Source organism: Oryza sativa, chromosome 3 (assembly GCF_034140825.1).
Source record: "Oryza sativa Japonica Group chromosome 3, ASM3414082v1".
Classification (NCBI taxonomy): Eukaryota; Viridiplantae; Streptophyta; class Magnoliopsida; order Poales; family Poaceae; genus Oryza; species Oryza sativa.
Genome location: NC_089037.1, coordinates 14086572 through 14158660, shown reverse-complemented (window position 1 = coordinate 14158660; position 72089 = coordinate 14086572). Strand labels below are relative to the sequence as shown.

Genomic DNA, 72089 nt, shown 5'->3' with positions numbered 1-72089 from the left:
TGTTGCACCGGGGAGAGCGAAAAAAACCATCACCGTGCCTATGGTGGTTGTGCCTAGCAGAGGCGTCCGGCCGCCACTCACCAACCAAGCTCGGGTGGGGAGACGAGAGAGAGGGAGCAAGGACAAAATGATGAGAGCGAACGAGAGAGAAGAATTGGATATTGATGACGATAGCGTTGGGAGGATAGGGATGAGACTTAAAAAGATGTTTTTTTTTCTCTTCTCCCATGCTCACGCTCAGCTCGGCTTGGCTCCAATGAAGCGTTAGTTTTTTTCTTTTTACTAAACCAACACTTTTATTCCACATATAAGTGTTAAACTTTGCACTAGGATCACCTAGGTTAGATCTAGTCGGGTGGTTCTATTTGGGTTTGATGAACGACATTGTAGATGAAAGGGAGAGGGTTTAGATACCGACCGGTTGAGGAGATCGTGGAGGAAGAGGCGCCGGACATCGTCGTTGTCGTCGCGGCTTGACGTGGATGCGGCGGTGGCGTTTCCCGTCACTGGCTGCGCCCCCTCTCGATCGGATTAGGGTTTTGTGGGGTGGAGTTGGCGGCGGCGGTGAATCTCGTACCATGTGCCGTGCCGGCCTCCACCCCTCTTTTATATGGCGCAGTGTGACGGGGGCCCACCAGCCATTGGGCTGGGCGCCCCCGATCAGGGCGCGGTCAAGGCCCCCTTGAGCCGTTGGGCTCAAGGGGAGAGAGATCTATCTAACATTCTCCCCCTTGATCTCACTTTTTCTTTTAGCTTTTTCTATTCCATCACAGATTTGTAAATAGAGCATGTTTCATCGTCACGGTCAATCGCCGATGGATTCGACAGCCACTATACACATCTCTATTCAGAAACAGATACTTTACTTTTGGGCCCTGTAGTCCAGGATTCATAAGGCTTCCCTTAAACCCATGCCGGCTACATGTTCCTTGAACACGTTGGGTGGTAGGCCTTTCGTGAGCGGATCCGCGAGCATCCTTTCTGTTTTAATGTGCTCGAGACTGATTGTTTGATCCCGGACTTTGTCCTTCACAACATAGTACTTTATGTCAATGTGTTTGGCAGCACCACTTGACTGATTGTTGTGAGTGTACATTACTGCGGGTTCGTTGTCGCAGTATAACTTTAGTGGTTTCTCAATACTGTCAACCACCTTTAAACCGGGTATGAACTTCTTTAGCCAGTTCACCTGCCCCGTTGCCTCATAGCATGCTATAAACTCGGCATACATAGTAGACCCTGCAGTGATAGTCTGTTTTGAGCTTTTCCATGAAATAGCTCCTCCTGCCAGGGTAAACACGTATCCCGATGTTGACTTTGTATTATCTTTTGCAAAGTCAGAATCTGAGTACCCCACTATCTGGAGTGATTCTGATCTTCTGTAAGACAGCATGAGGCCTTTTGTTCCTTGCAAATAACGCAAGACTTTCTTTACCAATTTCCAGTGCTCTAGGCCTGGATTACTCTGAAATCTGCCAAGTAACCCGGTAACAAATGCCAAGTCAGGTCGTGTGCACACTTGCGCGTACTGTAGGCTTCCTACAGCTGACGCATATGGCTTTGTTTTCATTTCATTGAGCTCATACTGATTTCTGGGACATTGCGATGCCCCATACTTTTCGCCTTTCATTATAGGAGCAGGTGTAGCACTGCATCTGTACATGTTGAATTTCTTCAACACCTTTTCTATATATGTCTTTTGAGAAAGTCCCAATGCATACTTTGTTCTATCTCGGTGAATCTCTATGCCCAAAACATATGAAGCCTCACCGAGGTCTTTCATGTCAAAGTTTGAGGACAAGAATTTCTTTGTTTCCTGCAGTAGACTGACATCACTACTAGCCAGTAGAATGTCATCCACATACAGAATTAGGAAAATAAATCTCCCATTCTTAAACTTTGAATAAATACAGTTGTCCTCGACATTCTCTTGAAACCCAAATTTCTTTATTGTCCCATCAAACTTCAAGTACCACTGTCTCGAAGCTTGCTTTAATCCATAAATGGATCTCTTTAGACGACATCCCATATTTTCGTTTCCTTTCATGACAAAACCTTTCGGTTGCGCCATGTATACTTTTTCCTCCAAATCTCCATTTAGAAATGCCGTTTTTACATCCATCTGATGTAATTCCAAATCATAATGTGCCACTAGTGCCATTATAATCCTGAAGGAATCTTTACAAGAGACTGGAGAAAATGTCTCATTGTAATCAATCCCTTCTCGTTGCGTGAAGCCTTTTGCCACAAGTCGCGCTTTAAACTTTTCTATATTCCCTCTGGAGTCATATTTGGTTTTGTAGACCCATTTACAGCCTACTGTTTTGGCTCCTTTAGGAATTTCTTCTAAATCCCAAACATCGTTTAGTTTCATTGATTTCATTTCATCTTTCATGGCTTCCAACCATTCAGATGAGCGAGCGCTTCTCATGGCCTCTTCATATGAGGTGGGATCATCCTCCATATGCGACTCTTCTATATTATAAACTTTATAGTCATCACGGATAGCCGATCTTCTGACTCTTTCAGACCTTCTAGGGGCCTGCACATTTGGCACATCCTGTACCTGAGGCTCTTGATGAGTCTCCTGTACTGGCACATTATCTATTTGAGGCTGTTGTAGCTCCTCCTCTGGCGTGGCAACCATTTCTGTTGAATCCTGTATAACAGGTTCCTCACTCTCATTCATTGTTGCCACAGGAGGGGTAACAACAGGTGCTGGTACCTCAATGACAGGCATTGCAGGCACAACATCAGCAGGTAGAGAGAAGAAAGGTTCCTGAGTCGACGGAGCGGGTACAGACACCCGCCTCTCCTCAAGATCAATTTCTCGAACTACCGAGCTCCCCCTAATCATTTCGTCTTCCAAGAAGACGTCGTGTCTCGTTTCTACAAACTTTGTATAACTGTTTGGACAGTAGAAACGATAGCCTTTTGATCTTTCAGGATAGCCAATAAAATGGCAACTGACTGTTTTGGGGTCCAACTTCCCAATATTTGGGTTAAATACTTTGGCCTCTGCAGGACTCCCCCACACACGGAGGTGAGTTAGCGAGGGTACTCTCCCTGTCCATAGCTCATACGGTGTTTTGGGCACCGATTTGCTTGGAACTCTGTTGAGAATATGAATGGCGGTTTTTAACGCCTCCATCCATAAACCGAGTGGTAGTGTGGAGTAGCTCATCATGCTGCGCACCATATCCATAAGCGTACGGTTGCGCCTTTCAGCTACCCCATTCTGTTGAGGTTCGCCCGGTGTTGAATACTGGGCTACTATTCCATTCTCTAGCAAGAACCTTGCAAAAGGTCCAGGGACTTGCCCATAAGGCGTATGTCGACCATAGTACTCCCCCCCACGGTCAGATCTTACTACTTTAATCTTTATATCATGCTGATTTTCAACTTCAGCTTTGAATATCTTAAATTTATCCAGTGCTTCTGATCGCTCTTTAATTGGATAAATATAACCATAGCGGGAGTAATCATCTGTGAATGTTATGAACGAGTCATAGCCATCCACACTTTTCACAGGAAATGGACCACAAATATCTGTATGAATGATCTCTAAAATTCCTGCGCTTCGTTTTGCACCCTTTTTGATGCTCTTTACAAATTTTCCTTTAATGCATTCTATGCATTCCAATGGAGGAAGAATTTCATTCTTAACTAGTCTCTCAATTCTCCCCCTCGAAATATGGCCCAAACGACAGTGCCATAATTTCGATGAGACATCGGGAGTTCGCTTTCTTTTCTTGTTTTCTTTTGTCAACGAGGACACAACATTCACATTCTCAGAAAGAGATAACAAATAAAGCTCGTCTCGCAACACAGCAAGACCAATACATGCATTATTATGCCATAGTTCACATTTGCCACTTCCAAAGCGGCAATCATATCCATCAAAATCCAACTTTGATACACTTATTAAGTTCCTTTGCAAAGAAGGAACATAAAAGACATCTCGAAGTAAAAGTATGAAGCCATTCGCGAGCTCTAGAGGAAGATCTCCAACAGCTTCAACTTTTTCTTCAACTCCATTGGCAACTCTAATGGTGCTTTCTCTTCTTTGCGTAGTCCTCGTCGAACGGAATGCCTTTAAACAATTACAAGCATGAATAGTTGCTCCAGAATCAATCCACCATGTGGATCTAGAGTAACCAACATAATGAGATTCATTTACAAATGTAATAATGTTCTCACCTTTCTTTGCCATGATCATTTTCAAAAAGTCAGGACAATCTTTCTTGTAGTGTCCTGTCTTCTTGCAGTGGAGACATTGATCTTTCTCAACAGCGAACTGTTGTTGCTGAGGCAGATGCTGAGACTGTTTACCTTTTGAGGTGGGAGACTTGTGGTTCTTTTTCTTATCTTTAACATAGTTTATTGAACCACCATTTGATTCTTTGATTCTCTCCTCCTCTTGCACACAATTAGCAATGAGCTTCTCAAAGTTCCATTTCTCTGGACTTATGTTGTAGTTGACAATAAAATTGTCAAACTGCTTTGGCAATGAGGCCATAACCAGATGGACCAGAAAGTCATCTGTTATGCCCAAATCCATTGGCTTCAACTTGGAAGCCATGTTGCTCATTCTAAGTATGTGGTCTCTAACACCACCTCCATTGTACCTTTCTGTCACAAGCTGCTTGATCAGCTGTGTAGCATAAGTCTTTGAAGAGCCAGTAAACTGACTCTTTATTCTTTCAAGGTACTCTGAGACAGCGTCACACTCTGGGATCGAGCCCAATATGGTAGGCTCAATCGTATTCTTTACCACAGCCAAACATTTCTTGTTGGCTAAGGACCATTTCTTTTGTTCAATGTCATACGACATGACGAGAGGAGCATTGTCCCTCTGTCTCTTTTGCCAGTCAGCATCTGACTCATTTTCACCTCTGACAAGGTCAGCAGGTTCTATAGGACATGGGGTAGTCAATACCCAGTCCACCTCTCCCAAGATAAAAGCAAGGTCGAGTTTTCTTTTCCATTCTGCGTAGTTATCTCCTTTTAGGGTCGGAATATCTTTAATGCAACCCATCAAGGAGTAGCCACCTGAAATAATCATGTGCGGTGAGAACAAAATTAACATTAAAATATTATGCATTAAGCCTACATCACCGTTGGGCAGAATTAGACATAACACATATAACCATAACTATAATATTGCAATTAACAACGTTGGTCAGAAAATTACAACATCATAGCACATAATTAATGTTCCTAAAATTAAATTCTCCCGTTGGTTCGAAATTTAATTTTAGAAACACTAATTTTCATCAATTTCATCTATTTGCAGCGGAAGACTATATAAAATCATATGAACAGTAGCAAAATCTCTGTAATTCTCTCTCTGTGAAAATTCTCCCGTTGGTTCAAATTTAAACAGAGGTAAAACATGCAAAAATCTATTCAAAATTCTATTGAAATTTGCATGAAAAATCGACAAAATAAAATGGAAAAATTGCTACTGTTCTCTTTTATTCATTTTCGGCCCCGAGGGACCTAAATTGAACTTTTCCGGCCTTTGCCGGTCGGCCTATGGCCACTTTGCGCGCGGGCGAGCGCCCCCTCCCCTCCCCCAGGCCGCAACCTGGGCCTGGGCCGGGAAAGCCGCCGCCGCGCGCTCCCCACTTGGGCCGATTTCGGTCCGGCCGCCGCCGGCCGTCCGATCAGCTAGGGTTTCGATCGGACGGCCGGGCGCCGAGATCGGAGGATCAAAAACCCCCCTCTCCCGGCCGGCCGCCGAAAACCCTAGCTTCTCTTCTCTTCTCTCTCTCACGCGACCGCGTGGACGGCGTCGCCATCGCCGGCGACCTTCGCGCCGCCGCGCCATGGCCGGCGCTCCTTTCTTTTCTCTTCTCCGCTCCCCCCACCGTCTCTAACCCCCACCGTGTGAGAGAGAGATGGCGACGACGGAGATGGCGGCGCCGCCGCGGGCCCCCTCGCCGGCACGCGCGTGCAGGTGCGCGCGCGGCCGTCGAGTGGCTCCTAGGCGGCGCCTCTTTGCCCCTCCCCCCCTCCGTTGCCGGCGTCAACGACGGCCGGCGACGAGGTAAGAATTAGGGTTAGGGTTTTTGGTTCTTTTGATCCGTGCGGATCTTGTGCTTTTCTTTCTTTGGATTTCTTTCCCCGAAACGATCTAAACACTAGGGTTGCTCTGATACCATTGTTAAACTTTGCACTAGGATCACCTAGGTTAGATCTAGTCGGGTGGTTCTATTTGGGTTTGATGAACGACATTGTAGATGAAAGGGAGAGGGTTTAGATACCGACCGGTTGAGGAGATCGTGGAGGAAGAGGCGCCGGACATCGTCGTTGTCGTCGCGGCTTGACGTGGATGCGGCGGTGGCGTTTCCCGTCACTGGCTGCGCCCCCTCTCGATCGGATTAGGGTTTTGTGGGGTGGAGTTGGCGGCGGCGGTGAATCTCGTACCATGTGCCGTGCCGGCCTCCACCCCTCTTTTATATGGCGCAGTGTGACGGGGGCCCACCAGCCATTGGGCTGGGCGCCCCCGATCAGGGCGCGGTCAAGGCCCCCTTGAGCCGTTGGGCTCAAGGGGAGAGAGATCTATCTAACAATAAGTGCAGGTATATTAAAACCTGACACTTTTGTTATTATTGCCGAATTTTTAATAAATCAGCACATATAAAGTGTTATAGGTGCCCTTTTTAATTTCAATCCCGCTTAAGGTGTCAGTAGGATGTAAAAAGCCTCACATATATATGTGTGTGTGTGTGTGTGGATTTTAAATTAACTTGGCACGTATAAGGGGCATGCCTGATTCAGCTATCGATTGGATGCATGCATCACTAGAACACCTGGCATATTCATTTATTTCGTCACCGCCGCTTGCATTCTTCTATTTCTGCAGCTTAATTAATTATGCATTACGGCACACAACAATCACACACACACAGAGGTTAGCTACATATGGATTCTATAGATCGATTATTGCCCTTTTCTTGCGCTGATGCTGGAAAATTAAGAGACAAATAATTCTACTAGCTACGTACGTAGAAATCTGCGGCGACGAGTGACCACCTAATTATCGAGCCATCACCCTGGCGGCGGCGACACCAGCAAAGTAAACGGAGCAACCTCTCCAAAAGGAAGCCTCGTAGAGTAGCCAACGAAGCCTCCTCGCCGCGTCCTCCTGCGACGTCGACGATGGCCGCGGCCCTGCACCTGCTGCTTCCTCTATCGTCACTACCACGTCCGGATGTCGCCGCGCCGCCGCCGCCGCCGGCGTCACGTTCTTACCACCAGCTGCAGCGACGCCGGCGTGGTGGTAACCGCGAGCCGTAGCCGCCGTCTGATTCCTGGCACGCTGGGTGACCGCGTGTGCCGCTTGACGCGCCAACCGCTGCATCATCATCACGGATCCACTCATCTCTCGACCGATCAATCTCTCTCGCTCGCTGTATTGTAGTGCCGATCGATCAATCGATTCTATGTGTACGGGATAAACTAACCCAAAATATATATACAGGCGATCGATCGATTAAACTACTGGTTGTCCAATCCGAATCAGATTCTGAGACCGTCTCGATGATCTCGGTTGCTTAGCTGCTGCCCAGCAGCCCAGCTTGTCGCAGCGAATCAGACGGCGGCGCCGGCGGTTAGTTGCACGGTTGCAGTCGGCATTGGATCTCGCCACTCGCCATCGATCAACCCTGCCGTCCGCTACCTTTGCTTCCTCTCTTGGAACTAAAGATCATCGAGTTCCAGACACGAGATTCCACGTGCAACAACGAACTACAATACCTTAATTATATACTTCCTTTGTTTTATATTATACAATGTTTGAATTTTTTTTCAATCAAATTGTTTTAAATTCAAACAAATTTATAAAAATAAAGGCATGTAGTAACATTTCTATAGATGTCGGATTTAGTAAAATTAATTTGGCGTTATATTAGATGTTGCTACGCTTTCCTATAAAATCAATTAAATTTTAAAAGTTTAAAAAAATCAAAACATCTTATAATATAAAATGCAAGAAAACCATCATTACCATGAAATATACAAATATATATAACTATGAACATACATTAATTAGTATTGGTTTAATTTGTTTTGTTTACAAATTTGAACATGGAGGCTGTGAAGTGATATATTTTGTATTAATTATATTATCATTTTTTCTATATATATATAGGTGGTATAAAAAAACGAGGGAATGCATGTCCTCTCCAATTATGAAAATCCATCTCCCTATATTTATATACTAGAACTATTTGTAAAATAGCACTCCACTGTGAATAAATAAGGAAAACCTTCTTCCTAATCATCTCTTTAATTTCCCCGCAAAAAAAATCATCTCTTTAATTAAACTGATGACATATGGGTCCCACTTATAGTGACTGGATGATGTTACTTCCATCACAAAACGTACTTTCGACGACATATAATTGTCACTCTAATCAAACGCGATCTGCTTGCACTATATATATTAATTATAGTAGTAGCACTAACGCTAGCCAACGCCAAGCCACTCCATTCTAATTAGTATTGCAGCTGCACCAGCTGCGCCCTCAGGCGACACGCCGCCGTCATCGGTGCCAACGCCGCCGGCGAACCGGCGGCGGCATTGTCATCGTCATCCACGGCGGCGGACGCCTCGAGGAAGCGGCCGACCATCTCCTCGCACGGCTTCCACACCACCGCCTCCCACGTCTCCCTGTGCGGCGCCCCCTCCGCCATGCGCGCCACCACCACCGTCGCGTCCACGCGCCGCACGTCCCACCCGTCCAGCGCGCTCAGCCGCCGGATCTTCGCCACCTGCGTCGCGGCGAGGCGGTAGGTGTTGGCCTTGATCTCGCGCACGGCGCCGTCGAGCATGGCGGCGAGCTCGCCGTCGTCGGCCGCCTCGCCGCCCGAGCGCTCGGCCAGGAGGTACCCGTGCATCTCCGGGATCCCGATGGCGCGGCGCACGCCGCGGGTGTAGTAGTCCGCGGCGCCGGCGCCGTCGACGAACCCGGCGCGCGCCTCGCCCACCAGCCCGCGCCGCACCATGTCGTCCACGCGCGCCGCGGTGTACCACCGCAGCAGGCCCGGCGCGACGTCGGTCCACAGGAAGAGGCAGTCGTGCGCCGCGCGGAACGCGCCGCCGCCGCCCTCCACCAGCGCCTCGACGTAGGTGTTCGACCCGCCGGCCACGACGGGGAGGCGGCCCGCCGCGAGGACGCGGGCGACGGCGGCGGCCGCCTCGCGCCGGAAGTCCTCGGCGGTGAAGTCGGCGTCCGGGTGGAGGACGCCGAGGAGGTGGTGGGGGACGCCGGCGCGCTCCTCCTCGGTGACCTTGTTCGTGATGATGGGGAACCCGTCGTGCACCTGGATCTTGTCGGAGTTGATCACCTCGCCGCCGAACCGCTCGGCGATGGAGATGGCGAGCTTGGACTTGCCGGTGGCGGTGGCGCCGAGCACGAAGACGACCTTGGGCTTGGGTGACTGTCCGATGACACCGCCGACGTGGTACTCCATTGATGAAGGTGAGCTGCTCACCGGAGAAGAGGTATATAAGCCATCGTTAATTACTTTTTGCAAAGATAGTAAATTTACGACCTAAAATGTACGTGCACTCGATCATTCTTACTCCCCCGTCCCAAAATATAATATACGAGATTTTAGATGGATGTGATATAAGTTTGTTCAGATTAATAATATTAGGATAGCTAAGAGCTTGTGCTTTGTAACGGACAACAAATTGAGTTTCTAATTTATTAAATCAATTAACAAACACTTATTTAGTCCAAGTACTGAGAGCCAACGGTGAAACGGGGGAGGACTCGTTAAAAGATAATGTAATGGTATAGATTGTGGGGCTCACACGGTAGTAGTAGAGATGGTGTGGGAATGGACACCACCAGAACTACTAACATTTTAAGGACTATAGATTACATCTACCCAAAATCATTTACATTTTGAGATGGAAGGGGAACATATACTATATTTAAATGGTTATAATACATTTTCTAAATAAGGATTACCAGAAGACACTATACCATTCCAGAATGGAATACTTTATTTCTGGCATCACCATAACGCCAGCATGGCACAAATTTGGTACTTATATGATACTAGCATTAGACATGATAAACATAGGAACCATATCTAATATCGGGGTATCATACATGATACTCATAGGTAACAGTATTTGGTACCTAGATCCCATGCTGATGTCATGATGATGTTAGTAAAATAAACCACCGTTGTAACGATATAGCATTTTTTTTTATTTTTTTTGTTTTCAAAAACAGTAATGCTGATTGTAAATGATCAGTTTGATGCTAAATTACCTATATATCATGATAATTAATTGTCTCTAGTTAATTTGTTGTGAACGAGAATTTAACATAAAACTAGCAATGCAAGTTCATGGAACAATGTGGGTGCACTTCCAAATTATCATGCATGAAAAATACATCTCTGCACAATTTGTTAATCTTACAGTCGAAAACATTAAATATCATGAAAAGCATTGACAAGTAATTAATCCCCCATATAGATTATTCGCATTGAACTTCCTTATTTTACTTTTTTTAAGAGAAGTTCACGGTTCATGAATGAATAATAAACTCATCTGTGGTCAATTTTCCATCAACTTCATAAAACCAATCTATACCAAAGGAGAAAAGGATGACAGTACGTATAAATAAAAAGGATGATAACATCTGCTGTTGTATGCATATTCTAGCTAGCAAAATTAACAAAATCAATCATTAATATTACTACTTCTTGAGGGTAAACTTCAATAATTTCTTTATGTTCATCGTCGCTAGTTATTATTCAGTGAAACTTTAACTTTGTTTTATGTTCACCACCTTCTAACTTTGACATATAGCGCAAAACATTATCTCATATGTATCCGCAAACTATTCATTCCTATTGAACCTATGTCTGGTGTTCACATCATACAAGGGGTAAAGACAAAGCCTAGGGCAATTAGGACTCCCTAATCCCTTTTAGGTCCTATTGAAAAGTAATGAAAAGTCAAAGGTAAAAACAAGATGCATTAGTTCGGTCTTAAGTTTATATATGACATGGAAAAATTATAATAACATTGAGATCTATGTGAATGAAAAATATTAGCCCTTAAAAAAAGCCTCAACTTAGATATCTAATATATCTTACATAAAAATAAAATATCTATCGCTCAACATAAGGATTACAAAGAAAAAAAAATCTTTTTAGATCAAACAAAAACCACCCATATATATGGATCTATCACGGAGACGGGGTTTGAGCGCCCGCTACTAATATATGGATTATTAGAGACCCTTGAGCCTCCAAAATTTTCCGACATAGATACAGAAAGGCCAAAAATAAGTTGGAGCTTTGTCTAGTTTTTTTTAGCCCCTGCTTTTTTCCCCCCTAGATCCACCCCTACACCCACATATTTTTTTTGATAAAAGAAAAAGAAAAATGGATATTAACAAGAAAAAAGAAAAAGAAACTAGCATTGCGACACAAAACCTTGCAAGCAAAAAGCATCTATACTCATCTTATCAGTTCAAGCTGGATTACGAAAAATGGACGGTGATTAACCAAGAGGGTAACACCTACCGCGAGGAGATCGACCACAGAGCTAGCTGCTAGCCGGCCGCCGGAACGGAATCGATAGCTGCCGGAGTTTATCAAGTACCAACTTGGTCGCCGGAATCGGTGGCCGGAGTTGTACAGGGGTGAGGTTTATTCCGACGAGGTAACTGTATATAGCCTCTCTTGTGTATTTATACAGTCCCTGCAGGACCTATCTGGCTGATGCAGATATGCACAGTAGTATACCGTGTCTTAATGCCTTCCATAATCAGATAATCAGAAGAAAACATGTATCTGCATATGTCGACCTGTATGACAGAATTAATTGGTATCGAATTTTGAGCCAGCCAAGAAAAGCATGGATAACAATGCAATAAATAGAATCTTGGTCGAACAGTCACACGAAAATAGTACGGGCATTGTACAGTGCTATCTCTTGGCTGCAGTGTATATCCGTCAGTAAGAGTGTTGTAATTATGTACTGTATTAATTAGTACTAGCTATTTGTGAGAATATGTGAGATTATGGTAACCGACGATTGACTTTCCTGTTATTCTTGTATATATCCAGATATACACATCCACCAATTTTCTAGCCGTTAATGTTATTCCTATCCTAGCTATCACCCGTTTCGAGAAATCTGAAATGGTATTTTTCTTTAATAACCTTAATTATCACTCCCCGGTTGCATATATACACACTTTGAAGTTTTTCTCTCCCTTTTTTTTTTAGTTTTGGAAACAATTGATAAATCGAGAAGGGGTTAAAAAAGTACTACATTCATCCATATATCTTTTTAGTTATGAACTTGAATAGGTCGGCTGAGAGAACTCATATCTAGTTTCATATCTAAATATATATATATATATATATATATATATATATATATATATATATATATATATATATATATATATATATATATATATATATATATATATATATATATATATATATATATATATATATATATATAAGGATGGATAGTGAAGTTTATTGCTCTCACCTTAGAATCTAGTAGCAAACATTGCAAATAGTTACTAGATAAATACAACGAAAACATGCACAACACGTTCATACATCATACTCATTCACACACCACTTGACCTCCACAGCACATTTTTTAGTTTTGGAAACAATTGACAAATCAAGAAAGGGTTAAAAAGGTACTACATTCATCCATATATCTTTTTAGTTATGAACTTGGATAGGTTGGCTGGGAGAATTCATGTCTAGATTCATATCTAAAAATATACTTTTTTTAAGGATAGATGTAGTAAACAATTTTACAGTGAAGTTTATTGCTCTCACATTAGAAGCTAGTATCAAACATTGCAAATAGTTGCTAGCTAGATAAATACAACGAAAACATGCACAACATGTTCACACATCACACTCACTCACACACCGCTTGACCTCCGCAGCACGGGAAATGTGCTACCCTGTGTACCCTAGCTAGCCATCTGTCCTATTTACCAATTTCATCCCACAAAATCTAGATTGTTTGAGCTACGGTTAATAAGAAATAAAACAAATAAATAAAATAATCAAAATAGATTGAATATACTTTTATACTTCTATTTATATTACTAGCACGTAGTCCAAAAAACAAGGTTGAAAAATAGAGAACAATTTAAAGCCCTAAAATCAACTCTAAAATTAAATTGTAAAAATTCAAATTTTGATTGTGGCTTGTAAACCAGCGAGAAAATTTATCATGAGGCGGTAGTAAGTCCAATGGTAATATGTTACTAGCCTAGTTGTTAGCACAATCCAATAATCGTGCACTATGAATTGATATATGCTCAACTGGTTAGATTTTTTATGATGAAACCTATCTACTCAGGTTTAAATCTCTGATGTAGTATATGTGCCCACATTTTACGATATTTTTGTTGTTTCTAGGTAACTGATTTACAAATCAACAGCGAGGCATCTACGGTAATTTCGTCAATGTCACAATGTGGTATCTTTCGAGTATGTGATGTTTATAGGGCCAGGTAGGAGTGTGTTTGGGTGTTCATATCGATGAGTATAATAATATCAATGTAGGTAACGTGTTTTGAAAAGAAATTCAATCGTACAACTCTGGATATCTTTTTAAGATACTTAGTACTCCACTTAATTGAATACCAAGTAGAAGTGAAAGCTCAATTAGTTATGCAGGCTCCCTTATCCTAAAACTTGCATACTTAGATGGAACTCGTTTACTTGACATGCATGGATATGGATACTTGTATTTTCGTAGAGTACTTGGGTGTAAAGACGTTGACGGCCAATCTCTTCATAGACGTACGTATGCTGGTGCCAGGACGCATCTGCATGGATGTATATACGCGTGAATACGGTGTGCGCATCAGTGGCGGATCCAGGGCCCCGACACGATTTTTTTATTTTTTATTTTTAATTTTAAAAATAAACCCATCCAAATTTTATTTTCAAGATATGAATCTTTTGTCCACGCGAGAACAATACTGTTACGCCGCTCCGCTGGCGTGACAGCGTTATTTGGCCACATCAACGTTGCCCGCGTGACAGCATTATTTGGCCACGGCGCTCTCGCTGGCGTGGCAAGATAAAACTGTCACGCCCGCTGCAAGTGACATGCTATTATTGTTTTGTCACGTCAGACGGGCTGGCGAGGCTAAGAGGTTCAGATTTTATAAATAAATTTTGAAATGATTTAGTTTTAAAATTAAAAATTAAAAAGTTCAAAAAAATTAAAAAAAAAATCCCCCGACACCAGCATTGGATTAGATGCTTAAATAACAGTGCTTAGTCATTAGCCCGGCTACACATGTACTATTAGATTAGCACTAATTGTCATGTTTAGTCATTAGCCAGCAGCTTAACTTTGCTTCCGTATATGATAAAATGCTCTATGTAGTTTTAAGAATTTGTGTCTACTTGTTAATTTGTTATTATCGTCGTTCGGTTTGTCCAGTTCAAGAAAACGTCTAATTAATCCGGTCAACTGCTGTGCATGGGTTGTGTCCGACTTAGTAAAAGAAGACTATATTTATAGTATCATATTATTTTATAAAAAATAGTCTATTTTTTTACTCTACAATTACAACAAATTTTAAAAATTACACCGTAATCACAGCTGTACTGTAATTTTTTTCTGGTACAGATAACACTATATATAAGAAATTAGGATAAAAACAATTGATTGTTTTACTTCAAAGTTTGGAAGGGACAGATAGGAGACATATAAGCATTAGAAAAGGTGACTGCAATCAAGTAAAATATATATACATCAACAACAGTAAAACTGTAAAATAAAAAATAAGAAAACCACGATACTCCCTCCGTCTCGAAATATAAGGGATTTTGGATAGATACGACACATTCTATGTCCAGATTTATGGTATTAGGATGCATCACATCCATTCAAAATCCATAATATTTTGAGATGGATGGAGTAGATTTCAATACATCAACTAACAAACATCGGCCAGCCTGACACATTATTCGTACCAGAAATTAAGCCTCTAGCTAGACCTGATCTTGGTACACCACGGGAAGCCCACAGATGCAGCGCTTGCTTGCTTTCAACCGATGCGCTTAGCCGGCGTAGCCGTAGACCACGCAAGGCCGGCCGGCTGGCCTATCGATCCATTCCAGTTGCAGAGACGTTAATTGCAATGCAATCTCTGCCGTTTTTAGTACTGCCGCCTTTCCCCCCTATCCACTATCCATTATCCAATCCATCTGATGAACTTCCTTGGTGAGGTGAGGCGCCCAATCTTCTTCCTCAATCTGTAATTTTTTAATCTTCTTCCTCAATCTGTAATTTTTTTTTTGAAAGATTAACGGCAGGAGCTCTGGCGGATATATTAGGGTAAAAAGAGTCAGACAAAACGAAAAACATTAAGGTTCAAAGAAAAGAGGGGACATCCAGAAAGGAAAATAAACTCATAAAGCCTATTACAGAGGAGAAGAGAAACGACTCAGCTGAGACCTAGCCTTTAGGCTTATCTCGAAAGCTCAATTAAATCAATATTTTCTTTGATCGTGCAAGCTACTTGTGATTCGCTTTAGCATTTATGATGGAAGATTCGACGATTGCGCTCGAGCCAGACCTGCCACCATGTTGTGAGTAGAGCGCCAATCTTCTTCTTTGCTGAATCTCCTTTTGCAAGAAAAATCTAGGAATCCCACCAATTCGAAATGGGTGTGTCTTGCCAAGATTGTGGGGGAGAGATTGTAACCAAGCCAGCTGCATACTAAATTCCACACATTTCTTATGAAGCTGCATTCTTTGGCCAAGTGATTTGCATCTTCGAAAGTGTTTGTACACAGACTTCATATCCAGTTACATTGCCAGTGACGTCTCAGCAAATTTTCCGCCGTTAGGGTTCTCTAATGCAAAATGAGCCAGCCGAAAAAACGATGTTTTGGTTCCGCCTGGGCCTTCCATAGGGGAGAGAAGTTTATGTTAGTGATCATACATTAGAATTGTGCTTCATAAGCGCTCTTTGCTGAGTATTCTCCATTGGGAGTCGATTTCCAACGAATGTCATCGGGGGTGTTTTTAAGGAGCATGACTTCTTACAATCGGCTACCCAGCCGGACCAGTTCATCAATTTCACTTATCGTGGTAATGGGGTTTAGGATCGCCAGCCAGTGGTTGTTTTGAAGGCTGAGGTGCACATTGTTTCATTTTCTCCTGGACAGGTTGAAGATCCCTAGAGCTAAATCTTTAGGTAAGCAACCCTGAAGCCAGTTATCAGAACAAAAGGAGCATTTCTTTCCATTTCCCAGGGTAATGACTGTTCCAGCTCAAAAAAGCACTCTGTCCAATTCATCACATGGCACTTCAATGTTATGCCAAGGTCTATTATCTTCCTTCCAGCCAAACCAGAGCCAGTGCAGCCTTAAAGCTCGCGAGAATTTTTCCAAATTGAGAATACCGAGGCCCCCCAAATTCCTAGGTTTGCAAATGTTCTGCCAATTAATGAGACTACTACCCAAACTGACATTATCTGGATCATCTCCCTTCCATAGAAAAGCACGCCGAAATCAATCAATCCTTTTATATAGCCACTTATTCTTATTCCTCAATCTGTAATCTTTCCACTCTTTTGTTCTTTCTTTCTTCCTGTTTCGTGTTGTTCATGGATCATCTCTACGACTCTACACTCATAGTATTACGTTTGGGGATGATGGCTCTGGTTGATTGGTAGTAATTGGTAGTATTCTCTAGTTTCAAGCTGTAGAATTTCCGTGTGAGATTATTGGTCGGTGAACATTTTGCACAACCCTGCAGTTTCCACTTTCTAGTTACAGATCTGTGTGGGGGTTGATATGTAATTGGAGTGTTATGGGCGCTTCATGGGTATGGATTGTTTTAGTTCATTTTGGGCACTCCTCTGTACGTAGAGAGAAGGGGTCGATCAAAAACGGAAGTTAATTGAGAAATGAAGCGACTCTAGCCTCTAGGACTGTTTTTCCGTTCAGTCGATATTGTGGTTTCGATTGATCATTGCGCAACAACACAGGTTATAGCTAGGAGCAATGCCACCAGGAAGCTTCTATATATTCTACCTAGTCTGAAATATAAATTTCAGTTTTGAAGTTTGAAAAGTTAAATCTTTTGTCATAATATTTAATATTTATAGCCATCACCAGCCACTATTATATTTCCTTTTGAGATAATAGTGTGGAACTAAGAGAAATGTACCATATGTTATAAACTTACAATTTCTATACTCTCTGTGTGCATTTTTTTCCTTCAAAGCTACTCAATACATCAAAGAAGTGAATTGGGTATCTGCATTGACACGGGAAGGAGGAAACTACGGCGAAGGCCTTAGCCCTCGGACCAACAACGGCGACGCCTACGGGCGCCGCATTCTTGTTGGGGTGTTGTTGCGTTTCTCCTATCCAATGGTTTCTTTAGGTGAAAACCACGTCCTGGTTCTCTAGGACGGATGACGGCAGCGCTCTTAGCGTCATTCAGAAGAACCATTCCTCTGGGGTGTTGTGTGCTTGGTTTATTTTTAGTAGCAAGATCAGACGTAAATGCGTGTTGTGACTATCTTTTTCTTTTTTTTCCTGACTATAGTCTTCCAGGACTATAGACTTGTATTTTTCCTACTATATCAATAGAAATATCATACTATCTTGTGCGGGTTGTTTAAATAAAATGGGTATCTGCATTTGTACAATTGATATAAAATATGAAATTACAAGATCTATCAATACATATCACTTGCCATGCTAAGCTTACAAACTAATTATCATCCCTTTTTTCTCTTCTGCTCCAGGTGTCTACCAATACATATCACTTGCCTATCCATTCCACTTCTATGACTCGGCTACTTGCTTTTCTACGACACGTCAAGCCGAGTCATGACGTGAAAATCCGTGGATTACCCTTTATTTAACATATAAGTAAGTTCGCGGGTCTGTCCGTTTGCATCCATAAGCGGTGAACCTGGCGAGCTGGCACCCTCTGGGAGGGCAGCGACACTGGCCGACGAACGCCAGCTTCGTTGTCCGGTTCGGCTCCGTCCTCCCGGCCAAGGAGGCGGCCTTGCTGGCTGCTACCGTGCCAGGTCGCTGAGTATGTCCTGCTCATAAAGTTCCATGTTGTGACGGCTATGGCGGGGGAGACGCCGCCATTGGCGCTCACTCTGACCGAGCTGAGCATGCGGATCGAGGAGATGGGCGGTGGTCGGTTCGACGGGCGGCGCAGCCTGGTGGTGCTGAAGGAGGCACTGGGATGCTGTCATCGGAGCGGAAACCTGGAGGAGGTGATGGAGTCGTGTCATGCCACTCATACCTGAGGGCGCAAAGCAAGCTGAGGGAGGAGAAGATCTGCAGCGAGTGCCGGTTCGACGCTCTGTACGTCGTCGGTGGCATTGCAGTGTTTGTTGCCCTGTGTACCATGTGGTACAGAAAAAACGCTCGAGAGCTTGTGAAGCTGGAGCAGATGTATGATGAATTGATGTATTGGCCATATTCTTTTCTCCAATAAAAACTGGATAAACTTTTGAATAAAAGTGGCACGCTTTTCAAACTGCTAAACGGTGTGTTTCGTGCGAAAAGTTTTTATATGAAAGTTGTTTTAAAATATGAGATTAATCTATTTTTCAAGTTTGTAATAATTAAAACTCAATTAATCACACGTTATTACCACCTCATTTTACATAAAACACTTAAACTTTATCTTCATCTTCAGGAGATTCAAACACCACCATTAAGGCGTAATGGATGATAGGGATTTCAGAAATGTTTGTTAAGGACCACAGGAGTAACTGTGGACTGGGTAGTTTAAAATCTAGACGGTAGGTAGCTTCTGAGAGCGGTTTCCCAACTTGTAGCTTTTAGTTCATTTTCTGAATTATACAAGTTATCAAAATAATTCTCAAAATCTAAAAAAGCTATACTATTAGGAAAAGTTTCTATTTGGATAGAAACTTTCAGCCCCATGTTTGGTTGTTTGGTAGAATAAGCCAAACGGTATATTTATAAATAAAAAATAATTTTTGAATAAAAATGTTATATACATGATCTAAACGATTTAAAAGCAAAGGCTGAAAAATAAACTACGATGAAAAAGCTCTACAATCAACTCTAAATTTAAGGTTGAAATTCAAATTTTATCAATAAGCATAAGCGAAAAGAAGAGACCGTTTCCAAACAAACCATATGTTTAATCCCAGGCGATGTTTGTGACATCGTAACCCTGCATGTTCTGTTATTTTGGTAATGTGGTTAGAATAATACGAGGTATAATGAAACTAGAATAATCAGATTTATCCATGCAAAAAAAGGGAAAAAGAAAAGAGGGACAATCAGAATTGCAATAAGAATAGAACCATGCATAATCACCACTCAACAATAAGAAGATTTATACAGTATGACAGTACCAGGAATCTCAATACAAGAGAAACAAAAAAGTGGAAGTCTGAACATCAATGTGCATAATACATTCCAAAACCTCGCTAGAAATAACCGCTTGTGCCAAATTGAGGGTAAAAATAATATACACATGGATGGACAAGAACCAGAACAAAGCTCGGAACAATGTAGTGACGCCCTTGGTGCTGCATAGAGCAGACCATGTACAAATAAAGAATACCCTGTAAAACTTGGGATAACGGCAGAGTAAGCCACCGGCCAATCGTCTTCGAAACATGACCAAGATTGCTGGCAAACATGGCCTCTCACGTACCATGTCACCAATCAAGCAAAACTAGTAAACATGCAGCCTTTGTAGTGGGAAAGAGATTCATGCTTCAGAAAAGATCATGCTTCCTTTTCTGTAGTTCTTGTTTCCACCCTGGCTGCTGGTAGAACTCTTCCTTCGTTATACCAAATACAGTCTGGAATTCGCTGTCCGACAAATATGTCTGCAGAAGCCGCACAAAAGTTAGCCATTGAAACTCATGCAGGCCACCATTCACATTATCAAGGTGTTCATATGAAGCATTAGCAGACAGTAAAGGCTGTGATTACAGATGGTTGCTAGTAATGGACCAATTGTGAGTTTGCCACTGTTTTGTTTTAAACTAAGAATATCTGTTGCAATTCCTTTTTGAAGGACTAGAGCAAAACCACAAAAACAATACTATCGATGTATCAATCCTTCCGTTGAAGTTTGAAAAAACAGGAAAAAATTGAAGGGTCTGGCAGATAGATGATTGGCAATAATCCCAAAAAGGGTCTGGCTGAAGCCAAACATGTACATGCAAACAGCAACAATGGGGGATACCAAAGAAGAACATGGTATCATTTAATTGAGGGGAAAAAAAGGCAACCAAACCTCCCACCAATTGAGCTAGGCTCAATTCCTATAATCTAAATTTCTTTGAGGGCACTATCTAGTTGGCTTGCTCTACCTTTGAGTGGCTTGCTTGCATGTTGCAAGTCATGCACGAAATAACACCAGGTTATATCCACTTGGAATACTGAAACCTTGTTGAACTCACTGCAACTTCTGTTATGTACTCGAGTTACTAAACAACATATGCATTGTTACTGTGGTTTTACTATTACAAAGTTCCTCCAAAGTTTTATTACTAAAAGTCATTTCTCCTGCTATTTTATATGGCTGTGCTCATATCATTTTTTATGTTGCACAGGTAATTAACTCACATATTTATGGGTAAGGTAAGTGCTTATCCATTTCACAAGGTAGCAGAAACAACACATAACACCTACTTTGCTTCCAAGGTTGCAAGGAAAATAACAAACCTCTCTGCGTTTGTAATCTATCCCACGAACAGGGTTGGTAGATTTTGATATCAGCCGATCATAGCTGAAGGTTGTTTCACCTCCATTTTCATTAGCAGTCTGTTCCACTGATACGTCAGGCTCAGTTCGCCCTCCCTCAGATAATGCCCCATCTCCTGGGGCATCTTTATCAGCGGAAAATTCTGATGCTCCTTCAGACAGAGGGGATGCAGCAGACGGAGTTAGTTCAGCTGTATCTGCATCACCTGAAATTGGCAAGATCCAACATCAACAAAAAGAAATATTTGTTAACTCTAAATTTTGCAAGCATCGTCTTCATCTACTGTTCTTGCAGTTAGTCAATGAGTACAGTATCGCCCATCCAAAATTTACAAAACAATCAATGCACAACAATGCATCAAAAGTCTCACATTATAAGCTTACAGAGGACAATAAGCAGAGACCTAGGGTAGTGTTTGCATCTCCTGAAGATAAAGATTAAGTGTTTCACGCAAAACGCGCCATTTAGCAGTTCGAAAAGCGTGCCACGAATATCCAAAACTTTATCCACTCTTTGTAGTGGAAACGAACAGGACTATTCATGAAATATGTCTAGCAAAAAGAAACGATGCAGTGCCTAGAATATCTATTATTGGTTAGTAGCACCACATGAAGGAAATTGATATTGTTACCCTTAAAATATATGCAGGGGAAGGAAATAGTAGGCCACAAGTCATACCTGCCATTGGGGAAGACCTACCTATGCGTGGGCTTTGAGATGAACCCTCAGCAGTCAAAACATTAGACAGCGCAGCAACAGCAGCTGCTCGCTGAGAACCTTGACCTGCACGTTGTGGTGGGCTTTTGGGTTTTGCTGATGGATTGAACGCTGATGTTAAGGCAGCCATTGCTGAAGCGCGCTGAGTGGGTCCACCATCAGAGCTTTTAGGCCTATCATTACCCTAAAAAGAACACAACATTGCTTATAGTTTGTAAGATCAACAAATTTTATATTTTTTCTGCTGTGCATTGGGAGTGTTAACAATACCTTATTCTTTTGGGAAGATGGGTTGAATGCAGATGAAAGAGCAGCCAATGCTGATGCCCTCTGAGTTGGTCCACCATCACCTGAACTCTTAGATCCACTCTGCAAACAGTTAATGAGATGGGTTACTAACAAGTGAATCCATACACATTACGTCTCCAAATATCTGCTTTTCACATTAAGTGAGGATAATTCATAGAATTTCAAACTTTAAGAGCAAAAAAAAATTAACGTACCTCTGAGCGCATTCCGAAAAGAAGTGAAAGCTTCTTCTGAAATGAATTTCCATGAATCTGTTTCAAGGGTGAAAAGTATTATATCCTGTGCTAAAACAAGTGTGAGCAAAGAAATGGTACGACCAAATACCACAGTATAGGCAAGTACAACCAAACTGAAAAATAAGCTTGCAGAATTGATGAATAAATAATTGAAGAAAGCATGATAGCTTCCATGTGCCAGCCTCATAGCAACTGTGCACATTCATTCATTCATATGGGCAAGGATGTCCTTGTTCTCCAGTCCTTTAGATTAATTTAAATTATTTTAAAATCAACTGGATCCTTTCTTGCCTCCCCAGGTCCCTTTTACTTCTATTGAGGACTACCAACCTAAATTAGCATAACGAAAAGAAATTTTCCTTGTTTCTTATGACACCCTTAAGTCGGATTCGACACCATATGTTTAACATGGCAACAATCTAAGCATACACACCACAAAACTACCCCAAACATAATAGCTGATCTAATGAGACATATATGTGGTAGGCATTTATTAGTTTAGCTAAGAAACAGGGAATGAAACATATAGCAAAACACTGAAGGAGCTCCGTGTAGCTACATGCATATGTACTGAAGTACTGATGGACATTTAGAGCTGCTCAGAAGGAAATATGAACTACGAACATAGGATAGATCTCTTATACGAAAAATTGCTTCCAAGGTGAAATCTCTTAAATACAAAGTTCCAATTGATAGAACTGAGAAAAAAAGATATAGTGGTAAATATCCAATAGCATACCACAGATCTTGTGTTATCCCAGGAGAAGTAAGTTCTGAAGAAGCATGGTTCATTCCCTTCAACGACTTTGTACAGAGGCACATCAGGAGAAAGAGATTCGAAGGCCGCCGCATGTTCTGCATATTTCTGAGAATAAAGCAGTTATTGCTGAGTTGAGCAAAGATGATGATATTTAAGTCAGCAAGAGTAAATCTTCATATCATACCTGGCCAATTTCAAATGCCTTCTGCTTCTCTTTAGCATCCACACACTGACCCATCCAAACAAAGACTTCCCCATGTGTATCAAGAACCATCATGTCTTCAGTCAGCAAATCATCTTGTGAAAAGTTGAAAATTTCAGTGACCTGCAAATAAAAAGGTTTTTGAGAAACTAATAATCCCAAATTGTTGAAGCATGACAATAAGAGTAAGACAACATACCTCCAGTTTCCCTGGTAAATGGTGATCATGTCAGTGCAAACGAAACCAAAAAAAAAAAAGAGAGAGAGAAACATTAGGGCTCTGATAGAATATAAGAAACACATTGAAACAACAACAGGACAAATTCAGAATCAAGTTTTGGCTGGAACTAACCATTCCTCAATGAGAATGTATACAAGTGAGGCTCTCTAACAACATCATGTGTGGCATTTCTGCTTGTGTAATTCTGCTTTCCACCAAGAGCAAACCAAAAGGCAGAGCTCTCAGTTCCCTCCTTGCAATGTTTGACAGCAACACCAGGCTGCAAGTTTGGAAACATCAGATAATCGTATTGAGTGAGAAATAGCTAGGAATTCAAGAAAATATCAAATGCTTTCGGTTTATTCAGAACAAAACATTCTGGAGCAACAACCAAGTTAGTTCTATCACAGCGGAAACAGATTTCCAGTAGTTAGTAACCTCACAGGGATGGTATATTTGTGCTAGTCCCTTTCATTCATATTGGTCAATCACATAAAATGATAACTGTACTTTAGAATCCAATCAACAAATGTGTGCCCCTCTGAAAAAGGTATGCCTTACATATATAGTTTCAAAAACACATTTGGATAATATAGTCAGAATGTTGTAACATTGCTAATCTGGACTAACAGTAGATCAACTGGTTGTGACAATAGGACTGGTACTTATTGCCTACATGATCAACTTCAGTCTTAATAACCATGCTGTTGGAAGCTTTCTTCCAAATCAAGACACAACCACCATATTTTCCTTCCTAAAGGTTCATTTTGAATTTCTATAAAAGTTCCCAAGAACAGAAGACATTGTTGTTTTCAAGCCCTTAAACTTTCTACTTTCTAGTGGACATTTTGGAATTTGGATATGATCATAATTAGCAAAATAAAAAAAAGAAGAAGAAGAAAAGAAAAATAACAGGAACAAAATTTGAAAATATATTTTTGACCTGCAATATAATATTCAAGTGCCCGCATAAAGAAATTCTTTCCAATAATGTCCACAGCATTTTTTTCCCGACAATAACCACATGAAGTGGAATATTAAATGGGGTTTCCTCATTTCATACCTTCAAGAATTCAGCAACTTTTGCAGCCCATTGTTGCTGTTCATACGAACTGGCATTGCCAATCCATGTAAACATTGAATTTCCAGATTGCAGGACAAAACAATCCGTGGGACTCAAGTTTGATGACACCTATAGAAAAATGTTACTTATAAGCAGATGGGCGCAGTAAATTAAAATTTACAGATAATGGATGCCTGTGAATTTCAAATGAGTCTAGTAAGAAGAAAAAGGTCATTGCAAAGGACAAGAACAATGTGGCTAAAATGAAATTTCTGCATCAGCAGCACACTCAGAAGAAAATCAATCGATGTATTTATGCCACACTCTTCTGTGTTTCCATAAAAAGAAAAATACAGACAAAAATAATGCAAGGTAGATTCTCTAGCTGCACCCTAAGGAAATCACTAATCAACATTATTTGAGCCCTCATTGTTTATCTGTTTGCAGTTGTTATACTCTACAATCTCACTAAGGCCATCAATTATCAATTATGCTATTAAATGGTCTACTTAGGCCTGCCACTAGGAAGGGTATGGGTGACCCATATCCATACCCAATTTTACCCATATCAATTTCATAATTAGCTGGGCCTCACATATACAAATGGCTCAAAACTTGCACAAAGTTGCTTCTCTGCAATAAATCATTTCTACAAAATTCAACCGAATTTGACAAGTTTTTATAGTGCGGATGCAAGTTTTAAAATTTTGGGTCCAAGCTTTACACACATAAAATGGGTATGGGTGGTAATGATGGGTATTACCCTCCCCTAATCAAAATTGAAATGGGTAATTCCTCCCTACCCATACCCTTCCCAAATAGTGTGGGTAAGGGTATGGGTGTGGGCATTGGATACCCAGTGGCAGCCCTAGGTCTACTCTGTCATGTCTCTATATATGAGCACATAGAATTTTAGAATAGTTTGCTATTATAAAGTACCATTTTGAAAACATACAAAACCACCAACAATATTATCATGTTGAATCTTCATAGGCACAGCCATTGCAGGAGAGGTAAATATTACCGCATCAACTTGAAGCACTTTATTGTTGTGAATTGATGTTCCAGAAATTCGAAAAAGAGCAATGCCATCGCCAGAATATGTTTCATCCTTCAAGCCCTTTTCTTCTACAAATTTCTGGTATCCAGAGCTGATTCCACCCTGCACAATATGCCAAATACACTTAACTGATATTGTTTGAATTGAGATTGGACATTACAGTTCAGCTATATAGACAGTGCGCACCTAGTTCCTTAGAGAACACCCACTATTACCAACTGCTTCTATTTAACATGAATATGGTAAGGATCAAGTACCATACCTTTAGAATGACCATGGGCTGGAAAAGGGCAATAAATTGTGGTGGTTCTTTCCCTTGATAAATACGACCCTACAACACCAGATATAATGTATCAAACTCCTTTCCAGAAAATCTGTCCACATTGTCATAGTAGGAATACAGTACCAGAATAGGCCTTCCTTTCAGTGAATTCCAAATTGAATTAGCTGTTTGGAAAGCCATCTCTTGATCTTCCTGTATGAAATCAACCAAAGAGTAAGTTCACAGATCACACAACAGTGGTATGAGGCGACAAAAATGTTGAGTATATGGTACTTAGAGTCATAATAGGATAGGATTGATTTGTATGGACTCCTTCCTTATCTCTAAATCCTTCCTTATCTCCTCTACATGTAGTCCTATATATACCGCCCCCCAAGGCTCAATACAATCTGTCCAATATTTGCAGTATTTCTCTCCCTATACTATTCAACATGGTATAAGAGATAATTTTGTCACCCATAAGATGATACTCCCTCCGTTTTATAATAGATGACGTTGTCAACTTTTGGACATACATTTGACTATTCATCTTTTTCAAAAAAAAAAGGTGCAAATATGCAAAAATATAAGTCATGCTTAAAGTACTTTTAATGATAAACAAGTTACAACAAAATAAATGATAATTATGTAATTTTTTAATAAGACAATGGTCAAATTAATGTCCAAAAGTCAACGGCGTCTTCTGTAAATAAATAAACAGAGGGAATATTTATTTTCACCTGAGATGACTAGTAATATTTAATTGCACATGAGAACTGGTGATTATTTGACATAAAAGTCAAGCTCTTGATGAGAACACACATAACATGGCATTGACAGGACTTTGTGTTGATCACAGACAAAGTAAGAAGAAAGCACTATAGTATAGAAGTTCAAGAATAAGATTGCCAACTACTCCCTCCGTTTCACAATGTAAGTCATTCTAGCATTTCCCACATTCATATTAATGTTAATGAATCTAGACATATATATCTATATTCATTAACATCAATACGAATGTGGGAAATGCTAGAATGACTTATATTGTGAAACGGAGGATGTACATTCTAAAGCTTGGGAGCACTGGAAGGTACATTACCGGTATGCTGTCCTTGCCAATCCAATAAGTCAAATAAAATTCTTCTCTCTTGTCACCAGAATGATATGTATAGAGAACAATATAGCAATCTCCGCTGTAAAACTTTCCAAGCTCCTCCTTTGGAAGAGCAGTCTTAGCACTGCCATTGACACAATAAACCTGAAATATCCACATGTTTCTTATGGTTACATTCCTATTATTGCATTTTCCCAGTCTTCCTTTATAGTTGCTGAAAGCTTATAAAATATACCTCAAGTTTTCCATCGCCTTCTAGCAAAGGAGGAACTTCCTCGTCTACTGGAGCGCTGCTTTTTGAGGCTCCCTTGATATCAACTCCTTGTTGCTTCAACAGAGCTATAGGAAAAGCAAATATTATCAAGAATGATCTAAGGGTCAATTATTTTATCTCAGAGAACATGAACAATATACACAACCTGCAACTTTCCCTCGGCCTTCCTCCGCGCCAGCACTTCCTGCACTATTTACTGGCCATGATTCAAACTTAGACTTGAATGTATGATTCTCGTACCCTTGAATCACTCGGGTTACTCTTGTTGTCTTTGGCCTATTTTGAGTAGCAATGAATTCCTACAAAGGCAAATTTAGATCCTAACAAATTTGAATAGGCAAGAAAAAAAAAAGAAGAAAACAATGGCTTGAGACTTACCTCAACTGCTGCACTTGCAGCTTTTCTCTCCTCCACTTGTGTTAGTCGACCAACCCATATAAATAAATCAGACCCACAGTCGACCAAAAAGCACTTATTGTTCTCAAGAATTGATTTTGTCAGAACTGTGTCTTCTAACTTTAATTGACCATTATTGATGCTGCAAGCAGTTGATGGCATGGAAAAAAATCAGGATACAAAAATAAAGTTAAGCCACTGGGAAAAAAAGTAAGATAAACATAGCGATATATATATATATAGTCTCAGACCTAAGGATATAGTAAGCGTAGCAAACCAACTAAAACTGTGATACCCATTTAGTCTATGCTACAATACAACACTACCAAAAACCTGAGAAAACCTATATAAAACATGGGAAAACTATTAAACTTATGAGAAGCCTTTGAAAAGGTATGAAACCCTTCATCAACCAGAAAAGGACAAATCAATTTATTGGTAAAAATGTATCTACCTAAACAGGAAGCTATTTACAGTAACATTAAGCTGCAAATACATACAGCTAAAATGGTTGTATCTGCATACTGAACATTCGTTGAAATTATGTCAGAAGTTGCTTAATGTACTGTCAGAAATCCAAAAGTAATAAAGTTGAAGTAAGAAGTCCTAAAAATGGATGTATGTAATTAGCATCGATACTTTTCAAATAGCATCATCTTAATACATAAATATACACATGCCTTGCACACAACTGATGGATAAATTTTTGGAGTTTTATATGAAGTTTAGCAGCCTGTGTATGATCAGGGAGGAAGTTAGTCCATGCCATATCATGTGTTAGAACAATGCTTTTCGGCACAGAAATTCTTCAATGAGCGCACCCTAAAATAACTTCACTGTGAAGTGCGTACCATACATAGGGAAGGCAAGAATATGAAGTTGTTTGGAGCATCTGATTACTAAAAGACAAGGGTCCTATCTGGATTCACAATTCTGTAAGCGCAATTTAAAAAAAAAATCATACCTGTAAAGCTTGGGGGCTGTGGTTTCAAGAACAACATCATCGTCACATATAGCTTTCTTCCCTATTGGTGCAAAACCTCCAAAAAGAACCCAGAATTCACCAGAATCTGATTCTGCTTGCAATTTTCCATCATCTATCACAAAAATTTTGTATGAAAATGTGTAGATTTGTGCCAGAAAGTTACATGAATTGAGATTTGGTTGTCGAGCATACCAACAATCGCAACATCACACACTCCATTGTGGTATGTCTCCTTTAAATGTTGAATCGCTTCCAAAGCTTTCGCTCTCTCTTGAATATTGGAGTTTGCACCATTGAATTGATATATTTTCTTTTCCGTATCCAAGATAAATACATCATCATGATTCAATGACGAGCGAGCAAATGGAACCTGAATATAGGACATTTAGTGTATATAACATGAGGAGATAAAGTAGTCTAAGAAACAGGGAGGTGAAATAGTAGTCACCTCTTTAACTCTGATAGCTCTCTTCCCTTTGCAAATATATAGCCTTGTTTCAAACTTATCCTCTTCAGGTGTTTTAAACCCAGAGGCGAAACCTCCCTCCAAGGGTATAATGCATGGTTTAAAGTACGATAGGAACTTATCAGATTCATAGCCTTGAAGTTCTCTGTGCTGCACTGCACGACCTCCGAGCATGGTGTCAAGTTCAACTGTCTTAATTGCTGCAGTCCCAGCTTCATCCTGAATGAGAACACATCAAATCAAGAAGTGGGCTGGAAATGCCATTTATCAGTACATGAAACTTGAGATGTTAGAGAAAATGTACTTGACTAGAATCTTTCCCAATCCAAAAGTGGATGTCAAAAAGATAGGCGCCACCACCTTTGCTGCAAGTCGTCTACAAAACAAAATGAACAGATCATTGAAACTTTCCATAGTGGAGATAACAGAAAGATTCTTCTAAAATGTAAATATAAAAAAAATCACCTGGAGAACTATATATGAATCTCCATTGTAAAATTTACCGTAATCTGCTTTTGGCAAAGGAACTGGCTTAAAATCTTGAATCCTCCATATTTCTGTGCCACTATATTTTAATTAAGGGGCTAACAGCATAAAAGGATAGAAACTCTTGTACGTAGATTTCTAAAAGAAGACAACTAAAACAAACCATAAAGGCATTTAAAGAAGGATACGGTTTTTGGCCAACTCCTTGAAATGCAGGATCAAGCACTGGTTTTGCACTTGACATTGAGCAGCAACTTTACAAAGGTTTAATTGAAAACAGGGTAGTGGAAGATGGCTCCACCACAGAATAATAGGAACTTGCACACTGAAAAGGGGAAGAAAAAATTATATGTCAACAAGATTAGAAAGAAAAAATAGCCAAGCTAATTTGGACTTCTATACATGGATCGAAAGACCAGATGTTAAAAGAGCAATGATATTCAAACAAACAATCAACTCGAATCAAGACAACAAATAGAGTAGTTAGCTGTTGGGAAATATGAATGAATGGAACACACAAGTGAATGATCAAAACGAACATATCCTGAATGAAACCATCGTAAAAGGGGTATATCATGAAGGAAAGCATCATCAATTGCATGCAGCCCAGTAATGACTCACCAGAATCGCACAATTTCACTCTTATAAACGAATCAGTAAGTCAGATCAAAACAGGTAAACCGGAATAAACCATACACGACGTGCTGATTACATCTACCTGAGCCCCCATCTACATTTGAAAGACACTGTAACGTAGAGTACCCATTATATTTGCTAATGGAGATGTACCCATCAGAGGACTGAGACCCAAATGCGCCCATCTATTCTGATTGATCTCATCACGAAGCCAGTGGCTGCACAGCGCCACCGGACTCATGCCCACAAAGCAATCGCCCCCGTATTCTCGTCAACCACATGGGCTGCATTACGAGATCAATCAAACCAAACACATCATATGCAGATCTCATCACCCAGCTCCCTCACACCAATTTGGAAGATGTGTGCTCGTGTTAATCATCTTCTATCCATCAGATTGGCTGCACGAGCACGTGCCGACGGCAGCCACCAACCAGAGATTGGGAAAGCTGATTCGGCGCCACCCAACCCCACTGGGGTCACTGATCAGCTGCCAGTCACCACCGCCCCCAAAGCGGAAGGGAGCGGATTGAGAGCTAATCCACGGATCAACCCCCGCACATTTCGCCTCCGATCTCACCGATCGGTTAGGCAACCCACCCACCTAGACACCCCCCGGATCGCCGGAGACGAACACCATTCCTGACCCACCCCGCGCCCCTCTCTCCCCCACACAATGGCCGGCACCACCAACCGGAACAAACAACGCCGCGCAAGAGCGGATCGTCGAGCGAGAAACCAAACCCAATCCGCTTCATTCCCGAAGAACCAACGAGCAATTGCGCGCGCGGGGAGACGCACGACGGCGAGTCTTCGATCGAGGAGTCGAGAGGGGGTACGTACCTGGAGAAGGGGAGGAGGACGACGACGACGGGATCCGATCGGAGGCTGACGGGAGGGGAAGGGGAAGAGGGGGCGGCGATCGAGGTGGCCGGCGGAAAAGCGGAGAGAGGGGTGACGCGGCCTAATAAAGGAAGCGGGGCGCTATGATTGCTCCCTTCCGCTCTGCCTCTCTGTCTCTCTCTCTCTCTCTGGCCTGTCCGTGCCCTTGGGCTGGGATGGGAGGGGGGAGGAGATGCGAATGAATGGAACGGGGTAGATCTGGCAAAGCGCGCTCCCTGTTTTTAGAGCGAGCGTGGCGAGAGCGGCGTCGAGCCTGGGCCGGTGGCCGCCCTGGGGTCCCTGGACGGTGGGGGAAAGAAGTGGCACTAGGCTGTAGCGGAGAAAATGGGGAGGCGTTTTCCTCGATGGAAATTTGAACGGCTCTCCCTCTTGGCTAACAAATGATGTCATACGTCGGTGTCAAAGTAAGCGTATTATTAATACGGTCAATTTGATCCTTTCATTTTATATACTACCTCCGTTTCTTTTTTTTTTCATTTTATATACTACCTCTGTTTCTCAATATATGCGTATTATTAATACGGCCAATTTGATCCTTTCATTTTATATACTACCTCTGTTTCTTTTTTTTTTCATTTTATATACTACCTCTGTTTCTCAATATATGATTTTTTTTTATCGACATCTGATCATTCGTCTTATTAAAAACTTTTGTGCAGATATAAAAAAGTTTAAGTCATATTTAAAGAATATTTGATAATAAATTAAGTCACAATAAAAATAAATGGTAATTACATGTTTTTTTGAACAAAACAAATAGTTAAAACATATTTTTAAAAAATCAACGTCGTCATATATTAAAAAAAACAGAGTGAGCATTTTATTTTCGGTTAACCTAAGTTTTATTTGGAGGGAGAGACGTTTTACTCCTAGTTTGTTGTTCGATAGTAGAGATGATAATCATGAGTCAAGTGAGAATTGAATTGTACGCAATGATATACGGCTTTAGATTTATCTAGTCGTACCTAGAAGAGAATTATGTCCCAATTATATACCCCTGCTCAGGCATTAAAAAGGTGGGAGTTCGCTCTTAAACTTTTAACGCCCACCAACCGTCCTCATTTTTAAACTCATATTCTCTACTAACAATTTCCCCCCAACTTAATAAGCCATTAGTCTCTAGCGTTTCATTTTGTTCGAATCGGTCCTTGAGCTTTTGAGCTTTGCTCTTTTGTTCCATACGATCCATAACGCCCACCTAATGAATCGGGTGATCAAGGCAACTCAATGAAGATCAATCTTGTTGATGAATGTGACGCCCTGCACTTTTAACATTGAAGATAAAAGTGCCAGACTATAGATTATTATTTAACAAACTATTATTCCCGCACTTTTAACATTGAAGATAAAAGTACCAGGCTGTAGATTATTATTTAACAAACTATTATTCCCGCACTTTTAACATTGAAGATAAAAGTGCCAAACGGTAGATTATTGCCAAATAATAATATAGCACTTTTATCTTCAATGTTAGAAGTGCGAACTGCCAAATAATAATCTACAATCTGGCACTTTTATCTTCAATGTTAGAAGTGCAGGGCGTCACAATGAACCATATAGCTAAAAGACTAATTCACCATTATATTTTAAATTCCAACATAAAATAACAATGATAAAATAAGCTATAGAATCCTTCTTAAGTAGTCATGGGACCAACCGATGTTTATTCTTAGACTTGTTTCATTGTTCGGACTATAGGATAGATATAGGATAGTGAAGCAATGGAAATAGGAAAGGAATCCCAACGTAAACTAGGGGGTTAAAAAAGAGTTTGAGATATGTCATCAGTATCTCAATGACATGTAGGACCCACATGAGTCAATGACATATAGGATCCACATGGGTCAGGATGGCATATCTCAAATTTTATAAAATTATAATGGCATGGTTACAATTTTCCCTTAAAAATATATGTCAGTTCTATCTTCCTCCATCCTTCTTTTTCTTTCTTGCCCATGTGCAGTTGAGGCTAACGGAGATTTTTATGTGCAGTTGAGGCTAACGGAGATTCTTATGGAAAACGCGACGGAGTGGCAGGTTCCAATTCCCTAAATTCCCATGACACATATACAATCTAAAATAACATATTTGTATTGGCATGGATCGAATTAACCCATCGTTTTTAATGTGTTTTTTCCCGTGGAATCGATGGTGTAGGAAAATTTCTTGTGATTTTTTTGTGTTTGGCTTTTGCGATCCGAATGGTATGAAAAGGAATAAAAACCTATGAATAGTATTCCTCCAAAAATCCCATGGCTATCCTGTAATCCGAACGAGGCCTCAAATATATACACAAGGATGTAACAATCATTTCGCTGTTGATATCAACACAATAGATACACAAGGCTAAACTTTTCTTGAGTTATGTTCGTATTGTAGCATATTAGGTTCATCCAATTACCACGTTGACCCAAAATGCAAGCTTTAAGCACTGAACTGTACAAAATAAAGCGTTACTTACTCCATTTCATATTATAAGACTTTCTATCATTGTCCATATTCATATAAATGTTAATGAATCTAGATATATATGTGCCTAGATTCATTAACATTTATATAAATATGGATAATGCTAGAAAGTCTTATAACCAACTGTCAAAATAGCCCTTAAGTGAAACTTAGAGGGACAAAATTGACTATTCTCTCTTGTCACTACCACAACTCATTCTGTTCAAAGTGAATTCTCGTTAGTTTGCCAATCATCGATCATACCATGGATCAGGCTACAATGCCCAGAGGTGTTACACAGTAGTATGTTGGTGACGACAAAAGCTGACAATACCTACTAAGACAATGCATAAATGTCAAGGATGAGCACCGAAGCAAGGACAACTAAGAAAATGTCGCAACAGAAATTGTACTATTGGGGTGTTTAGATTCAGGGGTATAAAGTTTTCTCGTGTCACATCGGATATTATATAGGGTGCCGTATGGGGTGTTCGGACACAAATAAAAAAACTAATTACATAATCCATTAGTAAACAGCGAGACGAATTTATTAAGCCTAATTAATCCATCATTAGCAAATGTTTACTGTAGCATCACATTGTCAAATGATGGACCAATTAGGCTTAAAAGATTCGTCTTACAAATTAGTCGCAATATGTGCAATTAATTATTTTTTAGCCTATATTTAATACTTCATGCAGGTGTTCAAACATTCGATATGATAGGGTAAAAAATTTTGGGTGTGATCTAAACAGGGCCTGTCATGTGACATATTTTTTCATAGACATATTTTTTTAGTATTTTCTCTTTTCCAATGTACAATAACTACATAGTATATGCATGAGAGTTTTTCACCGATTCCTTTTTTTCCGGTGCAACTTAGGCCTTATTTAGTTGGGGAAAATTTTTGGGTTTGGTTGTCACATCAGATATACGGACACACATCTGAAGTATTAAATGTAAGTATTAAACGTAGTTTAATAATAAAACAAATTACATATTCCGTCAGGAAACTGCGTGACGAATTTATTAAGCCTAATTAATCTGTCATTAGCAAATGTTTACTGTAGCACCACATTGTCAAGTCATGACATAATTAGGCTTAAAAGATTCGTCTCGCAATTTACACACAATATGTGTAATTTTTTTACCTACATTTAATACTCCATACATGTGTCCAAACATTAAATGTGACAACATGGAAATAATTGGAAATAATGTGCCAGATCTAAGATGGTCTACCCAACGTCATTCGCCACAAAATTCCAATTTCCAAACCTGTTGTAGTATAAAGGTGGTACTGTCCTAAGCACCGAGAGGGTTAGTACGAACAAAGCTACTCTCGTTAGCGTCGTTGCCAGATGTATAGATAAGGTGTCACATCTTGGGTGGAAGAGGTGGATGCCAAATAGCTGGTTTATGGAGAAAATTTGTCTGATGAATGTGGGGGTGCAAGCTAGGTTCCGTCGCTAACATCACGATCAAAAGGATACAGTGTAGAAGCGGCAGCGACTTGAGATGGCAATGGCGCCGTTTCCTGTTTCCCGTTTCCTACAGGGAATTCTCTTATTAGGGAGCAGTGATGGTTAGAATTGGTTCTTCGTGGGGATCAAATGGGAGGATTGATATTCCCGCCGGGTTTCACGGGAGCGGGGATGGTCCTCCATTCCATGTTCCCGACCGCCACGGAGAGCGGCATAGGGATACAAGTTTAATGCTTTTTTTAAGTTATCTTATGTGACTAAATTACTTGTAATCTTTAATAAACGTTAATCTTATTTTTTTTATCATGTGACTTAGTAGATATATGTTAATATATTAATATAAAATATGAATATATGTGTTACATTGCATATATAATTTGATATGTATATATTGTTTTAAGCGGGGACATAGACCCCGCGAGGGTTAATTCCCCATGCCAGGTGGGGAAAATTTTGTTATTAGGAGGGGGATGGGGATGCATTACCCCGTGGGGAATTCCCAATTTCCATTTCTAGCGGTGATCGGCCAGCAAGTGGAAGAGCTCAACATCTCGCAACACGGTTAGCGGAGGATGGTAGCTAGGCATAGGCATTCGATAGTTCACAGGTGGAGGAGACCCGGGGCAGAACTTGACAATGACCAGAGAACGGGCTACGGATGGGCAAGCGGAGGATTTGGGCGGTGAACGATAGGTAAGCGGACGAGTAACGCTATCCGATTGGAAGTGAACAGGTGGATGAAAGGTGACCGGCAGACATGCGAACAAGCGGCGATACCGGGAAGTAGATAACTCAGGGGGTAACTCGACGACGACCGGTGGACAGGCGGACGAGTGGTGACGATTGGCGAGCGGGCAAGCGAAGTAACAGCACGGCTCACACTGTGCGCCCGTCTAAGTGGGTCAAGATGGTCCGCTCATTTTTACCGAACGGTTTGGACCCGGAACTAAGGAGAATATTCCTCTAAGGTGATAACCCATCCCACCCATCTCCAAACCAAACACAATAGTAAAAAATAGAGTCAACCCATCCCATCCTTCCAACCAAATAGTACAACCTTAGGTTCTTCATCTTCTTGGATCCAGCGCTAGCAGGAGGTGGCCGTAGTAGCCATAGACGCTAGCAACAACAAAATGTGGGTCGAGGTGCTTAACTATGGCGCTTTGGGCAGCACATGACCATGACACCGGGATATGTGTGACACGTATGGGCTCCTCGCGCCAAACCGTTGTCGATTTACCTCGTCCAAGCTATACCTTTTTCTCAAGCTCACCCAACGTCGATCTCTACCTTCCATATGAGCTCGCCCACCGAAGCTTCAAGCCCTCTCGGTTACCTCCTCCTCATCATCTCTTTCTCTCCTTCCAAACTAGTACGGGAAGACATGTTGATGACTAGCTAGCTAGGTCAGGTGATGATAGAGCTTCTGGAGAAGGTGTTAAAGGGTGTAGTGGCCCGCCATGCCTTGTCAAATTCCGTGCCATGATGTTGCCTGCACCGTCGCTTGCCGTAGTTTCTCGCTGCCACTCCTTCCTTGCGCCCTCGTCTACATCACGGCAAGCTGCCGCTTCTCCCTTCTATTGCTGTCACCGCTCGCTGCAACTCCTCCGTGGCTTTGCTACCTTGCAATATACTCCATCCGCCTCATTTTAAGTGCAGCCATAAGTTTTCGCACCCAACTTCGATCGTCCGTTTTATTTAAAATTTTTTGAGTAAATTTCACTTTGGACCATATTTGTTGACCAAAATTTCACATTGGGCTAGGGCTAGGCTTATGTTTTCACTTAACACCATGTATAATTACCATTGTTTGTACTTTGGACCTGATTTTACAGTTACCATCACACGAGTTGTTGTCTAGGTGCTTAGCATTTTACAAGAAACAATGATATGGAAATTTTTGCCATGCAAATATGATTAGCGCAAGAACAATGATTGTAACATGTTATAGGATATCCTATCAGATTAATGGGACTTCATTACTACTACATATGAACATTCACAACCCTTATACTAGAGACAAAATTGGAGAAATATTGAGTTTAAGAACTATTTTTCTAGAAAAGTACACGTTTTACAATACCCAACTGTAGTGTTAGTTCAAATTATTGAATTCTAAGTTTTCTAAAAAAAAAAGAAATAAGATCAGATCTACAATCATTATACTATGTGTAATTTGTGAAACCCGGTCCAAAGTATAAATTATGATAACTATATATGGTGTTAAGTGAAAATATAAGTCTAACTCTAGTCCAATGTGAAAATTTGGTAAATAAAGGTTGACCAAAGTGAAATTTACTTAAATTTTTTTATAACTAGTATTTTTATTATTATGAGATGATAAAACATGAATAGTACTTTATGTTTTTAAATTTTTTCAAAAAAATTCTAAATAAGATGGACAGTCAAAGTTTTGCACAGAAAATCATGGTTGCACTTAAAATGAGACGATGGGAGTATGTTGGAAACAACTAGTCTGTCAGAAATACAATATCTATCAGGAGAACAACAAAATTATCGGTACCCATATACTGGTAAATAAGAAATATGTCAGTGCATACTTTTCTCGACTGCTTGACCCCTGACAGACCCTAGTGGCAATCTAAGTGACAGCAAAAGTCTTTACCACATTGTGCCATCAATAGCTGTTTTTTTTTCCCGACCGATCGAGCGTTTGAGAAACAACACGCTGAACAGCTCAAGAAATCGAGCTTATCTCTGTATATATATATCGGTGATTCAGTGTACACGAGCGCGGGCAAGCTTAATCATCTCTGTTTCTTTAGAAGACAAACGCAGCTGCTTTTTTAGAAACATCTCAGGCAAGGCAGGCAGAGAGACGATCGATCAGACTTGTGATCGCAGGTGGGCCGGGCCCACGCCCAGCCTTAACCACGCCAGCGCGTGTGGCCCCTCCGGCCCGGCACGGCAGACCACAGCAGCTTCAATTTCTTAGAGGCACACGTGGGCCCCACATGCCAGCCAGCGTGCCAAGACAATGCATTTGGCATCCTCCTCCCGAAGATGACGCACACGCCCCCTGTGTGATCCGTCCCTCCCCTCCAACTCCACCGTCTTTTTCCTCCTCTTTTTGTAGAGTGGACACGAGTTAAGCCACGACATCGATAGCAAGATGGTGCCGATACGTACGTACTGTACTAGTGTGCTGTAGTTGACTCGATCAGAGTAATGGTCAGGCTTTCGTGATCGGAAAGTGGTTTGGGCTGAGTTGTTTTTTTCACTTTGCTAACTTATTTCTCCCATTTGCCATGCACATATTTTTTTAAAATTACTAAATGGTATGTAATTTTTGCAAAAATAAATTATACGTTAATGGGTAACACTATTTTCTATACGAGGCTACCGAACACAGTCGTTGAGTGGACACCTCCGCGCGGCGTTGGATCAGAGATAGGTGATCTCTCTCTGTAGCACAAGCGCGCGTCGTGTCGTTGGATTCGTGGAGGCGAAGCATTTGTGCAAGGCGAGTACGACGCGTACTTCAGTTGATCAATGGATGAACAAAAGAAGGAACGCATGAAGCAACGGCGTGCACTTCCGTTGATCGATCGTTGGATCGGTGGAGGTGAAGCGTCTGTGCAAGGCGAGCACATCGTGTTTGGAAGGCCGCCTGCGGCAATGGCAACAGCAGCAACAACCGCATGTTACTCTTATGCTTGTGGCACTGTTGTCGTTGGCTGCACCACAACTACAACCACGGCTGTCGAATAGACCCTTAGCAGAACAGACGAAAGCAATAGAAAAGAATAACCAAATGGCTGGACAGGGATTCAGATTATTTCAGCTCCACTACAGTCTCCATTTCTAAGTTAGATTTAAGAGTTAGAGAGGTACTAAACATGTTCTTAAATTTGGACCACATACGCATACGTAATGTACAGGTATGTGCATATATATTTCGGATCAATAATGGCATAATAACGTGCAGTAGCATACCATGTGTATAAAATCTAAGTTCAGTTCTTGTATTTTACAGGCATCTAAGAATGATTATTCGGTGGACCACGGTTATCCAATATTGTTACAGTAAGGCACTTACCACAATAACATATGTTAACTGCTAAAAACCACGTGAATTTCATCTCAAAATGTTGAATTCAAAATTTCAAAAATTGTAGTAAGGTTTACGATAACAACACAATAAGATGCTATAACCGTGTTCTTTGACTTGAAAGAGATCATATGGAAAAAGGATACTACAACATCACATTTGACTAATGTCGAATATACTAGATATATATTACTACTAATCATGTATTATTTGTAGGGATTTTTTTTAAAGAAAAACTGAATTCGAACAAATTTAACCAAACTCTATCATCAATAACCCTTGCCATACTTTTAGCATACTTTCAGGATAAACACGTTACCCGCAAAATTACCGGCAATGTGAAAAACCTAGGAGGAACCCATCTTAGATTCTTATATCTATAATCGCATACGGATCTAAAATAAGATTAAAGGGGAACCCATCTCTTTCTTCCTCGTCGCACCCCCTCTCTTCCTCCTCTCCCTTCCCTCTTTCTATCAATAGTGATGCAGTGAGATAGGGGGACTTGATCAAGTCTTCCTCCTCTCCCTTCCCTCTATCAATAGTGATGCAGTGAGATAGGGGGACTTGATCAAGTCTCCCTAACCCCACGCTAGATCCATCCCATTCGATAATGAATTCATCTACAAAACACATGTAAACGTGAACCACATTACTCTGCAAAAGAACCTACGACGTCGATGACCCGCACCACGGTGAGCTTCCACACTGATATGTTCATGCCAAATACTCCCTTCGTATTTTAATGTATGACGCCGTTGACTTTTTAACCAATGTTTGACCATTCGTTTTATTTAAAATTTTCGTACAAATATAAAAGTATTTATATTATGCTTAAAGAACATTTAATGATGAATCGAGTCACAATAAAATAAATGATAATTGTATAATTTTTTTAAATAAGGTGAATGATCAAATGTTTGGATAAAAAGTCAACGGCTACGTATGAAATACTGTAGCAGCTGAGCTAGCTACCCACACAAACAGTAGCACTGCACGCTGGCGAGCCCCCTACCTAGCTCCCAGGGGGATCGTGGCGAAGACGATGCGTTCGCACATGCTTAGCTTTTAACGCGAGGATCCTTTTGCGGGGCGGGCACCTCCCATCTCCCCAGCTCGCATATATTGCACGCACCGCTGTCGAGGGGTGGGCCCCTGCCAAGGTCCATGTGTGCTCGGGTAAGCTGCATTGATTAATCATGCATGTACTCTCGCTAGCTACACACATGTCGATCGATCCGTCAGTTTACACATTGTGGCTGATCAGCGAGTGTGTGTGTGGCTGTGTGCTGCTGCTCGCTAGTCGCTTTACAGCAAACATGCTGGCAAGCTGCGCAGTGTATTATATGCCAGATGCATAATCATGCATGCATGCAGGAAGGGTTGATTAATTAACTAATTAATATCACTAGATTGGTATAAAGGGAACTGGCCAGTTGATTAAACCATAGTCGATCGGCGCATTCGTACTATCATGTGGACAAATCTATATATTCAAGCATGCTAGCGCAGTAGCGCGTGAGTGAAGATACATAATATACTCACTCACTCAGGGAGCTTCAGTTGTTTGATATACTCAGGGAGCACTAACCTTGAATGGTTAAAAATTGAACATCACATAAGCTAGCTTAGCGCAAGGCTAATAGTATAACTCGCTACTAGCTCCAATTCATTTATAGTCAATCTAATAGCCAATTCATATAATAATTGCTTACTATACTATTAATATATGGTCCCACATGTCATACACACATTACATATTGGAGTCCGCGCTGCAGCTGGCTACAGATCTGTAGCCCGCTGTTCTTCTCTCTCATAGCAAGTTTAATAGTATAGCCCACTACTAGCTTCAATTTATCTATACCCAATCTAATAGCCAATTCATACAATAGTTACTTACTATAGTATTAATATATGGTCCCACCTGTCATACACACATCTTGTATTGGAGTCCGCGCTGCAGCTAGCTACAGATATGTAGCCCGCTGCTCTTCTCTCTCATCCTTTATCTCATTAAAATATGTTTACAACTAGTTAATAGCTTGCTATTGTACTTGCTCTCATCTTTTATCTCATTAAAATATGTTTACAGCTAGTTAATAGTCTGCTATAGTACCTGCTCTTACTGGCACATCGGCCTTGGCCTTGAAATACGTGTCTTACGTACGTGTTCTTGCAGTATTGTCCTGCAATGCTTCTAGAATGGCTGCGCCAAATCTGGGTAACTACGCTAGATTGCTTAAGCTGATCATATGGATGATCTGTTGATCTCTTCGATCCGGCGGACGGCGGTATATGAGTGTATCTGTCATCAATAAACCGAGTTCCATTTTCATCGCATGCAATAATTTCCAACAAGGTAGCCAACGGTCAAGCGCATGCAGCTTCATTATGGCCTTGTTTGGATAACATATACAATCCGCCCCAGTGAATTTAGTTCAAAATCCCGGTCAATTTCATGGGCTCACGGCCTTCCAAACAAGGCCTCAAGGGCATGAGCAATATGTTGGAGGAATAAGTTCATCTGACATCCCTCAATTGTACGCAGAGTCTGTTTAAGGTCCCCTAACCTCAATACCAGAAATGTATACCCCTAAACTATGCAAAACTGTCTAAAAAAGGTCCCAAGGTAGTATAGATGCCTGGTTTCGCTGACGTGATATCCTAGTCAGCAAAAAATAAAAAATAAAAATATATGGGGCCCACATGTAAGTGAAAGGAAAAATATGGGGTCCACGTGTCAGCATTATCTTCTTCCTTTCTCTTTTCTTCTCTTCTCTTCTGACGTTGACGGTAGATGGGGAGAGACGGCCGCCGATGACCCCGCGCCGCTCGACCTTGTCGATGGCGGCGGCGACCAACCCCGGCTCCCCTGAGCCCAATGCACTGCTTGGCCTCAGTGCTCCGAACCACCCAACCCAGGCATGGATGAGAGGGAGATGGCGGCGAGGAGAGCGCCAAGCCTAGCTCGTTGTGCCATGGGTGGTGTGCGGCGTTGCGGGGGATGGGATTTGAGGACGACGACGACGTGGATGATGCGGTCGGCAAAGTCGTGGACGATGGCGATGGACTCGCAAGGCCGCCGCTCGGACCCCATGTTAAGCGCCATCTTCACCCTCGAGAACCCCAAAATGGCGTACCAGAACCGCCCCGTGGAACACGTCGACAAACCTGCCGCTGGCAGTGGAGCCAACATCGACCTCTGCACGAGTGCCGTCGTCACTGCCGTCCCCATGTCCTCGGGAGCAGTGGAGGTGGAGACGAAGAAGGCGGGCGAGAGCGGAGCCACCTCTTTTTGCCCTATCCCGTCGGCCTCATCTCCCCCTTCTTTGGCCGACTTCCTCTCTCCCCTCACTGTCTGGCCTCATCTCCCTTCTCTCCGGCCATCACCAGCTGCTGTCGCCGCCATCGCCGCCGCCTCTCACCCTCTACTACCAGCGGGTGAAGAAGAGAAGAAAAGACAAAAAAAAAAGAAAAGAAAAGAAAGAGGAGAAAAAAAAAGAGATGTTGACTAGGATGTGGGCCCCACATAATATTTTTTAAATTTTTTCTGACTAGGATACAGCATCAGTAAAACTGGGCAACTATACTGCCTTGGGACCTTTTTTTTTTACGGTTTTAAATAATTTAGGGGTACACATTTCTGGTATTGTGGTTAGGTGACCTTAAACAAACTCAGTGTACAATTAAGGGACGCCAGGTAAACTTATTCCTATGCTGGAGGAGGGAAGGCCTAGTTTGATTTAGATTACTCAACGGATTTTTGCCGCGGATATACTCAACTATAATGACTTAGGCTGTGTTCGGCAGCCCCTCTTCCCAACCCATCTTCCTCATTTTCCGCATGCACGCTTTTCAAACTGCTAAACGGTGTTTTTTTTGTTGCAAAAAGTTTCTATACGAAAGTTGCTTAAAAAAATCAAATTAATCTATTTTTGAAAAAAAATTAGCAAATACTTAATTAATCACCTGCTAATCGCTGCTCCGTTTTCCGTGCGGGCACTTAGTGTTAGGAACCGGTGGTTCCGAACACACCCTTAATGGATGCAGTGACTTAATAATGAATAAAAATTTGTTTTCATTCCATGCCTTTTTTCTACTCCCCCGTTTCATATTATAAGTTGTTGATTTTTTCTTAGTAAAACTTTTTTAAATTTGACTAAGTTTACAGACAAATATAATATTATTTTCAATACAAAACAAACCTATTATAAAAAATATATTCAATTTAAATTTAATAAAATAGTATTATAGATGCTGCTATTTTTTTTATAAATTTGATCATATCTTAAAAAAAAAACTTTGATAGAAAAAGTTAAACAATTTATAATAGTACTTGATTATTGTGTTAGGTGGCGGCATACCCCGTGCTCTGTGTGCCTCGTACGTGTACGTCTTTTGTGATTTTTTTCTTGGGTTACTGACAGTGGAAAAATAGTCCAACGGCATTCGGCAAACAGTCCAAATCGTCCAACTCGACCGCATTATCCAAAATCTCCACACAATCGTCCACCATCTGAAGCAATCATCGTTGCCTATCATCTCATCATTTGGAGAATTCGAGGGAGAGAGAGAGATAGAATAGTAGACTAGAGAGCCACTCGGGCAGTTGCATTAGACGTGACCACCTGCGGCGGCGGAAGCGGCAGTCTCGCCGCCGGCCGGAGTCGAGCCGGGTCGCGGCGATGAGGCCGCCGACGCCTCTCCCCTTCCTGCTGCTCCTCCTCCTCCTCCTGGTGCTCCTCCTCCCGTCGCCGTCTGCGGCGGCCGCGGGCGGCGCCGACGGGTGGGAGGCGATCGGCGCGGCGGCGGCGGGGGGAGGCCGCCGCAGGGTCGCGTCGCCGGGAGAGCAGGAGGCGGCCGCCGCCGGGTTGCTCCGCAGGCTCCTCCCCTCCCACGCCCGCAGCTTCCGCTTCCAGATCGTCTCCAAGGTCGGTGCGCGCGACGATTTCTGACTCGGGGGAGGCGAAACGGTCGCGGCGAAAATTACGGTCGCTGCTCGATTGGATCAGGATGGCGTCGTCGCTGACGGGTTTGACTTTGATTCTCTCATCCAGGGTGGCGTCTGCGGCGGGTCAAGCTGCTTCAGGATTAGTAATGCGGATGGCTCGCGCAGAAATGGAGCAGAAATTCTGTACGCTTCTACCGCTCTCCTCTGTGTGTGTGTGTGTGTGTTTACTTCCCAGTTTTTTTTATTTGGAACAGAATTCTATCCTGCTTCCACGGTTTAAATTTAGAATAGTTAAAATTATGGAGTTATGGTCTCAAAATTGGCTTTGTTTAAATAGGAGTGGTTTTGTAGGACCTTCAACTAAGTCTGATGCTATAGCACAGTAGCACTTATCTATCTGATGCTAATAAAACTGTAAAATATACTAATGGGTTGACATAATGAAAAAACGCCAGTGCGAAGTATCTATTTTGGCAACTGTTCCTTCTCATGCCGGCTGTCTCTTTTAGTAACTTTTGCATTTTGTTTTTCAAAACTCAAAACATTGCCTTCAGCTGAGCATAGATAGGGGAATGAATGGAGAACAATTTGTTGATATACGGCTACCAAAACTGAAAATTTGCTATGGTTACATTGCAAAAGTGAATGCAATTACTTATCATTGTGTTCAGGATCCAGGGTACCACAGCGGTCGAGCTCGCCTCTGGTCTCCACTGGTATCTCAAGTACTGGTGTGGTGCACACATTTCTTGGGACAAGACTGGTGGCGCACAGCTGGCCTCGGTTCCTTTGCCCGGGTCTCTACCGCAAGTAAAAGGGACAGGAGTGAAGATTGAGCGACCTGTTCCGTGGAATTACTATCAGAATGTTGTCACCTCTAGCTGTGAGTTTCACAATTTTCCTTTTTTCATAATGTTTGTTCTGCTCCATAGACCATATCTGCTCAGTCTTCAACCTCCAGCTCCAAATCCTTTATTATACCCAAACCACTTTTGTCAAATTGGTGATAATATTATATTGCACTCTGAAAAAATGATCTCTTTTCCTTTTTATCGAGTTATGGAATTGGTCATCTAGGTCTGTTGCAAAACAAATGCTTGTTGGATTTCTAAAACGCCATCATGATTATATGTTTGTACTGATGCAATATAAATCTATTATTGCCACTGTGCGTGTCAAATTGAAGTTCTTTTATTTGGTCTAAGCATTTCAGTCCTGCAATTCTGCCAAAAGTTTTTTTTTTAATTTCTGTATTCTACCTGTTTCAAAGATCTACCTTTTGTTCTTTTCAAGATCAAACCACACATTTTTAGTTTGTAAGAAATATCTCCCAATCTGGCTACTTTTACTCTTCTTTACTTGGTTTCCAACTGTTTATCTCTGACAAAGTTCATGTAGCATCTCTATAGACTCATTTGTCTGGTGGGATTGGAAAAGATGGGAGAAAGAAATTGACTGGATGGCACTTCAAGGAATTAATTTGCCTTTAGCATTTACCGGGCAGGAAGCTATCTGGCAAAAGGTTTTTAAGGTAGTATGACAGACACAATTTAAACTCTGAAGCACATTTTCAAATTCTTTTTGGAGTCTAAATTGTTAACATACAGCAACCAGTGATGTTGCTTATGATGGGCCATGCATATAAATTAGCAGAAGCTGCGTCTGTTTCCTTACCCAATAGGTTACTTGGGCTGGCTCAGTCCAATAGGATGCGTGATCTTCTCTCTCTCTCTCTCTCGCTTATCTAAGGGAACTTTACATTCTAGAAAGCTCGAATCAAATACTCTAATTTATCTCCGTGTCTGTCACTATTTGGAATATTATCTTTGCTGAGTGCCAGTCTTTTGTGCTGCCTTCTATAATTTTATCGACCATTTTCCCAAACGATAGTCGATAAAAAATTTGCATTAACTGCATACTAATCTGTACCATTGCTGTTTTGTGATCAATCTGGCATCTTTAAACATTACAGATCCAGAAGTTATCTTCAGTTTGACATTTATATTGCCACTGTTTTTGTTTTCCATATATGCCACTGTGGAATCATAATGCAATTTTTGCTGTGTTCAATCCCTTGCTGATGACTGAGTTCTATTTCAGAGTTTTAATGTTACAGACAGAGACCTAGATGATTTTTTTGGTGGACCAGCTTTCCTTGCTTGGGCTAGAATGGGTAACCTGCATGGGTAAGCTTAGCATAAATTTATTATAAAGTATTTGATCTGAAAATAATTATGAGATAAATAGTACAATAATTAAAAAAGAAATAAGGGTATGTTGTCTATGCCCTTTTGGTTTTAGTTCACAGAGGATAGTGGATTGCTTTATGTCTAACAAAAGTGAACCTTAACAAAATTATCACCCTTCTAAAATACATATCCTGTTGAGGTGTTCGCAGTTTGAAATTTTTTGCCTGAGGAAAATCTTTACTGAAGCTAAATTAGGTTAGACATACTACAGAGGTTTTCCTCTCAGCTCAAATCATTTCTTTCAGATGACAGACAATACTTTGTACTTCTTAAAAGGTTAACCATGGCTTGCATTATCAGGGACCCACATAGCCAGTACATAGCACTGCCCAAAACATTGAATTGATATTTTTGTAGTTACACATAGTATGCTAATTATGACTATTTGGTCATAGGATCCTTCAGTTAGCAGCATATATTTGTTAGTATGATGTGAAAAAAACAGTGCAGTTTGATATATATGTTTATTTTAAAACAAATCTTAGATGGGGTGGACCACTATCACAAAATTGGCTGGATCAACAATTGACACTGCAGAAGAAAATATTGTCCCGTATGATTGAGCTTGGAATGGTCCCAGGTAATAATTTGTTTTACATTGTAGAATTTCAGCTCTTTACTTCTTTAGCAATTGTTTGTCTATTTATGTGAGACAAACTTTGGACATATGCTATTGTCTATTGTTTGTCTATTGCATCTTTCCTCGTTTCATGCTATGTTTAAAGCTTTGTCACATTTGCTCTTATCCTATCTTTGGAGTCAGGAAATATGGAGAGTCAGTTAACATATCAATGTTACCTTCGATGTACTATTAGTATAGTGCACTAAATATTTGATTCTGGTTATATACTTCACTGACATTAATTGCAATTTTTCAGTTCTACCATCGTTCTCAGGAAATGTACCGTCTGTGTTTAAAAAATTATTTCCATCTGCCAACATAACCAAACTTGGTGACTGGTAATGCACTCTTCTGTGTCATTTCCATTAGTTGGCTGACATTTCATGCTAGTTCAGGTGTGACCAAAATTTCAAAATCTTGTCTGTGTTTTATAGTCGCAGTTCACATCAAGATACCTATTTTATAACTACTGTTAGTTTGGGGGCTGGACCTCAAATTTGGTGTTGATGTATTCATGCTTTCTCTTTGCTAAATAATTTCCAGAGTTTATAAGTAACCGTGGAATAAACAGATAAATAAGTTTCAGGCTATCAGTCTTCTGTTCTTCCTTGGCATTATGTGGGTTGTAGGTACAGGGTAACCATGCACACAGGATAGTTTGAAGTCATTGTTTATATGATCGAACATACTTTGAAGGTCTAGTATTCTGTTTCAGCCCATGAATACTGTATTTACAGATTCCTTTGCTTCAGGAACACTGTTGATGGTGATCCTAGGTGGTGCTGTACTTATCTTCTTGATCCTTCTGATGCATTGTTTATTGATGTGGGGCAGGCGTTTATCAGGCAACAAATGAAAGGTCAGAGTCTTTCCATGAAAAGATACCAGATTTCATTTATTCCAAACTTCCAATACCTTTTGACTGTTCTTTCGCCAATAGCTTCACGAAATTGCTGCATGGATTACTAACAGTGCAATTTTAATGTATGTTTTTATAACCTGCATAGGGCGTGTTTACCATTCTAATTGTTTTTGTATTTTGCAGAATATGGCGATATCACCAACATCTATAATTGGTAAGCTCTGACTGATCTGCTTCTCTGTTTTTTTTTTCAGTAGAATTTGCATGAATAATTTGTTTCTTGCAAAGTACCTGGACTGTACAATACACTATAGTTTAGCATTTTTAGCGCAAATGATTGGCTCTCCTTGTAATTCATGGAGATGAACCACTGATTGTTAATTTTTTTTTTAAAAAAAACTATAATGAACCTTGATGCAAGAAATGTTGAGTGCAAAAATATTTGAACATATAAGGTACTTAATACCAAAACAGTTTTGTGGCAAGGTTTAAAAAAAAATCTGGTTTTTGAAAATGACAAGAGTCCTTTCCTTTCTCCTCACTTGATTCTTGCTATCAGGTTAGAAGATTTTGTTCCTGATACCATTCAGAATTCTACATGATATCCAGATAATTCCATTGATATACTGGTTGTTGATAAAAAAATGTAATATTATTGGTGTATTGGTTTGCTTTGTTCATTGATTTAGTACTTATTTATGTTCCTTGTCCACAATGTCTTTCATACATTATGATCAATATTTATTGTTTGTTTTCAGTGACACCTTCAACGAGAATACACCACCCACAAATGAACCGGCATATATTTCATCACTTGGTTCTGCTATTTATGAAGCAATGTCAAGAGGTAACAAGGATGCTGTGTGGCTGATGCAGGTGTGCTTGCTCTCCTTTTTGACCTTTGAAGTGTAAAATATTATGTATTCAATAGCATCGCCACATTTTCCAATGGAAAAAAAAACATATGGAGTACCCATTCATACTTGCTTTGTCCCAGTTTGTAGAGAAAAAAAATGATGTCTTACCATGCTGTAGTTTTGCCAGTAAAAAATCATTTGCCCTAAGCCACAGTGGCATATAGTGTTTAATTAGCATAGTTTTCATGAGCACATGTTACACTCATGGCAATTTTTGAACATTAGTATAATCTTGGAACCTTCTTTTCTTGATTCAGGGTTGGCTGTTCTACTCAGATGCAGCTTTCTGGAAGGAGCCTCAAATGAAAGTAAGTTTCTTCGTTTTATTCTGATTTCTGAACACTCATAGAAACTATAGTTGAGCCTGGACTGATGGATATCTGTTTCATCATTCTGAAATTCGATAATAGCGAAAGAATGTGATGATCCAATGTTCCCTTGTATCTTGTTTCTTGCACTCAACTTGAATAGAGAAAATAGCATCTAGAGCTATAGATCTTTAAGTGTGCTCAATCTAAGTTGCCATCTATTTAGAACCTATGTAGTGTAGTGGAAATAACTTTAGTACTTATGCACTCAACAGTCTAAGAGAAACCTTGAATCATTACTGGTGAGATTTATGGAAAAAATTAATGTAGTGCTTCTCAGTGTTTATGCTACTGTGTTTGTGGGTCCATCTGGATAGGGACAATGGGACATGGACTTAATTGAGATTGCTAAAGAAAGCTCAACTGAGAAATGGCTCTGGACAATCTATTTCTTTCCAAATCCAATCATTCCCTCCTTTGTGCCTTTGTATTTCTAGCTTCTCAAACCATGCCTGTTGAGAACTGTCTTACCTTTTCTATATTCTAGCACTACTGGTTTGTCCTAGTCTTCTAGAAGCATGTAAGGAAAAGGCTGGCTCATGGGATGCAGGGCAAGAGAGGGCCTTCTGCACTAATGTCTTTTAGTTTATGCATACAATAAGCCGTAACTATTATGAATGCCGATTCATGGATATGGTAAAGATCCAAAGACTGGGGAATACGACACTCGCACTAAATTAACGCCAGTAAGGCTACTCCCTGTCAAAACCAAGGGAGTCTGAGGCTTATTGGACTAACTTTAGAGATTCAATTGTCGATTGATAGCGGGGTACACATGGTGTTCTTTTTTAGGGAGGGATCCCTGCTACATTTCCATGGGTAGAATCTCTACTTTTCTAAAAAAAACATATCTCTAATTTCCTAGTAGTAATTAACTAACAACTTTCATTAACTGACAGACAGGATACCAATTGACTAACCCCTATCCTACTAGGAAACTAGTTCATTATTAAGGAAATAGAATTCTAATCCTGATGCCACAGTATTATGGTACTGTTCACACATGGCCACACAGTGGTGCTACCATAGCAGTAACAGAAGCAAAATATTATGTGTATTCATATGAACGCATATTACTATATTAGCAAATAGGTAGCAAAAGCATCTACCTGTCTTTTCCCCATATGTAAGTTTCTGCTCATTCTTATAGATGGAGATAACCATTGCCTGTTTTGTCTTTCAGGCATTACTTCATTCTGTTCCAACTGGTAAGATGATAGTCCTTGATTTATTTGCTGATGTGAAGCCCATATGGCAAATGTCCTCTCAATTTTATGGTGTGCCATATATATGGTATGTTTTGACTCCACCCTAAAGCTTCAAATCTTCTTATTTCTTAAATATCACTTTTATACTCTATTAGTTGTAAAAGTATGCATGGTGGTTCTCATTGAAACTAGGTGCATGTTACACAACTTTGGTGGCAATATTGAAATGTATGGCATACTTGACTCAATTGCATCTGGCCCCATTGATGCACGTACAAGCCACAACTCAACAATGGTACATTTTACTCTCTTCTATTAATATAGTGTAGAGCTTATATGAGCTGAGATTGTCCATCATTTGTTGCACCAAACTTGAGGTGAATCTATCAATGAGTTCCTTACCACTCCTCTAAAAAAAAAGAGTTCTTTACCACTGATCTGGCACTGCAGATTATATATCATGGCATGATTCCTATTAATATGATACTTACATTTGTGCCTTACCTCCTTTAGGTTGGCGTTGGCATGTGCATGGAGGGAATAGAGCATAATCCAGTTGTTTATGAGCTTATGTCTGAAATGGCATTCCGTAGTCAAAAAGTTGAAGTTGAGGTATGTACAACAAACATGCATATGCCTCGCTTGTTATGAACCACTGTGACTGTCTCATCTCCTTTTCTTTTGTGACCAGCTCACCTGTCTTTTCTCCATAATACTGCCTGACATTTTTCATTTGCTGAAGTTGTTGCATGTTTCCAATTTGTCAATTGCCATCTAATCTGTATTATCTCCCAGGATTGGTTAAAAATATACTCCTACAGGCGATATGGTCAATCAAATGTTGAGGTGGAGAAAGCTTGGGGGATTTTGTATCATACAATATACAATTGCACAGATGGAATTGCGGTTTGACATCATACATATGCTCCTCTACAAATTATGCTCCTGCATTACAACTGTGCTATGATTATTGACAAATCCACTGATCATATCTTCTTTCATATGTATATTGCAGGATCATAATAACGATTACATAGTTGAATTTCCAGACATCAGTCCAAATTCATTTAGCTCTGATGTTTCGAAACGAAAGGCTATTTCAGAGGTGAAGAAACATAGGAGGTTTGTCTTAAGCGAGGTGTCTGCAAGCCTACCACATCCACATCTATGGTATTCCACAAAGGAGGCTATCAAAGCCCTTGAATTATTTCTTAATGCTGGAAACGATCTTTCAAAAAGTTTGACATATAGGTATGTTTTATAATCGCCATTGGTCCTTCAAACATCCTGATGCCATGCATTCTTCTTTAACTAGGTATCAGTTAATGCTGAACTGTTTGTTTCTAGAGGACTTGTTTCGAAAAATGAAATGCTGTGGCAGTTTCAACATCTTTATGCTGATACATGAAATTCATTTCTCCAATTCCCAGAAAAAGAAAACAAAATTATCTGCTTTATCTCATGCCTGTTTGATCTGCTATGCCTTTCTAGAGCATAGATGCATCTACTTAGTTTGTTTACCAATCATGTCAGAATAATGGCATTCACAGAATCAACCCACATTTTCCAGGCTTGGAGTAGGGAAAAGTCTGAAATGTGGGGACACTAATGGTGAAATGCTCATGTGCGATTGTAATTATGTATGTGAGAGTACTCACAATTATTAAAATAGTCCAAAAATGTACAGCAGAGCCAATTGAAGCTTTGACAAGAATACAACAAAAATGAAACAAAGCCATGAGCCCATGAATATACTCTTGAACACAAATCTTAGCCATATGTTAGAACTTTCACTGCCAGCTGCTAATTAATCAAACAAGCTGTTCTGCATACATGATATTTTTTTTTAAAAAAGAAAACTGTGAATTAACGATAATTGTTGTCACAGGTATGACCTTGTTGACCTGACAAGGCAATCACTGTCGAAATTAGCAAATGAAGTGTACCTTGATGCCATGAATGCTTACCGAAAGAAAGATTCAAATGGTCTAAACTTTTACACGAAGAAATTCCTTGAGCTCATTGTGGATATTGATACACTACTAGCTTCTGATGATAATTTTCTGCTGGGGCCTTGGCTTGAAGATGCAAAAAGCCTTGCTAGGACTGAAAATGAACGAAAGCAGGTAAATTTCTCACCCTTCATCCAGTATTAGTCACAGATATTATTTTTTTTCTTATTATTGACTGACTCAATTTCTTTTTTTTTTCTTATTGTTGACTGGCTCAATTTCTTTTCTATCAGTATGAGTGGAATGCTAGAACACAGGTAACAATGTGGTATGACAATACAAAGACCGAGCAGAGTAAACTACACGACTATGGTAATATATATAGTTGTTTCCTCCATAATTTTGAAGTACATGCCAGATATATGTATGCTAGTTATACTTCTAGGTTATTAACCTTCCTGCCTTTCTTGACACCATATTACCAGCCAATAAATTTTGGAGTGGACTGCTGAAGAGCTACTATCTACCAAGGGCATCGAAATACTTCAGTCGATTAACAAAAGGCCTACAAGAGAACCAGAGTTTTCAGCTGGAGGAATGGACGAAAGATTGGATTGCCTACTCGAATGAATGGCAGTCCGGGAAGGAGCTCTATGCTGTGAAGGCTACGGGTGATGCTTTGGCAATTTCCAGCTCACTATTCAAAAAGTACTTCAGTTAGCTGCAATTGTCCACTTCGAATTATTAGATGATTGAAAATATCACATTTCCAGCCCCTGCACTAGGTGCACACGCCCTAACTGTTGGAATAAAGCCAACTGTCTACTTTGTTGATGTGGTAAATAATTCATACATCAGAAACACACTGTTTAGAAGCTTGAGAATCGTGCAAATGAAGGTCGAAAATATAAAATGAGAAAAAGAGCAGGACCTCAGCTCTCTAAAGTCAGTAAAATCACTTAGCTTGAAAAACAACTCTAAAATTCTGGATCCAAATAAAACCACAACAAGGTAATACCCATGCTAAAATAAGTTCATTTTGCACACATACCGATACAAAGTTAAAAGGACTAGGGTGTCTTTACTTTAGCAAATCTCAATACAACCATTTCTCAATTCATTTACTTCTAATACATTATTCTCTATTTCTACAAACTCAGATATAATGATTACTCTAAAAATAAATTTATTTTGAGACAAATGAAAGAAGCTGAAAGTAAACTTATTACGGGACAATGGAAGTATTTTGGTTTGATGCTTTGATCCTCTTTCAGACTTCGAGCATGAGTATTGTACGTGTCTTCTCTGTATTCTCTCCACCATAAAAAAAATTAATTTAGTATTGAATTTAACACATGCTATACATATTTATAGTACTAGCATGTTTTAATCCGATACTAGGTTAAGCTTTTATGAAACGGAGCGAGGACATGTCTTTTGGACACGCATACTTCCTCCGTCTCAAAAAAAAATCAACCTATGAGGGATGTGATCTGTGCTAGGACAATGTGTTTGAACGTAGGGATGTCTCTATGTCTAGATACATTGTTCATATCCTCTCCTCCTAGTTGTTTTTTTTTTTGGATGGGGGGAGTACCAGCTAGTCGTAGGCTGCGACAGTGCGAGGCGTAGAGGAGACAACCAAGTGGATCCCACATGGCCACTTCACAGCATCGATGATCGGTCGCTTGTGTGTTACGAGTAGTTCTAGATAGGGCTGTCAACGAGCCGAGCTCGAGCGAGTTTGGCTATATAGGCTTGAGTTTGACATGAACTCGAGCTGAGCCTGCATACCGATCGAGCTTGGGACTAAGCTCGAGTTCGAGCTCGAGCGAGCTTCGAGCCTACTCGAGCTTGACAGCTTGACTTGGTGAAACTCCAAAGAACTTACTCTTGTATAAGAGATATTAATACAAATTATCGGTAGTCAAAATTAATGGGTGCTACTTGTCTTGAATGAAGCCTCTGCAGCTTTTCTCATGAATTCATGGCTTTGAAACATTACAATTAACAAAAGCTAGCTACTACATCTAATAGGAATAGTAGTACTAATTCTAAAAAAGAAAAGGAATAGTAGTACTATTACTAGCAGCCAGTTAATTACTTTATTGAGAAGCATTGATGAGATCTTGAGACTTGAGCAGGTCAAGCACGATGATAAGTATACATTGACCCATCAAGAATATCTTCCTACGTGCAATGCATCTTATGCTAATTAAGCCCTACCGAGCTATTCGAGCTCGAACTTGCTAGGATTGCGAGCCTCAGCCTAGGCTTAAGCTTGGCTTGTCTAGTATTTGAGCCGAGCTCAAATCAAGCCTGTAACGAATCAAGCTCGAGCAGCTTGCAAGCTCCGAGCTTTTTTGACAGTCATAGTTCTAGATCAGCTGCAATAGTAAGATAGACTGCAACTTAAGTTATTGTAGCTGCTAAGTTGGATCTAACTCTAACGGCAAGGATTAGTTTGGTCACTGTAGTAAAATATATTGTATCATAAAACAGTGCTCAGGGTACTGTAGGGTGAACACTGTTGCAATTAATTTGGACCATTATCATATAAATGAAATGACTAAAAAATATATGCAGTCCTATGGTGCGGCCGCAGTTAAGACTACACCCAATTTCAATCCTTAATTAGTGGCTAGACGGTCCTATCTTTTCGCTTATGTATATAATTTTCCAAGCTACTCATTACTAACTTAAAAAAAATTATAAGTAATTTTTTTGCATACGTGTTTTTAATTATTTAAAAGCAAAAAGTATGATAAGAAATAAAATTAATTTAAAAATTATCTCGTAAGCATAAGAAAAAGAAGGTGTTGTCAATCTCTTCAGTATTGACCACCACCAACGCACGCACAGTCGCACAGTCCCCCATCGGCCCATCCCATGCGTACGTGGTTTGCCTGCCTTGCTCTGGTTGGAGAGCCGGAGGCACTTTGGTGTACCACGCGGCTCTCTCTCTCTCTCTCTCACAGAGAAATTCAGATCCCAGTTTAACCTGTTTCAAAAAAAAAAAAACCTAGTGTATGTAAGACAGTAAGAGCAAGGTCAATAGTATAGCCAGCTGATGGCTCCACTCGTATCCATGTCATTCTATAGTTGATTTTAAAGCTAACTTGTACAACAGAGTGGCTATTGTGTTGGCTGTATCTCATCCATCAAAAAATGTATTTTACACGCATATATTGATATACATGATCGAAAGTGAACTCAATCCCTGTGGTCGTTGTTGTGCAATACTCAGGAGTGCTCTATACATAAAAGAAAAATAAAAGTCACAGACAGCAAATAGATGAGAAGAACAAAAGAATTAGGAAGAGATTAGATGACAATAACTCAAATTAGAAAGCTATTTTCTGCTCCATCAACGATGAGATCCGTTTGTTCTGTTTGTAGATGCATCGGCCCCTTCTTGACGCGATGGCCAGCAGCAGCGCCAGCCCGCGGTTGTCGTCGGCGCCCGTTGCTGCCACCACGTTCGCGATCTGCTGCGCCGCGAGCGCTGCGTTCGTCGATGCCAGCGGCCGAGTCGCCGAGAGGAACGCCCTTGTCATCGCCGCCACCACGGGCGCCGACGACATCAACAGACCCTTCTTGGTCAGGCTTTTGAGCGAGATTGGGCTAGGCGTCGGGGTGGAAGACAATTGCAAACGGCGGTCGGCGAAGACACGCCAGGAAGACTGGGCGGGGAATCGACGCGGAAGACAACTGCGAGGCGGTGGCCGGCAGAGATCGATCTGCGACACTCCCGTGAGGAGAGAAACAAGATGGGCTGCGGAGGGGGAGGGAATACGCTGCATGTCACACGGGATCGGATGGCTCGTCGTGAGACCCACAAAGCACACACGAACCCGTGCTATTGCCCGGCTATAGATTAGTCGCTCGCTTTCTTCTCTCTCCTGTTCCTCTCTCTTCCACATAGGAATTTAATGAGCTGGATATTTTTAGAGCCTGCTCAGTCAACTTATTGTACCTGCTTACGTACAATCACAGCGTGGTCCAGACTCCAGACGTAATCACATACCCTGTACACCTAGCACACATTAGTGATCAGTCAATGGAAATGGTTAAGTGGATTTTAGTTTGACGAGACGCAGTCCCTCACGAACGAGCTAGAGACAATTTTTGAAAAGAAACGGTGCGTGCAGCGCTGCTTACGTACGTGCTCCGATCCACCCGGCCCCTGATCCGGCCGGCTAACTTTTGCTTTTACTTTTGTGGCGCTGATGGGGATGCACAGTCTCCGGAATGCAAGAACACGGGTGCGCCAGCTGCTGCGTGCGTTGCATGCAAATGCGTCCAAGCAAAGCGGTCGTCCCAGCAGCTTGACTGAAACTTGAAGACTTGAGGTGCTGATTTGAAATTTTCATTAGGCTCAATTGGCCAGAAAAAGAAACCTAAAACGATTGATCAAAACAAAAAGAAAGGTGGTTTAGCCTTGATCTAATCAGCTAAGGTCGATGAATTAATCCCTAGTTAGCTGCTCATCTCTTCAGTTCAAACTAGTAGTATAGCTATAGCCCAGCTTGTGTTGATATTCAGATACTGTGTGCAAATGCGTGCAACGCGGGCAGGCGACCAGATGATCCTGAAGCTGGGCTGTACAGTGCCTGGTGCAGAGGAGATGATAGCCAAGTGGACCCGGCCCTCTACATGGCGCAGGGCAGGGGTACGTGGAGTGCCCAGATTTGTTGTCACTCGATCGATCGTGTGATCTGCGACGCCATCACGTGAGACAGACATGCATATGCACTCGCCGTGTTCCTGTGTGTTGGCCCTGGACTAGTACTACAGTAAATGTACCGCAGGAAGTGGATTTTATGGGTACATCCCCTTGTTTTATGTATGGTGTTTAAAAAATTATAAAAAAATTTGAAAAAAATTATCAAGATAGATTCATACATGATATATCTTTTCGCAAACATGTAAGTTAAAATTCGATTTATACAATTCGAAACAAAAATAACAACATTAACCGTGAATTACGCGTTCTATTCATAGTCAAATTTGTTATTTTTGGTTCTACATGTATAAGTTGAATTTGAATATGCATGTTTATGAAGTGACATATCACATATTGATCTATCGTACTAAATTTTTTAAAATTTTTTGATGATTTTTTAAGTGACATAAAAAATGAGAGAATATCCCCTTAAGGGATGAATACAGTTTTCCATATACCGCGTTGCATGTTTTATTTACCACACACGGACATACACCTGGTACTCCAGTTCAAACCTGAGTTAGTTTTGCAAACTACGGTTAATAATACTCGTACTTACCACGCATGCACGGTTAATAATAAGCTCTTGCAAACCCTGTGCTAGCTAGCTAGCTAGGAGTAACATACATCAACCTTTTTTTTCAAAAAAAGAAAAAAAAAAGCTTTCTTGATACTTTCTCTCGCGGAGGGCAAGCTGGGCCAGGCGGAAACGGCCGCCACGGCTACGCGACCGAGCAGCGTCGTTGCGGTAGAGTCGTAGAGACCGAGCCATTGAAGAGCTCTTCCCCCCCTTGACCACCACCACCAACGCACCCATGCGTACACGTGGTTTGTCACCGATCGAGCGCTCACAGAGAGAGAGAGGGGGAGATACTCCCTCCGTCCAAAAAAAAAAAAAAAGACAAACCCTAGGTTTTCGTGTCCAATTTTAACTGTCAGTCTTATATGAAATTTGTTTATAATTCGTATTTTCATTGTTGTTAGATGATAAAACATGACTAATATTTTATGCGTGACTTATCTTTTTAATTTTTTTAATAATTTTTTCAAATAAGACGAACGGTTAAATATTGGACACGGAAACCAGAGTTTGTTTTTTTTTGGACGGAGGGAGTATGTGTGTGTGTGTGAGGTGGGCGCGCCATGTCCCGATGCGCGGGCGTGTCGGGGGTTGGGCCCGATGGGGATTTCTGTTGTTGGTTGGAGGCAGAGGCACGCAGATCGCGCGTGGGTGGGTTGGGGACGTACTGGGGTAACCGGTGGTAACCTGACCAACCCACGCAGCTCAATTCCCGTGCTGGCGGAAGACAAGGGCATGCATGTAAGGCGGCTGTGTTGGGATGGAGGAGATGGGAATCAATCTCCTGTGCACGGAAAACGGAGTGATCTATTAGTATGTGAATAATTAAGTATTAGCTAATTTTTTTTATAAATGGATAAATATGATTTTTTTAAACAACTTTCGTATAGAAACTTTTTACAAAACACACACCATTTAGTAGTTTGAAAAACGTGCGCGCGGAACACAGGGGAGAGGAGTTGGGAACCTCTTATGCCGAACACACCAAGCCTGTAAAAGGTGTTGATCACTTTATCAGAAATTCAGATCCCATGTTAACCAAACTCAAGAGAGCCTACTCCTTCCGTTATATAATGATCATTATATATATTTATACACAAAGAAAAAGAATAATTTAAACTGTATTAATCAAGACACACTATACACATACTTCTACAATACATGTATCGATTAAAACACCATATCATTTATACTATAGCATGCACATATTCTCCCATCTTGCATTAATTGTATTTCGATAGAATCCGTATCCATGTGATTATATGATGATCAATTTGAGAAATATTTGATTTCATTATATGATGATTAGTTTCTGAAGGAGAAAGTAATAACATAATACCCACACCTACCACATACTATGTCATTTATCACTCAAAAGAAAATTACCTTTTGCTTTTACTTTCGGGGGCGCTGATCGATCGGATGCATGCGTGATCAAGCTGGCCGCCGGACACTCCCTGTACGTTTCACCTCGCGATCTGCAGAGTTCAAACTTCAAAGTGCAAGAATAAGTCCTACGTTACCCGGTCGAGCGGGGACGCATACCATGGCCAACGCTAAGATGTGACACGTACCTCTAGCCTCTCCCACGCGGACGCGATGCCAAAAAGCAGCAAAAAGCACGTGCCTGCGAGGAGGCGCGAACCTCATGCACCCCTGCGCGAGGCGTCGGGTCTAAGGCCAGGGTTCGAGCCGTGGCTCGCGCTGAGCAGCTTGAGGCCTCTTGGGCGTGTAGCTTTACGCAACTTTACGATAAATAAGGTCTCACTTGTGGGTATTACCTCTATTAATTGGAGAAATAAGCTCTCCTGTGTAGCCTTGCCCACCTAACAAACGGGGCTACGGTTTGCGTCGGTCATGGCCTAAGCAGGCAGTGTAGTGTATAGTAGTAGCCTCGATTGTTGGTGCATACGTACCCAGGCAGCACCGTGCATATTCTTATCGGATTAGGATCCTCTGCAGTCGACTGCACCGCGTCTTTTATCATTGACATGTGAGTCTGAAGATCATCAGACCCATATGTAATAAATGCATCTGGCAGTGACCGCAGAGGATCTCAATCCATTCTCGTCGGGTTCTCTTTCCCTCCTGCAAAGCCCGGCCGGCCGCTGCCATTCACCGAGCGGCAGCTAGCCAGCAGCCTACAGCCTGCCTCTCGCTGGCTCTGAGTAGCCAAGAGTCCAAGACGTACCATCTCTTTTCTGAGGCCAGAGAACGTAGGTACTAGTGCAAACCAAGATAAAAAGTTACCGGAGATACCACCAAATATCTAATTATTGAATAATCTGTATTCCCTGGCGTTTTTACATTATAAGATGTTTCAGTATTTTTCAATTTAAACTTCTTTAATTTTAACTAAATTAATATAAAAACAAAGTTAACAAATATATTCAACGTTAAATTTTATAAAATAACTTTATCCTAGATGGCCTTTTGCCGATTGCCATTGAACTTTGAACAATACTACAGTGCTACGCCTGAATATGAGTCCACGTTCACAGCTCGGCTCTACAAGATCTTAAACGAAAATTAAATTGACAAAACAACCTCAGATTAATTATCCCCAATTTGAACCTAATCACAGCAATTACTTGCATTCTCCAAAACCAGACTAAATATTGATTCTTGAGTAGCAAGTTTGATTAGCCTAACCACACCCCCCGTACACACGCGCGCATACAGTCACCGCGAGGTAAGGTCACCTCCCCCCCTTTTCCCTTGCAGTGGGTCTCTCGCCGGTCGATCTCCCCCACGCCTCCGAAGAATATAAAAGCCCCCTTCACCCTCTGTTGCCTTGTAGCCTCAACACCTCACCAGTGCACCACCCCACCAACCACCTCTCGTTTTGCATTTCTCTGCGCTCGCTGTCGCTGCCATGGATTACGGAGGCGGAGGCGGAGGAGATGGTGGTGTGCGCGGCGGCCCCGGCCGCGGGGAGGCGGCGGTGGGGGAGCACAGCCGTACCGGCCCACCGGCGTCGTGTGGCCGCCGCCGCCGCCGGGTAGCACCCCTGTCACCGTCCGGAGGCCTCCACCGTCGACCTCGCCGGCTCCGCAGGCGGCGGCTTCGTCGTCGTCGACGTCGACACCGGACAAGCTGGTGAGGCAGAAGGCGATGGAGATCGCGCTGGCGCCACCCGCCGCGGCCTCTCCAGATGGTGAGGCGCTGGCCTCGGACAATCTCGCGCAGGTATGGAAGAAGGAACTCGTCCACTCTTCTCGAGGCTATGGTGTATTGGTGTACGTCACTCGCAACCACGTTCCCATCAACAAACTGAGCTCATCTTACCCTCTCCCCTTCCCACCCCTCTAGATCTCTGCACAACCGTTTACTACTCTTCTGCTGTTGTTTCTATATCGATATAGTAGCGGTAGCGGCCTAGATCCGGTTCTAGGCATGGGTTTCGAGTGCTAATTCTGAATGTTTTGATTCTAGGCATGGGTTTCGAGTGCTAATTCTGAATGTTTTTGTTGCTGATCACGATGAACGTTTTCGTGTGTGCACTGTGTTCGTTTACGAATCTCATGCTGCCTAATCTGTTTTGAGACGGCGAGATTGTTGATATATGATTCCAAGTATCGAGGCTTCCGATCTCATCCTTTGTTCGTTTACGAATTTTAGTGCTGCTTAATTTGTTCTTGAGACGGCGAGATGTTATGTGATATGATCCAAAGTATCGAGGCTTCCGATCTCATCCTTGTGATGTTTGGCAGAAAACGAAAACCAAAGCATATTTGAACGTTTCTTAGATGTCTTTTTATTTCTTATTTTGTATTACATCTTTATTGCATCCCTGTAGAGTACATTACAGTTTAATGTATCCTCCTGACATCTTTTCTGGGTGAGAAAAGATGTATTGCATTTTGAATGCATAAGTGTCAATACTGTACAATTTGAATGTATTTTGAGATAGCATCTTCTTGTGTTACATTTTTATTGTATCTCGCTAAAGTACTGTGCTGTTGAAATTTATTCCGAGAGCAATTTTGGTGACACCATGTATTACATTTTACAAGAATACATTTAAGAACACATCTTGTAAAATGTGTGGTAAGATTTAAGAGCACACTTTGATTGCATCTGTAGATAATGCCGTGCAGCTAAATTTATTCCGCGAGCATTTTTCTCTTGTCAACAAATGAGTACTGATTCTAAACTCTAATGTTTCAAAATCTTCAGATAAAAACAGCATTAGGTGGGGTTTGCATTGAAACAAATCATCAGGATGATAAAATCAGAAGGTACAAGGGGATTACCCCTATTCCTTTGAGCCAGCTGTTGTACTTATCTTTCATCTGCTGTTTCTGTAACTTTAACTCCCTTTCTGTTTATGTTCTCTAAGTTAAGGGAAATCAATGTAGATTGTTGACCTTCTGAAATACTTGTTGAGGTGTTCACAGTTTGAATTTTTAGTCCGAGGAAATTCACTTCATTATTCTACATTAGACTAGACATACTACAGAGGTTTTCCTTTCAGCTAAAATCTTCTCTTTTCAGAATAAGTATTCCCAAATGACAGAGATACTTTGTCCTCCTTACAAGGTTAATCATGGTTTGCATTGTCAGCCCAAAACATTGAATTACTGTTTTTCTAGTAACACATTGTATGTTAAATTTTATTATTTGGATCCTAGGATCCTTTGTTAGCATGCTGTTAAAAACAACAGGTCTATTAACACATTATATGTTAAGATCATGTATTGATTGCTGTAATGATAAATTGTTTGGCTTCAACCCGTGAATGCCGTTAGTTACATAGTCCCCTGCTTGAGGAATGTTAAGGAATATAGAGTCCTTTACATTGTGGAAAGCTTTTAAATCTGATTTTTAAAAATGTCAAATAGTCCTTTATTTTCAATGTAGATTGTTGATGGAATATTTGAATGGTCTTTGTTAAGGATTTTGGGCATATTAGCATATCAATTATATCTGGATGTGGGATGAAATATTTTTTCCCTTTAAAATGGTTATGACTTAGATATCTTTCAATCTTATAAACGATCCGTGAATATTCAACTGAAATGATGTGTAAATGAAGTATTACACGATTTCCCTGACCTGGGGGAGTATAGCATGTGCTATCATCTTTTTGTTAGACCTGCATTTTTATTTATGTACATTGGTGTTTTTTTTTCCAAACTGATGCCCAGTATTTAATGTTATCAGATTTTCTGTTGACAAGAATGGGACAAGATGCTGCCTAGACTCTAGCAGTGAGTCTGGACCATGGTACTCCAAGAAGCTTAATAACAAGAAGGGAGTGACTGGAATCCTTAGTCAATGGCACAAGCAGACGGAACAGAAAGCTCATGAGGTATAATGCGACTTATATGCAGATCCAAACCTTTTATGCCTTTTGAATTTTAGCTCCATTTTGAATATGACCTTTTATAGATTTTCTTAGAATGATTTGTGTGTAGAACATGAGACTTTTTGAATATGACCTTTTGTAGATTTTCTTATGATGATTTGTCTGTAGAACATAAGATTGTATTTCTCTTGACGATGTAATTTAGTCATGAATCATGTATTTGTCTTGATTTCCATCTCATTTTTTGTCAGGTTGTTATCTACAAACGTTGTACTGCTTCTGGATCTGCAGTTACTCTTTTTCTTATTATGATGAGCTTGGTTTGTACGGTGAGAGGAAGCAACCATGGAACTGATTGCGACATCGGCGAGTACTCAACGAGCATTGCTCAAGTTTGTCAGTATGGTGCTCCTCCCGCAGTGTGTTGCGACCTTTTACAATCCGCTGTCCACACTTGTGGCAATGCTAGTGTTTTGTGTGAAATTGGCAGATCTGTGCCAATTACTTCTAGAGGTTTCAATGTTCATGATGTTATGGATTGGCACCGAGAGTGCACGGGTCAACCAGAATCATCCAGTGTAGATGCATCGTCCATTTGTTATGTATCAGGTATATTTCCCTTTGCTTGTGTGATCTGTTAGCCTGCTTTATCTGTTTACTGAACAACATTGTCTTATCTGATCTGTTAGCCTAGCTAGTTTAACTGTTTACTGAACACATTCTCTATATTAGGTGAAAGGCACAAAGAGGGCACAAAAGAAGAGGGCCATCAAGTAAATATTTTGATTGAGACCGGTAACAAGGAGTGCAACGCAAGGAAGTCAACTTCTACTAATCCGATGTTTATCGGTTTAGGAATTGGGTTTGGATCGGCCATGCTCTTTGCTTTCGCGCTGGTGGTGATTTGGCTGTTCGTGAGAAGGCGATCACAAGGTATGAGTTTTTCTTTAAACTAGTATAATTCTGTTTGCTTGTAAATACGGCCAATTGAACTCATTTTCATTTTGCATATGGTCAATTGAACTAAATAAGAATTCTTATTCCTGCAGGAGGTCCTCTGGTGCCGCAGATTAGCTTGCTCGCAATCGCGCCTCACTTCTCCCAAGGGCTTCCTGCGCTGCCCTTCCAAGAGCATCCTGCGCTGACGCTTCCCTGCGGGCCTGTCCCTGTCCCGACACCTCAAGAAGTTACAACAGTGCAGCCAGCCACCAGTGCATATGGTCAGCCAGCGCCAGTGCAGCCAGCCACCACTGCATATGGTCAGCCAGTGCAACCAGCCACCAATCCAATGGCGTACTTGGCATCAGTCGTTTCCTATGCGATTGTAGACAGACTTACTAGCCGCCGTCGTCGCTAGTACTTGTGTTTGTCTCTCCTCATACTTTTTTACAACTTTCTTCTCATACTTGAGACAACTATTGAGTTTGATGATTTAGAATACTTGAGATGACCACTGAACAATTCCGGTTACTGTAAAATTTGAGACAGCTAGTGAGTGCTGATGATTTCTGTTAATTTGGTTCTTTAAAATACCTGGACGACTATTGATTGAGGGCTGATGTTTTTTTCTTTTGTTAATTTGGTTGTTTGGGGTATCCAGAATTCATAATTTCAGTGGACTCCGGACTTCGGAACGGTTCGAAAACACAAACCACTTGTTTTTAAGTTTTTTTAAAAAAATACCAAGTATATCTTAAGACAAAAGGCACGAGGGCATAGCTTTTAATAGAAAGCAGATAAAATTCAAATTGAACTTAAAGTTTTTGGACCAAATTTATTCGGACTTTATTGATTTTAGTCGGTTTATCAACGGATTACATGAAGAGATGTGCTTCCAATGATATCATTCAGTAGATTTTGATCTAATATTAGGATTGTGAGATCCTGTTTAGATGGGACTAAAACTTTTAAGTCCCTATCACATCGGATGTTTGTATATTAATTATAAATATTAAACGTAGACTATTAATAAAACCCATTCATAATCTTGGACTAATTCGCGAGACGAATCTATTGAGCCTAACTAATCCATGATTAGTCTATGTGATGTTACAGTAAACATTCTCTAATTATGGATTAATTAGGCTTAAAAAATTTGTCTCGTGAATTAGCTTTCATTTATGTAATTAGTTTTGTAAGTAGTCTATATTTAATACTCTAAATTAGTGTCTAAAGACAGGGACTAAAGTTAAGTCCCTGGATCTAAACACCACCTGAATCTGCTGGTGTGTTTGATTAGAGATAAGAAAATATCTGTTTATTTACGTTTTAAGGGCCTGGTGTAGATAAGGGCCTGAATGAGGAACTTCTCCTCCATATATTTATGATGTTTCCCTAGGGTCCAAATGAAATACGTTTTCTACGGCTCCATATATTGTGCGGCAATGGCGGAAGCTAAGTCGAGGTTTTTTTTTAATGGTGGAATCAAATGTACTACACCTATACTAATATAAAAAGGATCAATTCAAACTTTTTGCTATGGCCACCCAACTGAAATGTACACCGAAAGGTCTCATCCATTCCGTAGCCGTTTGATCGTCTCATCCAACGCCTCAAAACGCATCTACCACATGATGTGTGTGTCAATTTCAGGGAGTAGGAAATTGGGGATAAACTTGTTGCATTGACTTAGCTCTATGGGCAATATATTGTGTACAAGAGGGATGGGAAATAACCAAAATATCCAATACACACTATTACACTTAACACCCCCACTCAAATGCAATGTGTATGCAATAACGTTGCATTTGAAAACTACAACTAAACACTAAACTAAATCAAAAGTCCATGCTTGATGATGACGTCGAAGTGTGCAGTTCTTGAAATGATGAAGAAGAAATGATTCATCTCATCTTCAATGAAGCGGACCTTGGAGCCTTCACGGATCGTTCTTCAGCCTTTAATACCTTAAGCCTTCACAAATTGTTTTTCAGCTCTTCATTGATTCAGAGATGGTGACAATGATATTGAAGGACCTTCACAAACTGTTCTTCGGTCCTTCATGATTGATGATGATGTCAGCTCCAACGGGGAGCATGATGGACCAACTCCGGCAGGGAGTTGGTGATGATGACAGGACAATAATGAAGACCAACTCCGATGGAGAGTTGGGGAAGTTGGAGATGACCTGCTCCGATGTGGAGCTGGTGATGAACTGATGATGACGGCTAGCTCCGATGTGGAACTAGTGATGATGGAGATAGATTGGCAAGACTTCGACAAATTGAAGAATAGGCAATGACTTCAATGGACTCAATGGGAACTAGTAAATGACATGACGATGCTAGTATATACTCCCTCCGTATTTTAATGTATGATGCCGTTGACTTTTTAACCAACGTTTGACCACTCGTCTTATTCAAAAATTTTATGCAAATATAAAAATACTTATGTCATGCTTGAAGAACATTTGATGATAAATCAAGTCACAATAAAATAAATTATAATTACATAAATTTTTTGAATAAGACGAAAGGTCAAACGTTTGTTAAAAAGTCAACGGCGTCATACATTAAAATACGGAGGGAGTATGCAGCAGGACTTGAATAGATAGACTAGATAGGAAACAAAGAAAATTTGATTTGTAGAGGACAATAATTGATGGATATAACAAAAGTCAATATTGATAGATGTGCAGCAAGCAGTAATGTACATCTATCTATTATCTATTATATACTAAAAGTCCATTAAATTTCCTACAAACGCTCTCAAGCCGCCACGTGGCGCTCCTACAAGCGCTCCTAGATCGCCATGTGGCATTCTACAATCCCACCATCGATTTTCATTTAAATTGGTGGACCTGTTATTTTACACCGTTTTAGGTACGTTACTTTGGATGGAAAAAAAACCAAAAATATAAAGACAAAAAAAAAAACTGTTCACCAGGGAAAAAAGGAAGGATGCGTACCATATAAGCACGATTAAAGCCTAAAGGAAAATACATGTACAATGTTATAACCATCAAAGGCCTTTTGAAAATATGATCTTCTATACTATAAAAATAAAGTTTATTACTCTACAAATATGATTTTTTGTGCTTCTACAAGCGCTCTTAGACCAGTACGTGACACTACATAATTTCACCATCGATTTTCATTTAAATTAATGGACCCGTTATTTTATATCATTACATTAGCCCGCTTTCTCTTAATCTCCTATGTATACGAGATAAACTATTTACCGGATATTCGATTAAAAAAACCCAAAGAAACATACATACATACCATTAAAAAAAGCTATAAAGCCCAAAAAATAAATATGTATGTTGGTACAACATCGAAAAAATATAGACAATCCTTAAAATAGGATTTTCTATACTATGAAACAAAATTTATTACTCCAGAAATATGCAAGTTAAACTAGATCATTATAAGTATCAAATCAAAGGTATTTAAACACCCACTTTTAAATTATAATCCGTTGTATTCAAATGCTGATGACTTATCATAGTTATATTATGATATAAATACATTACAACACATGGATCTGACATATAATAATTAATATTATAATAATTTTCAAATGATTTAGGCGACATATAATAATTAATTTCATCATAATCTTTGAAATAACTTCACATCATATTTTGTGGTGTCAAATATAACTTGACAAATATATAACACTAACTGAAATCGACATGCTTGAAAACGAAACAACATTATGCTTTGTCAGTTATATATGATTTAATTTTAATTTATGGAGACTAAGATTCTCAAATGTTTTTTTTCATATTTTTCAAAACTATTTCATTGGTATTCCTAGGCAATAATCTTGCTATAATACGGCCCCTTAATCCATACGTTTTTCCCGCCAGATTAGTTTGTTAACAAATGTGCATTAAATTACTCATGATATATTTTGTTTATAGTCGAGGAATTCTAATTTGTCGGGTATAAATGATAGTTGATAGTTGATGAATGTATGCTATAAGTGCACTCCAATAAATTAGTTATTTTTAATAATTTTTGAAAGTAAATAAAATTTAAAATTAGTAAATGTGTCTCATGCAATTATGAACCAATTATGAACAACAGGTGACGAAAACAAACCATACGCTAAAATATTGATCTTTGTCAAAATATAAACAATGATATAATGGTATGATACTCTGAAGATGGTTATGGTCATATATCTGTTTAGCGATACATTTCTTAATGATCAACCTCACTCATTTCAAAGCAGAATATTGTATTTATACATAAAAAATTAGGTAGTACTGCTCAATACTAGAAAAAATTATGTCTACACAAAACGTAAAAACAATTATTTTTTATGGGAAGAATTATTTTCATTACATCAATCTTTTCTTGCTTTCTCTAAAGGCTATTGAACATCTTTTACAAGTATAGTTGAGGTGGCCCCAGTGGAAACCACCGTTGACAATAGTGCTCAACTTTTTACTTACTCATGCAATCATCTTTAAGAATGCTGATAGTGAATTAGGACTTAAAATTGTACTGCACACTGTCCTTGAGAGGCATGAGTATGTCGATATGGAACCCATGTTTAAAGGCAACCGAGAAATAAAGACTTGGTATCTCCACCTGTTAGAGGGGATATTCATGTCTAATTTTCAACACTAATATCACATTTACCAATAGATGCAGTATTTTAAGTATATTTATTTATAGATTTAGAACTATGTGTTGACATAAACACTTAGGTATATAGTGGAGATAAATGTTTTATGTATTTATGATGTATTAGGCTTATTTTGGTGCTACAGATGCAGTTCCGTTTATTAAAAAGGCATCTAGCGACAATGGTAAGAAGTAATGGTGACAATAGGCAAGTTTACATAATCAGGACAAAAGTGATTTTTTTAATATAAGAAACATTCCTATCGTTTATATTAAAACCTACAATATATTTCACGACATAGATTTTTGTTATTATGAGGTAAAATATATAATTTCTTATACGCATATGATGTGATATGACTTAATTCTCATAACGTTATTTTTATAATCATAATGAATAAGTTCCCCGCGTATCTGCGCGGGCTTTCTTTCTAGTTACTAGCAAAAGACCCAAAGAATGCTAGTGAACGTGTTGACAGTAGCAAGCAATGAGCTAATGATCTAACTACCACTCCAAGCCATCATGATAATTTGGAGATGTAAAATGGGATTATGATAAGCAGCTAACAATAATAAAATACGGTGATAATTGATGAGTGATTATCGGATGGCAGCGACCAGCAAGCACAAAAATTAACTGCATATGTGTGATGGAGTACAAGCTCAAAGACATGAAAAACAAATCGACGATTTTGACAGATTTTGCAACTGAAATTAGGAGCAACCAACAATTTTGACAGATGATGATGAACAATGAAGCATTGATGCATATCCTTTGTTCTCCCCAAAATAAAACTGAAGCAGCACAAGCTACATCAGTACATGCAAAGTAATGGAGAGAGAATGTGCAGAGGAGAGCTGGAGCTTGCGTTGACTTAGCCATAGGCGTCTTAGCAGTGACGGCTAAAGATGAAATTGTGGAAGAGGAAGAGAAGATGTGGAATATTTGCTTGCTGGTTGGAGATGAAATAGACTACGACGGGGCTCGCTGCTGCTGCATCAGGCAGGACCCCTGCTGCTGCTGCTTGACTCCGCGAGACCGTTCAGTCTCGCTCTCCCATTCCGCGGTACCACGCGGTCTCGCACTTTCGCCGCGCGATACCATCCACGACGTCATTCCCACGTCGTTCTCGTGCAACATTTGTGCGAGACCGACGATATATTTACGCAAAAAAATTTACATCCCGAATATTTATAAGAAAAAATTGAATTAACAGTATATTTTCAAATTTAATTTCTACCTTAGCTGCCAGGAACTAGAGAAAGCTCCAGGCATCAGTCGTTTAGTAATTTTGATGTTCATATTCTCGTGAGTTGCCTTGCCGCATTATCATGTACAGTTTTGTGAATCAAAATGAAAACCGAAGGATTATAGGTTCTGGAAGTTCCATGCTCAAAACAAACAATTGTTGCCATGTTAGAATCTGAAGCATGATCAATTTAGCAGTTTCTTTTCGTAGCTGTGTCTTACTACTTTCAGTTATATGCATTAGCTGCTTCAACTATGACCTGAAACCCAAATTCTACTCAATTTTAAGTTGGAACGAAACTAGATAAAACATGCTGGGTAGGCCCACATGGTGCTTGTGTCTATCGAGCAATAGCTAGACTTATACTTGGTGGGTACAAGTCCAAATTTCCCAACAACATCACAATTGTTTATATGATCTGCCATATCCCTGTTTTTCGTTTGGATATGTTGCTAAGCCGAGTAAATATTCTTAAAAAAAGCAGAGTTAGAACTCAAGCTGTGGCAGAGTTGCTCTGAAATCTGAAAATACCAAGTTCAGAACAAGCAGCACATGGTACAATTTAGCTGTATTCAAACACATCTAGTATTACTGTTTTTAGGATGTACGATTTTATCTATTTTTAGTCCAAAAGAAAGGAAAGCACCATATACTTCATCCTAGCAACAATAGGTGCAAGTTATATACCGTACCCTTCATTTGATTTCCTTGTCTTTGATTCACCAAGAACTAGTTCTACCTGAATACCAACATTGGTACTGTATGATAGATATGTATGTTTTATGGTTCTAGATTTTTTGAGAACCCATGTTCAAGTCTTTTGTGCCAATGATAAATTTGGCCGCAACTCATGGCCAATATGAACATAACTGAAATTCCCGGTTTGAACTTCATTGGAAACTATTTCAGTTTTAATTGGGACTAGCACATATAGGCCTTGTACTTCAGAAATATTTCAATTTTACTGATGTAAATCGGTTGTACTGCACTGGTTTGCAACCTGAAACTCCATTTAAAAATTTAAACCTAGATCATAAGATATTCAGAGATAATGGCAAGAAGTAGCCGGGCCACTGAAGCTCATGGTGGCATTAGTGCTATATTATAATTTCTCTTGCACTTGAGTGGGTCCTTAAACAAGTATTATACCATTTCAGTTCTGCTTCAGCACTAGTGTTCATCTTTTTCCTGGAGTTGCACATCTGGCGTTTGCAGCATTTCTGTAAATTGGCATAGTATAATAGTGTTGTCACTATCTCTTTTAAGGACATTCTGTAAAGCACGCATGGATGGCTTTCTGGTCTGGACATGCAGGAGAGGAGCACTTATGTTATTTTTTTAGCACTTCTATTCAGGGTGAAGACATCCTTTGGAGCAAGCATTAGTGTCGGATCTTATGTGATTGAATATTTGCCTGATACTTTTACCTTTCGACTGAGACATTTTACTGCTTATGTGATTGAATAAGTAGATGTGTAGGGACAGTTCTTATCAGATCTGTCAAACCTTGTGAATTGTGATGATGCTATTGATGTTCAGATGGGCAAGCGATTAATTCTGTGTATATGTGTGCTAGTGAGTATGATTAATTATGCGTATGGGTGCTAATGTCTATGATTAACTAGATGGGTACCCCGCGCGTTGCTGTGGAAGAATTATGTAATAATATAGACTTAATATCGGTTGAGCAGTAAGAAGGAGAATCGGTTATGGAATATATTCAGAGATTTCGTAATGTCCGCAGCCGATGTTATAGTTTGAGTCTAAGTGATGAGCAACTAGCATATCTTGCATTCCAAGGGCTATCAACACCTATCAAGGATAAATTATTTTGCCACGAGTTCGACAGCTTAGCTCATCTAATGCAGACAGTAAGTAAGATCAATTTTGGAGTTATTAAGACTAGACTGAAGATAATATTGAAGCATGAGCTCTCGTACTCCAATTTTTTTTTTTTGGAGGGGGGGCCTGTGTTAACAATGAAATTTGGTAAGCCTTGAAGACGTCATCAGCCTAAAATCAATATCGGCTTCAGAGTTTTGGAATCGGCCGATGAGAATTATCAAGTCGCCAATAGTCGGATTCTTGCTATATTCGGTTAAGAAAACTAATCTATTAAAGGAAGCTTAGCCAGAAGTGACCGAGTTCAAGAAGGATGCTGAATGCGGCATGGCAAGTTATCTATTAATTAGGCAGTATTTGTTAGTTTCCTTTTATCTTTAGGAAAGTGTGTTTAGTGTCCCATAAGGACTTTATGTTTTACTTTATATTTAGGAAAGTTTCTTTCTTGTCCAATAAGGACTAGTACCTACCCATGGGTATAAATATGTACACCTGGGGTGATTGTAAACTATCTCCACAATCAATACAAATTCGGCACATCGCCATCCTTTTTACTGAGGTTTTTACTTATCATCCGACGGAACTTGACACTTAACGCAGGGCTGCATCGGCTTTCGATCTCCGACATAGGGGGCAAGTCCTACGTTGCGCCGGTCCTAACAATTTTATTGGCTACATTGGCATCGTTCAAGGCTGCATCGCTTCGACCTCTTGGATTGCTCAGGTTTAGTTGATATATTTGCCTACCTATTTATCATATATATTAGTTAATCTAGTTTGGTAGCTTGATT

The 72089-nt window shown here is 40.4% G+C and overlaps 4 protein-coding genes and 1 pseudogene across 5 annotated transcripts; 3 read left to right on the top strand and 2 right to left on the bottom strand.

Moving 5' to 3' along the window:
• Nucleotides 1-8294: 8294 nt before the first annotated feature.
• LOC4332870 (adenylate isopentenyltransferase 3, chloroplastic) lies at nt 8295-11706 on the bottom strand. Its single transcript, XM_015774814.3, has 2 exons — nt 11566-11706; nt 8295-9496 (listed from the first exon to the last, which is right to left on the bottom strand). The coding sequence occupies exon 2, from the start codon at nt 9481-9483 to the stop codon at nt 8506-8508; it is 978 nt and encodes a 325-aa protein (XP_015630300.1). The 5' UTR covers nt 9484-9496; nt 11566-11706; the 3' UTR covers nt 8295-8505.
• Nucleotides 11707-16878: 5172 nt separating this feature from the next.
• On the top strand, nt 16879-18533 carry LOC107280291 (probable F-box protein At2g36090; annotated as a pseudogene).
• An 819-nt stretch (nt 18534-19352) lies between these two features.
• Nucleotides 19353-30907, bottom strand: LOC4332869 (villin-2-like). Of its 2 annotated transcripts, none has more exons than NM_001417789.1 (24): nt 30818-30907; nt 29527-29663; nt 29318-29417; nt 29157-29228; nt 28835-29071; nt 28579-28756; nt 28366-28498; nt 27384-27543; nt 27151-27304; nt 26967-27070; nt 26717-26875; nt 25762-25830; nt 25618-25686; nt 25320-25457; nt 24296-24424; nt 23365-23512; nt 23212-23222; nt 22995-23135; nt 22790-22915; nt 22009-22065; nt 21776-21874; nt 21467-21689; nt 20749-20993; nt 19353-19904 (listed from the first exon to the last, which is right to left on the bottom strand). In NM_001417789.1, exons 2-24 carry the CDS (start codon nt 29580-29582, stop codon nt 19791-19793), a joined length of 2922 nt encoding a protein of 973 aa, NP_001404718.1. In that variant the 5' UTR covers nt 29583-29663; nt 30818-30907; the 3' UTR covers nt 19353-19790. The 2 variants fall into 2 exon arrangements, with proteins under 2 accessions (NP_001404718.1, NP_001404719.1); NM_001417790.1 differs by having other exon boundaries at nt 21488-21689.
• Nucleotides 30908-43459: 12552 nt separating this feature from the next.
• Nucleotides 43460-52888, top strand: LOC136355711 (alpha-N-acetylglucosaminidase). Its single transcript, XM_066308545.1, has 19 exons — nt 43460-43812; nt 43939-44015; nt 44504-44715; nt 45242-45363; nt 45933-46018; nt 46567-46661; nt 46960-47041; nt 47456-47562; nt 47749-47779; nt 48324-48441; nt 48740-48790; nt 50034-50143; nt 50251-50353; nt 50572-50670; nt 50854-50964; nt 51074-51309; nt 51947-52184; nt 52304-52382; nt 52496-52888. Exons 1-19 carry the CDS (start codon nt 43567-43569, stop codon nt 52729-52731), a joined length of 2439 nt encoding a protein of 812 aa, XP_066164642.1. The 5' UTR covers nt 43460-43566; the 3' UTR covers nt 52732-52888.
• Nucleotides 52889-60112: 7224 nt separating this feature from the next.
• On the top strand, nt 60113-64142 carry LOC107279842 (uncharacterized). The gene is made up of 6 exons (XM_015765375.3): nt 60113-60505; nt 61496-61557; nt 62483-62630; nt 62879-63236; nt 63360-63560; nt 63677-64142. Exons 1-6 carry the CDS (start codon nt 60431-60433, stop codon nt 63982-63984), a joined length of 1152 nt encoding a protein of 383 aa, XP_015620861.2. The 5' UTR covers nt 60113-60430; the 3' UTR covers nt 63985-64142.
• The last annotated feature ends 7947 nt before the right edge of the window (nt 64143-72089 follow it).

Coding starts and splice junctions, on each gene's coding strand:
- LOC4332870 (XM_015774814.3), bottom strand. CDS start 9,483: ATGGAGTACCACGTCGGCGGTGTCATCGGACAGTCACCCAAGCCCAAG.
- LOC4332869 (NM_001417789.1), bottom strand. CDS start 29,582: ATGTCAAGTGCAAAACCAGTGCTTGATCCTGCATTTCAAGGAGTTGGC. Junction 29,072..29,156: donor TTGGGAAAGATTCTAGTCAA/GTACATTTTCTC, acceptor GTTCTCATTCAG/GATGAAGCTGGGACTGCAGC. Junction 27,071..27,150: donor AGGCCGAGGGAAAGTTGCAG/GTTGTGTATATT, acceptor CTTTTCCTATAG/CTCTGTTGAAGCAACAAGGA.
- LOC136355711 (XM_066308545.1), top strand. CDS start 43,567: ATGAGGCCGCCGACGCCTCTCCCCTTCCTGCTGCTCCTCCTCCTCCTC. Junction 44,716..45,241: donor GAATGTTGTCACCTCTAGCT/GTGAGTTTCACA, acceptor GCATCTCTATAG/ACTCATTTGTCTGGTGGGAT. Junction 52,185..52,303: donor CTGAAAATGAACGAAAGCAG/GTAAATTTCTCA, acceptor CTTTTCTATCAG/TATGAGTGGAATGCTAGAAC.
- LOC107279842 (XM_015765375.3), top strand. CDS start 60,431: ATGGAGATCGCGCTGGCGCCACCCGCCGCGGCCTCTCCAGATGGTGAG. Junction 62,631..62,878: donor CGGAACAGAAAGCTCATGAG/GTATAATGCGAC, acceptor ATTTTTTGTCAG/GTTGTTATCTACAAACGTTG. Junction 63,237..63,359: donor GTCCATTTGTTATGTATCAG/GTATATTTCCCT, acceptor TCTCTATATTAG/GTGAAAGGCACAAAGAGGGC.